A 70888-nucleotide genomic window follows, 5' to 3' on the forward strand; every position below is an offset into this window, starting at 1 on the left:
CTCTGCAGAGGAAATTAAGTAGATAATCACCCAATCAGTTGGGTTAGCGGAGGCGGACGCGAGCAGGGGGAGCGGGGTCTGCGTGTGGCGGAGCCCGTGTCTGAGTGCCCGGGAGAGGGCAGGCGCTTCTCCCGGGGTGGGAGGTGGGCTGCCCCGGAGAGGGGGCTCGGGGTGGGGGTGGGGGTTGCCGAGGGAGCCACATCCCCGTCACGGGCGTCTGCTTGCGGCCACCACATCAGCTTGCCCTCCTCCGCGCCTCTCTCCGCTTGGGGCTGTTTGCACAGAGGAGACCTCCGACCCCTCACTTGCGGGCCCAGCTGAAGTGGTTCTACCCAGCAGCCCCCTGGGACGAGGTTTCAGGCAGCTTCAATCTGCATAAAGACCGGAGAACAAACAGACAGACTGAGAAAACAGGCCCAGGCCAGGGCTTCCAAATCCAGAAGAAGAGGGGCTGGGGGTGGGCTGGGGGAGGGGAGGCCTAGCCGGGAGCCAACCCAGGACGTTTCGAGGCTTTGGAGGGCGCGTCCCAGGTTTTCGGTCAGGGCGTCCTCGCAACAACCCGGCCGGGCGGGCACCAGAGCAGGCATCGTCACCCCCATTTAACAGATGAGCAAGCCGCGGCTCCCAGCGGCGACCCGCGCTTACGTAAAAAGCAGAGGTAGAATCCAGCGTCCCGGGCTCCGTCCTGCCCTCCAAGAAGCACGCTTGGGGCCGGGCCGGGCCGCGACCGCGCTGGGGTGCCCCGAGGCTCGGGAATTCTGGGGTTCTAGCAAGAGGGTTACAGGTAAACAAAGCGGGGGCAGCCCGGGAGGGAGAGCCGCGTCTCCGGCCTTCCGGCGCGTGGAGCCGTGTAGGAGAGACAGACCCCGAGAAAGGATCTGGGCTCCTGCCGCTCACTGCGGCCCTTACTGGGCTGTGCCATTCACATCCGGGGCCCATCTCCCTCAACTTGAAAATGAGGACCAGATAGCCAAGTTCTTTCCAGTTCTATGCTATGATCCAATGAGAGAAGAGTAGAGAAGACGGGAGAAGGAGGGGGAGGGGAGGCAGGGGAGAAGGTGTAAGAAATGGATTGAAAAGATCACTCAACATGTCACCAGGAAAACCTGAGTTCAAAGATTCAAAGGGGATTCTCTCTCTCTCTCTCTCTCTCTCTCTCTCTCTCTCTCTCTCTCACGCATGCACTCCCAGTACACACATGATCCCTGCCATTTCTCTATGGTTCTAATTTGCGGGAAGAACAGAACTTTAAAAAATTGAGATCCCACTGGACTCCTCTCTACCCTAGAGAATTTTGCTTAATGAGTCCCTTTGTCCTGCCCCTTGAGCAATGATCCCCTCCCTCCTTCCACTGGTTCTCCCCTCTCTAACCCCACCCCAGTCTGAAGCCCTGGTCAGGCAAGCAAGCTCTCACTCAACATACACACACACACACCCCTCCTCCTCTCCTAGCACTTGAGAATGGCCTCCTTTCTCCCAGGCCCTGTGGCCACCTGAGTAGGGAGGGAGGGAACTGACAAGAGCAGCTCTGAAGGAGGGGGAAGGAATCCTTGGTGAGCACCTTTCAGAAGGGATCTCTAAGGAGCTGCTCTGCCCTTGCCCCTCCTCCCTCCTCCTCATCTGCTCTCCTTTTGTCTCTAGCCCTGGGGATGAAAAGGCCTTGAGTAGGGGGCCAGGACTCCTCTTCAGATGGGCTCAGATGCTACAGACCCCTTCCTATCCAGGCCAGGGGCCCACTTGGAGGCTCTTTCTCTACTTTCATCAGGCCTCTATCCTCCTAGCTTAGACAATAAGCAAAATTCATAATATCTGGGATTTTAGTCATATATTTCACTAGAATTATAGATTTAGAAGTGGATAAGCATCTAGAACCACTAAGCTATCTTATGAGGAGGCTGAGGTCCAGGGAATATCCAAGGAAATAAAGATCAGAGCCTGGTGTGTTCTGTGTCCTTTCCCAGACTTCCTCCAAGTGTCCGATCTTTCTTCACATTTCCCAAGAACGCTTTTACCTCAATTACAGAGACACGATTTTCTGTTGTCTTATGAAGCCTCTTATAATCTGGTCCCCCTTTCCAGTCTTGATACCTTCCTCCCCTCCAGTCAGGCAACCTTATCCTTCTTTTAGTTCCTAATATACAAAATGTCATTTCCAGTTCCTTGCATTTGCACTGACTGTCCCACATACCTGGCTCTCCTCCACCTGCTGCCTTTCCTGGTTTCCCTCAAGATTCAGCTCAAATCCCACCTTCTGCAGGAGATCTTTCTAGGTCTTTCCCACTGCTAGTACCCTCTTCCCATAGCATAGTGCTGAGTATATTATCAAGAAGATCTGAATTCAAATTTGATCTCAGATATTTTTAGCCTAGACAAATCACTTAACCTCTCTCTCCATTTCTTCAACTGTAAAGTAGGAATAATAAGAGCACCTACCCTTCCAGGATTGTTTCCAGGATTAAATGAAATAAAAAATGATGTTATTTAATCCTTGCAATAATATATACATCGTACAATGGCTGGGACATAGTAGATGTTTAATAAATGTTTGTTTCCTTCCTTCTTGTGAGATTATCTTCCATTTACTTTATATTCATTTTGTAGTTCATTTTTTGTATGTCATCTCTCCTATTAGACTGTGAGCTCTTTGAGGGTAGCGACCGAGTTTTTTCCTTTCTGTGTATCCCCAGCACTTGGCACAGAAATCAATGTATAGTAGGTGTTTCATCGGTGCTTGTTGCCTGATTTTGCACCCTATTTTCTTTGCATACCTGGTATGTCTCACCAAAACTTCCCCCCAAATCTGGTGTAGAGCAATTCCTTAAAGGCAAAAGCCTTTGCACTACCAGCACCAAGTACAGTGGGAACTCCATATTTGGAACTCAGATGGATTTATAGTCTCTTAGAGGAGATCTCACCAGTGATGGAGAGATCCATCCATGTTGACCATTCCCAAGCAATTCTTATCACTGTTTTTCCAAAATTTAGTGGAAATTCCAAAATTTCCAAAAATCACTGTTGTTCCAAAATGGACAAGGAGTCCATCCAACATGCCAGCAGACTTCATTGATTTGGGATAAGGAGGGAGTGGATGAAGCATTCTGCATCACTCCATGTTATTCCCACTTTCCCCATTGAATCAGCCCATCTCCTCTCATCGATATACAATTTCCCACTAACATCATTTATTCTCATTCTTCAGAGTTACTTTTCAATCTTCTCTCAGGGATTCTCATACCCACTGAGGGCCTCCATTGGTCTCCGAGTGATGCTTATCCCTAATTCTTCAGAGGCAATGCTGTTCCAGGTCTTATCACCAAGTAGAATCACCAGTAAAATGTCTATATTGGAAAGATGGGCCTTTTTCGTATGTAGAGTTTGGGGTAAGGAAAGGGAATGTGAAGTTTCCCAAAAGAGATCCGGCCCATTCACCTTCTCTTCCTATAAACTCGTCAAACTCCACCTGTCCAAAACTGAACTCTATCTTTCTTCTCTCTTCCTGCTGTCAAGGACACCGACGTCTTCCCAGACACCCAGACTTAACACACGACAACAACAAGATTATACGATGATCATTTCTGATGGATGTGGCTCTTCAACAATGAGATGATTCAAACCAGTTCCAATTGTTCAATCATGAAGAGAGCCATCTACACCCAGAGAGAGGACTGTGGGAACTGAGTGTGGCTCACAACATAGCATTTCCACTCTTTCTGTTATTTTTGCATTTTTGTTTTCCTTCTTAGGTTTTTCCTTTCTAGATACTATTTTTCTTGTGCAGCAAGATAACTGTATAAATATGTATACATATATTGGATTTAGCATATTTCACATGTATTGGACTACCTGCCATCTAGGGGAGGGGGTGGGGGAAGGAAGGAAGGAAAAATTTGGAACAGAAAGTTTTTCAAGGGTCAGTGTTGAAAAATTACCCGTGCATATGTTTTGTAAATAAAAGGGTTTTTTTAATCTACCTGCCATCCTTGACACTCACTATTTCTCACTCCTCTCCAATCTGTTAATTTTACCTTTTGAAACTTTCTTCATAAATGTCCTCTTCTCTCTTCTGACACTACTCACTCTATTCCTAGAGACTATTTAAACCCGTTAGGTTGGTCTTCCTGCAGCAAATGAGCTTTCTAAAACATAAATATAATCGTGTCAGCCCCTACTAAATAAACTTCATGGTTCCCTATCACTTCCAAGATCAAATATAAAATCCTGTTTGTGGTTCAAAGCCCCTTTGTACCCTTACCCACCTCCCCCCTTCCCATGCCTCCTCTGCCTCCTAACTTCCCTGAGTTTCTTCAAGACTCAATACCAATGACATTTTATGTAGGAAGAGATGACTCCCTAATTTTCCAGTTGCTAGAACCTTTCTCGAGATTACCAACCATGTAACTTGTAGGGATATGCTTTCTTCTCTTTGAGAATGACCAAATAAGTTCTACCCTTCCAGCTCCCTGGTCCCATCATTGACCTTATCCTTCTAAATCTCAGTAGTGACTATGAGGTCAGATTTGCCTCCTGTGTGAGTATTTCTAGGTCTTCTTATGTGCTGTCTATACTTTGTATGTTGCGTGTAAGGGTATTTGAGATCATATATTTTGTTCATAGTTCCTTTCATGGGATTTATCTCCTATGAATTTCTGGACATCAGTTAACTTATTTTTCTCATATTGCACTACAAAAAAGGCCTGGGTTGGAATCCCAAGTCACTAAATTGATATGTGACTTTTGGACTAATCTATTGGCTTCTCTGAACATATTTTCCAATCTGTCAAATGGGTGGAATCCAACTATTTGTTTTTAATTCTTTGGGATTTAAATCAGTCCTGTGATTTTGTGGACATAGGAATTGAAGACCCCAAGAATTCAGTCAGATTCAATTCAACCAACGCAGAGTATTACAGTGAAAAAAGCTCTCTAAATTTAGAGTTGGGTTCTCTGGCTTTTAATCTAGATTTGCCTCTTTTTTTCATGCTGAGGCAATTAGATTAAAGTGACTTGCATGGGGTCATACAGTTAGGAAGTGTTAAGCGTCTGAGGCCAGATTTGAACCCAGGTTCTCCTGACTTCAGGGCTGGGGCTCTATCCATTGCGCCACCGAGCTGCCCCCTTGATTTGCTTTTTAGTACCTATGTGATCTTGGATAAGTCACTTCTCTCCAATTCATCTTCCACTCAGCTGCCAAAGTGATTTTTCTAACCCAAAGGTCTGACTTGTAATCCCATACTCAATAAACTCCAGTGGCCCCTTGTTGAAATCCTCTTTACCATTGATTGTCCTTCACAACCCATTTCCTTCGTAACTTTCCAGTCTTTTCTGCCCTCCAAGAACGATCCACCACCGGCCAACATGCTCATCCCCCTGAATGATACTTGATCTCCTATCTCCGTGCCTTTGTACTGGTGTGCTGCATGACTAGAATGCTCTGTCTCCTCGCCCTTGCCTCCTAGCTCCCTGGTTTCCTTCAAGATTAGGTTTACTCGAGTAACTTTCCTGCCAAAACTCTTTCCCCATTTTCTCCTCCTCTTCCTCCACTGGTTCAGCCTTCCCTTCTAAGACTACTTTCCATTTATTCTATATTTGTCTTGTCTGTACCTGTTTACATGTTGTTTACCCCCACACACACACCTGTTAGAATGTGAGCTCCGTGAGGCGGGGTCTGATTTTGCTTTTTTGACCTCCCTGCTCAGTGCATGGATTGACAGATTAAGCACCCAATCCTTGCTAATCTGACTTGGACTAGATGGTTGGTGGGTAGGATGGAGGTGGGGAGGGGTGTACTCTGTAGCATTTTCCTGGATGACCTTGCCTTCATTGGAAGTTGACACAAAGCTGAAATGAATCACCAAGATCTATAACAGTCCCAGTGGGTTAGATATAACCAGAATACAGGGTTAAGATGACATTCAGTAAAAGGAAAGTCTCGTCTCTTGGCTCAAAAACCAACCTCAGGAAATGGGGAGGGGGGAGACATAGCCGGGTCTAAGATATTTTAATGGCCAGGAAATTTAATGTGAGTTGGCAGTGCCATGATTTGGGGCTGCAATGAGAGTGTAAGAGCTTCACAGCTTAGGGAGGGAATGGTCCCATAGTGTTTTGCTCTTCTGAAAGTTGCTACTGAACTCTTGGACACAAGGGATGAATGAGCAGGACAGGATTCAGAGAAGGACTACCAACATGGAGTTTAGTTGGAATTGGGGATATTTGAATTGAAGATAAAAACAGTAGGAATCTAAGTAATCATGTAATCACTCTGAACCTCAGCTTCCTCTTCTACAAAATGAGGTTAGTCTGTCTCTGTAACCTGAAAGGCTTTTTTATTTTTTAATTTTTTTTTTTTTTTTTTTTTGCTGAGGTAATTGGGGTTAAGTGACTTGCCCAAAATCACACAGCTAGGAAGGGTTAAATGTCTGAGGTCAAATTTGAACTCAGGTCCTCCTGATTTCAGGGCTGGTATTCTATCCACTGCCCCACCTAGCTGCCTCAGCCCTTTCTTATTTTACAGTTCTATCATGTAATAGCTATCTTGAAGGGCCTGAAAGGAAAAAAAATCCATGAGTTCTGTTTAGTCACAAAGTTCAAAACTTGGGAGGGGGATGATGAGAAGAGAAGACAAAAGAGGTGATTATGAGGAAATACAAAGAATTCATTTAGGCTCCTTTCTATATCAAGGGTCTACCACGGGGGCTTTGTGTATAGTATGGGCTTAGTGGTTGTCAAATTAAATGTAATTGGCTTTAAAAAATAAAACAAAAAACAAACTTCCCAACAATTAAATTTATTAAAGTAGTGAGTTCACCATGGATGGAAGTTGCCTTCGAAGAAGCTGGAGCAGAGATTCCTTCACCTTGCGGGAAGCCGCACAAGGCATCATCTCAGACCCTTTGCATCTCTGGGTTAGTCATTCTGGATCACCTCCAAAGTCAGTACCAGCTTCACATTCCAGTGGCCAGGGAGGGAAGAGGTGCTGAAGTTTTGAAAGCGAGGCAGGCACCCATGGCAGCCCACACAGCTTCAGAGAGGAAAGGAGGCAGTTAGGCCGTGAGCTTCAAATAAGGAGGCTTCGCCTCAGTCTTCCTCCTGGAAACTCCTTCAGGGTTCAAGGAATAAGGAGCCTTGAAGTCTGGGGAAGCCTCCACCACCAATCTCTCCAACAGCACTTAATTCTAGCCATCATCAGATAGGTTTTAAAAACAGACCAGGACAGTGAAAAGAATCTGGATAGTGAAGTTCTGTTCTGTTAATATCCATATGACTCTGGGGGACTCATTTCTCAGCGGTGGGCCTCAATTATCCCAATAAAAATGAGGAAACGAGATCCCTTACAGCTCGAAATCTGATGATCCCAACTCTGTCCAACTTTAAATCAAAAGAGACATGATTCTTGCTCCTTTCCTCCCCTCTCAAGCTCCTGGCTAGAACTATGAATGAACAGTGGAACTGGGATCCCTTACTAACTCATACCAATGGAGTGGGAGTTAGGAGGGAGGGAGAACAGACAGAGGCAAGGAGAGGAAAAGACAGGAAAGAGCAAGAGGAAAATCTGGAAAGAAAAGATAAAAGAGGGAGGAGACAGGGACAAGAAAGGAAGAGAAGAGAGTGAGAATGGAGAGCCGTGGGGAGGGAAGAGCGGAAGGGAAGAAGAAGGCATTCAGAAAAGGAGCGGGCGGAGACTGGCAGCTGTAGGGACCCTCTGGAAAGAACCAAGCCTCTCTGCCTCCTCCTCCTCCTCCCTCCCCACTCCCACGTCTAACGCCTTTTTCCGAGATGAGTCACGGGAGCCCGGGGCCTGCGTCACCAAGTGAGTTTCACATTCTGAGCTTCTGTCCCCAGACTTGGCTCGGATTTGAGTCTCAGGTGTTCTGGGGTGGGGGAGAGAGATCTGGGAACATCGGCCCCTAAGTGTCTGTTTCCAATCGACATGCGCCGCGGAAGGTCTCGGTCTTCCCCTGACGTACCCACTTGTCTCTCTAGACTCGAGACCCGAAGTCACTTTTCCCCCCGATTCCCAGGCTGTTCTTCTCGAGATCCTGTTAGATCATAGGCCTACAGCTTCTCCGAGTTAGAAGGGAAATGAGGACGAGTCCCGAGCCTTAAAGGAGGCTGTCTTCCGAGAAGGGGTATAGATGGACGCAGGTCCCATCCTCCCTTCAAGGCTCGGATCCTCCCCTGGGAGGGCCAGTTTGTGCCCTGCAGTGCGTCAGGGAGAGAAGCAGAGCAGGAAACTCAACTTACTGCTACACTCCCTGGTGACTGCGCAGAGACCCTCTAGAATCCGTTGCTTTTTCTCCAGTGGTTTTCTCACAATCGCCAGGGGGAGGGAAGGGACATTTTCCCATCTGGGAGAATGGCCAGAGAGGAGGTAGCAACCACATACAGGCCTCGAACCCAGCGCCTTTGTGGGCTTCTCACTTGGTTCTGAGTCTCGGCAGCCTCCTCAAGAACAGGGTAATGGTCAGAGTTCTCTTAAAGTCTTACCAGCTCCCCAGTCTTGGACCGGGGGTGGGGGGGACCCGCGGATGGGAGTGGGAGAGCTTTGAACAGTGCTGGAAACCTAAGCCCGTCTCCCACCCCGGCCACATTTAGCTTCCGACATTGCCACGAAAGCCGGGTGTTCTGAGGCCTCCGCGCCTAAGGGTGCTGCACCCTGCTACGTGGCTCTTCTTCCGGGCCCTTCAGTTTGCTGGGCTGCGAAATTCTAAGGACAATTAGAAGTGCCCGCTGCCCTGCCGGGTCTGGGCAGCCTGAAGAGGTTGGACCTCGCTGACTGGCTGAAAGACGAGGGAGGAGGGAAAGCGAGTGAGCCCATCATCCCTGGGGCTGCGCCGGCCTCCCTCACCCCCTGTTCCCAGAATCTCCCAGACCTCCTCGGTCCTCGATTCCCGGTGCGCCCTGCCCACGGTCTGGGCCCAATCAGGGCGGAGGACGGGGAAGACGAGAGCCTTTCGGACCTCCGCTCCATAAACGGCCTCAAAGCTGTCTAGAGAATGAAATGGAAAAGGTTCCCTTAACAAACTTGCCCCTCCTCCCCTCCCCCACAAAAAAACCTCCTCATCTCCAAGACCCTCGGGGGGGACCTCGGGGTCCCCAGCCTGTGGGAACGGAGGGACGTGAGCCCAGGCTCCGTGGCGCTGACGGCGACAAGAGGATAGAACAGGAACGGAAACGACACGAGCGGCTCGGTTCCGTCCCGTATACGAGATTTCTTACTCCAGACCGATAAACAAACTGGGGCAACGCGGAGGGATTTTAAAAGAGCCGTTCTCTGCCCTTCTCGTGGTTGGAACCGTGAACTCCTTCCGCAGCCCCGTCTCCTTCCATCAGGTTCGTCCCGCAGGCTACGGGATCGAGCCTCCCGAGCCTCCCGTGCCCCAGTTCTAAGCAGTCCCTTGTGCCCCAGTATTCTCCCAGGATGCTTTTAGCTGTGGAGACCTGTGCCACCCCTAAGGGCATCTGAGAGCCGGAGGAAGCCGAGGTGAGGTAGATCCATTAAATGCGTGAACAGATAACCAGCCTAAGAGGAAGGAGGAAGAGAAGAAGAAAGGAGAAGAAAAAAGAAAGCATGGGGGGGGGGGAGAGAGAGAAGGGGGCAGGAAAAGAAAAGGAGAGAAGAAAAAGTGGAAAGAAGGAGGGGCAGGAGGGGATAAGAGAAGGTGGGTGGGTAGGCTGCCAGGAGCCTGAAGCCGGAGCCGAATGCCAGCGGCCCGCCCTGGCCAGCCTTGGCCCTAAACAGCCCGGCCCAGTCCGGATGTCGAGGGTCGCCTTAGGCTGACCTCAGGGCTTTAACACCCGGACCGGTGCTTTCCGAAAGACCCGAGTATTTGCGGCAAGGTCACGGCTGCTTCCACCATCCTGGGCAAAATGGTCGGCTCCGGCTTTATGTGCTAGCGTCTGAAAGCCAGAGACAGGGACGGCCGAGATGACGGAGAATACAGCAGGGTCGGGACTGGATTGGTCCTCCGAACCCCGAGGCCCCGGCTTCTCGGGCTCCCTCAGTCTCCGCGGAGCGTGCACCTGGTTCTCCTGCCGCACCGCACAATCTCGCGGTTCTCAAAGGTCGGGGCTCTGACAGACATTGAAGAGCACGGAGCCCAATCCTTTCACTTTACGCAGGAGGATTCTGGGGCCCTGGAAAGTCGAATAAACCTGGCCAAGGTCACCTGACACAGATAGGAAGGCTCAGAGTCCATGTTCACACTGCTCTGATTGTATGGCTCCGGGATTTTCGCTCCCAGTCGCCCCCAGGGTTTCTTTGAGTCCCAGACAGCACCGAGCTCGTGCCTCGGGATACGCAGGTTCAGGGCCAGAATGCCCCGGGATGCTGCAGGCGCTGCTCCTCATCTCGGGCGGCAAAGACTGAGCCTGCAGTCTTCTCCCATGGGAGTGCGCAGTTAGCACCCACCTGCTCCACAGGGTAAAGTGGAGGGTGGGGATTCCCCGAGGATAGATCGAAGGACTGGGGCCCCCTTCTCTCGTCAGCGGGCCGGGAAGACAGTTTCTAGGGGTCCCTTGTTTGTGCCCAGAGCGCCCAGATTTCAGGAAGCCGAGATCGCCCTGAGGGCTCCGGAACCCGGACCCAACCAGCCATTCCACCTCATTCCCACCCTCACCCCCCCCCCCCGAGCCTTTTCAGGCCCGGCGGCTCATTGCTCCCCGGCTGGCCCGGTTTGCTGGCTGCCCGCGGCACACTTCCACAGAGACCCACGGATCCGCGGACTCCGGACCCTCAGATGCCTAGGATCACACTTAACATACCTTCTTGTAGACACACGCACACACACGCACAGTGAAGGAGATGGGAACCTGAGGCTAGAAGAGAGAAAGAGAGCCGGAGCTAGAGTTTCGAGGAGTAGAGGGAGCCTAAGGAGCTCCTTGGGGGGGGGGGGTAGGACCAAAGCGGGTGGGATGAGGAGGGGAGCTAGGCTCAGGCCGGGGCCGAGACCGGACAGGCTTCCAAGGAGCCAGGTGACTTCCCGGATAGAAATATTCTTCAGGAAGGGAGCGATCCTTGACCTGGGTGCGCCTTAGCCAGCGGCCTGCTGAACTGGCGAGTGTGGGGATGGCTCAGAGACTCCTGTCCGAACTAGACCAGTTTGGGGCCTGCGTTCTCCGGCCTGTTAGTCCGGCAGGCGAGGGTCCGAGCCCCGGAGGTTGCTGCTTCAGAAGCAGCTCCAGAAGCTGAGTTTGAGCACCCAGGCTGAACGCTATCCTCCCACACCGCCCCCCCACCCCACCCCGCCTCGCTCCCCGGCAAATGCTGAGGTTCTGTTCCCCTCAGCCGCCACCAATCCAGGGAGGGGTGTAGGAGACACGAGAGCATGCCGGAATCATATGGCTCTCGGTAGGGGAGCAAAGGCTCATAGAAGCACCCGGGCGTGTGTGGAGAAGGCAGAAGCGGGACCTTGTTCTGGGGCTGTGGAGCAGGGGACCTGGGGAAGGGAGGGATTGCTAGAAAGAGACACAGGAACGGGAGGGGAGACGAAGGCTAGATGTGGAGGTCAAAAAGGAGAGGTCCCGAGATCAGACAACGGACCTGCGAAGGAACCAGGGCAGAAGTTTGCTGAGCAGACCCCACGCAGAGGCTCCGAAAGGCATCTAACTGCCCCCATCTCCCCACACGTTGGGCAAACCAGCCACACCCTGACAAGATCCCAGCGGTCCGCGTGCCCCTCCCTGACCCCTCGGGGATGAGGTGTGCCCATCTGTAAGATGCCAGGGCTGATTCCAGGGACCGGGGGCAAGGTCATGCTGCCTAGATTTGGAGTCAGGGGAACGGGGTTCAAGTCGAAGCCCTTTTGTGTGCCTTCTCCCTCTCTGGGTCTCAGTTTCCTCGGTTTATCTTATCCGGTGTCTCTGTCTCTCTGTCTCCCTCTTCTCAACCTCTGTCTCTTTCTGTCTCTTTCTCCGGTCTGTCTGTCTGTGGGTCGGTCCGTGTCTCTCTCACACACGCTGGCCCTCGTTCTTTTCTGCCTTTCTTTTCGTTACTGAAGGGGAAATTTTCGGGATGATTCGGCAATTGCTCTTCTGTGCTTTTCCTCAGGCGGGTTTAGAGAAGTTTCACTGGACCCCCGCTTCTGGATAGAGGCAGGCGCGGGAGGGGCAAGTGGGAGCAATGGAAAGGTCCGGCATGTCCCAGGAAGGGGGAAGGGGCCCAAGAGTCGGGGAAGGGGCCTAAGAGTAGGGGAAGTGGGAGAGAGGCTAAGGGGTCCAGACCTAGCTCGAGGAAAGGTGGGAAGGTAGAAGAATCTCAGGGCAGAGCAGCAGGGCAGGTTAGGAGAGTGTAAAATGCCGAGAGGCCGGGGAACCTTCCTTAGGAAAGGAGTCCCGATCTCAGCCCTTTAAAAGTCCGAGCACCTGTTCCCTTCAGACCCCACCCCAACCCTGGCCACTGGAGATTCTCCACAGCAGCAAAGAAAGAGAGATTAAGGAAGGCAAAGTGCCCGTTTCCCATCCCCGCCGCCTCTCCCCTACTTTATAGGACCCCACCCCGAACTCCGGCCTTCAGCAAAGGTCTCCGTCCTCCCAAGGATACCAAAGAAAAACCTTTTCGATCCTTCGGGAAATATTGTGAGTAGAGGGAGCCTCGGAGACCCGGAACTGGCAGGTCTTTGCTCCTGACTATGGGTCCACGTCAGTCAAGCCTTCTCTCTCTCTCTGGGTTTCAGTTTCTTTATTTGAAAAATGAGGGGCTGCCTTATATGATCTTCAAGAGTTCTTTCACCCTTAAAGCTTCCCAAGAATCTCCGCATCAAACCCCAGGTCAGGGCCGGCCTTCCTTTCCTTATTGTTCCAGAGAACTCGAGAGCACGAGGAAGCAGGATTTGACAGTTCTGCATGCCCGGTAAGGACTATGTGTGCCCCCCACCTTCCCCAGCTAGCTATATTCTGGCGAATTGTGGGACGAATGAGGAAGGAGAGGCTTTGCCGGATAGCTGGGGTGGAACAGGAAGGAGACAACCCCGGAACCAGACCAGCCTTGGGAGCCAGGCAGGATCCCGGGCACAACTCCGTACAGCGATGGGAACCCTAGATCTGGAGGTTTCGTTGTCATCACATTATAATATAAATGCTCCTTCCCAAAGGTCTGTGAGATTCCCGAGGCTTCGGTTTCCTGGACGTTTCCACCTTAACACGCAGGGACCGAGACAGCGTTCCCTTCCACCACTGGGGCGGGCTGGCGAAAGGCCACAAAACTAAATCATTGCACCGCGGGGAGGGAGCTCAAAACTTAGAAAGGAGAATATCGGCCCCAGGAAGGAGCTAAAAACATAGCCCAAGATCTATATTAAGGGTGGTAAGCAAATATATGGAGTATCCCAGCTGTTCTAAGGTGACAAAACCCTTTTTCCTCCTCTCCCTCCTCAGTCTCTTTGCACAAGTTGAACCTGATGCCTGGAATTCACTCACTCCTCATTTTTTCCTCAAAAAGAGGGAATCAGAGAATCAAATTCCAATTCGGCCATTGACCATCAGAATAAATGAATTGTGACAAGTCCCCTAATCTCTCTGAGCCTCAGTTTACTTATCTGTAAAATGATAGGTTGGATGATCTCCGAGGTCCCTTCCAGCTAGACTTTTGAGTGCCTGTGGTCCTGCAAGTCTCAGCTCTGGGACCTGCTCTTATAGGAAACCTGCTCTGATTACCCGGGTTGGGATCTTGTCCCTCCAAAAACCGCTTCTTGTTCCAATCCGCCCGCTCCCGATAGAAAGAACGTTCCTTTTGTCTCTATATTCCCAGAGCCTAGCTCGGTGCCTGATACTTAGACGCATAATTGATGGGTTTAGGATTGAACTGTATTGAATGGAATTGGAAGAAACCTTAGAACCCCGAATGGGAAGCGGCAAGAGGTTTCAGAAAACGTCGTGTTGAAGTAATCGTTTTAAGATGAGGAATTAGGAGCTCGGGGAGCCAAACAGACTTGCTGCGGAGGACGGCGGGACCGGAGCCCGGGGCCGGTACTGCCTCCCCATCCCCTGCAGCTGCATCCCCAGAATCGATCCCTTCTCTAATCGGCAGCGGGACAGCCCTGCCTGCTGGCGGCTGCTCCCGACTGCCACACGCCCCGAACTCGGGCAATGGTTCGGTTCTTCCAGCCCGGGCGGCCGAGCCCCTGAGCAGCAGCGGGAGTCCATCTGGACTGATGGGGGGCTACAGGAAGCCGGAGAATACAAGAGCTTAAGCTCCAATCTGAGTCCGCTTGGTGCGAAGAGCGAGAGATCGCCACGGCCAGAGCAGCCGAGGCAGGGGCAGGGAGGGTAGGGAGCTGCCCAGCCCTGGGCCAAGGGGAACCTCGTGCTTTCCTAGTCAGCCTGCCGCCGCCCCCTCGCCTCGACTGCTTTCTTGCCTCGGCGAGGGGAAGCTTTTAAATGTCCGAGCCCTTCGGAGACTTGGGATGAGGGGAGAGAGGAGAAACGGACCACCGCAGGAAAGAGGGTGAAACAGCAGAGCAAGCCTGCCAGCGAGGGAAGGCTCCTTCCCCACACGCACTAATAAAAAATAAAGTCAAACCCACTCTCCCAGCTGGTTTGGCTGACAGAGAAGAGAGGGAGGTATCGGAGAGTCTGTGCAGCGTCGGAAAACTGAGTCCCGAAAGTACCGCTCTTCGAAAGCGAATATTTCCAAAGCGGATGGCTAGCTAGAGCCTCCACGGTGCGCTTTCCGAGAGTTTCCCATTGTGCAAACGGGCCCTTCCACCCGGAGCTTCCACTCATTCCCGCCAGTGACCGCGCCAGAGTCTAAGCCAAGCTGTGACCACCTGACCCCCTTTCTAAGATCCCAGAGCTTCGCTGCTCCTACTATAATTTAGGTCTCGCCCCAATCCTCCATCCCTGTAACACCTGGAGTTCTGGGGGCAGACCCAGTGGCCTCCCAGACAGAGCTCTGGATTAGTGGGACTCCGCAATTGTTTGTTTTCAAATCGAAAGATTCCGATTTGTTTGTGGCTTTGCTTCCTGCGTAGACCCTGGCCCCTGCCCACCTAGAGCGGGAGCACGCCGGGCTATCCCTTCTCATCTGCCTCCGTTCCTCCTCCTCCTTCATCTCTCTCTCTCTCTCTCTCTCTCTCTCTCTCTCTCTCTCTCTCTCTCTCTCTCTCCGTCTCTCTCTCTCTCTCTGCCTCTTTCTCCTTGCTGGGGCACCCGGGTCCGCGGCTCCTTTACCCCGCTGTCCTTCGCGCCCTGCCCAACCCGCCGCCTTCCTTCCAAGGCGGGGTTTAAATAAACGGACTCCGGGGCCAGAAGAGAAGTTGGGAGAGCAGGGGTGGGGGAAGGGAAGAGAAAGAAAAACCAGCACAAAGGAAGGAGACTAGGCTGATGGGCGGGGGAGGGAGATTGGGGAAGGGGAGCTTAGGAAGCGGGAACCCTTTCCCGAGCCGCCTGCCTCAAACCCGGCTGCGAGCAAGAGGGAGCGAGTGAGCTAGCAAGCGAAAGGACCTCTCCCCAGCTCGATTTTGCGGCTCCTGGGTGGTCCGAGTGCAGGCAGCGTTGGAAGAACAGAAAGAAGCCGCCACTAAACAAATGAACTGAGGGGACTGGGAACTGGGGGGTGCGGGTGGCACTGCCTCGAGGCGTCCCCCTTGAACAGACCTCTGGACCTTCCCCTCCCTCCCCTCCGTCTCCGAAGCACCTATGCTGCGGCCCGCTGGGAGTGGCAAAGCAATCAATATCGTGGGGGCAGGGAAAGGAGGCCAGGTACAGACTCTCCCCCCCCCCGACCCCCCACCTCGGGTACCCAGCATCCGAGTCAGAATTGTCCCGGAAATCGGAGACTGGGAGAGATTCCCTCTCCGCACCCGCACCTTTGCTTTTGCTTCTCCGAACGCCGGAGGGAAAGAGATGAAATTGACCGAAATGGAGGGAAATTGACCACGGAAATTTGTCAATTTTCTCCCCATTTAAAGTCTCTGCTCTGCTCGTCTGTCTCAAACAGAAGCCTGTTTTTCTGGGGATGTTTTTGGTTGTTTTAATCTGGAGAGGTTAGAGTTTGCCTTTGATGTTATTATTGTTGTTGACGTGATTAATAATAACAATAAGAAGAGATGGGATGATAATAACAATAATACTGAAGCCTGCGGGAGAGCGGGGGCCGTGAGCAGCTGCTGATTTTCCCCAAGGTGCTTCCTGCGGGGACGCATTTCTGTCCGCTGGGATGGGGGGAGTGGAATTGGGTGGGGGAGCCGCTTCCACGCGATCCCGGACGTTCTATGCCTCCACTTTTCGGCTCTCAATCTGGTCTCTCTGACAGCCGCGCGCCCTCCTCCCTACACTTTTGGCCTCCCGATCCCTAGGGATGATAACTCCATCACCTAATAAAGACAGCTTCTCTCCAAATGAAGTCCGTCGTGTCTATGTGCGCCCGGACGCCGACTCTGTGAATTTCCGACTCGGTCTCGGTGACTCTCAGAGTTGGAAGGGTAACTAGGGACTACCTACCTCTACCCCTCTAATTGTACACTTGAGAAAACTGAGGGCCAGATCTAGAAGAATGGACTAGTCCATACCCAGTGATCGAGAGAAAAGAACCGAGATTAGAACCCTCATGCCTCACTTTCCCCGACGGGATTTTCCCACTCTATCACCTGCCTTTCCTTTTTTGTCCACTTCATCTGAACCTCCCAAGTTTTTTCAGTTTGTGGCCCTCATTCCTGCAGAGAAACTGAGGGAAAGAGGGAAAGATGAGGAAGATGATTCTATACAACCTCGTCCCCTCCTTCCATCCCCACTTCCAATGTTTCAAGTTTGAGGGGTGAGGTATAAAAAGGAGAGGGGGGAAGGGTACCGAAAGGCTTCCACGTATTCCCTCCAATACACACACACACACACACACACACACACACACACACACCCCCCTACCTAGCTGAGTACAAGTAGGAAAGAGTCTGTTACCTCTCCCCCCCACCTTTAGTCTGCAACCCTATGGGGCCCCAAGGCTGGGTTTACTTCGTGGGGATCTCAAGGTCTTGGGTAAAAAGAGCCTTGGATATTCTTTCTCCTGTTCATTCCCACCCCTTCCGACTTCTAGAAATGTAGAAGGGCTTCATAGAAAATCATAAAAGAAAAAAAAATGCTCCAAAAAAGGCTGTTAGAACTGGAAGGAACCTTGGGGTGTGGAGTGTATAGAGTATATTGTATTAAATAAAACATAATGTTAGAGTCAGAAGGAGCCTTAGGCTATATCAGAGCTGGAAGAGCTCTTAGGACTTAAGAATCCTGTAAATGGAAAATAGTCCAGCTGTGAATGCTGGAAGGAAGCTTGGAACATAAAGGGCCATGATCTCTAATCTTGGAGTTGCAAAGGATCTTGGAACATAGCTGATTAGAATATAGAAAGAAAAAAAAAAAGCACTGGAATGGACCTAAAAATATGAACTGATACCTAAACCAATTTAGAGCTAAAAGGGATTTGTAAAGATAGAATACTGGAGCAAAGGACCAAGTTTGATGTACTATAGACCAATTAAGTTAAACCTGTCAGTAGTAGAATGTAGAATGTGGGAACCAGACGGGGCCTTAGAACACAGATCGCCAGGCTGTAAAATATTAGAGCTTGGAGGACAGTTAGGACATAGAATGTCCAAAATGGAAAAGACCCTAAGATGCAACAAATTAAAACTGGGAAGAAGCTTGGAACAAAGAATGTGAAAACAGGAAAAATATCGATCCATTTTAGATTTGTCTGAAGGGAACTTAGATTACAGAATACTAAAATATCAAATATTAGAGATGGAAAGGGGAATACAGAATGTCAGAGATAGAAGGTATCCTATGACATTGTCATTTTAGAAAACAGGACAAGTATTATTTGGATTTAGACTGTTGGGGCAAAGAAACCTTAGAACATAAAATGTTAGAATATAGACTCAAAGAAGATGAAGAAGGGACTTTAGAATGCAGAATTCTGGAGCTGGAAGGACCTTGGAGACTGCCTGGGCCAAGCTTTGATTTGTAGCTGGGGAAGCCAAAGATTTCCTGAACTCATTCCCTGCCCCATCATCCCTCAAATTCATTTTGAAGTCTGGGTTAAGTGAGGCAACCAGCCCCTCTCCCTTCATCTCCCTACTTTCGCCTAGACTCTTGGGAACTGACAGATGAACCTGGGGTGCCTGTAGGCCCAGGAATAACCTCCAGAAATTTACAGCCTTAATTATTTAGGGTGGGTAGTTCAGCTATAAGTCTATAGTCTCTATGAAGCCCCATAGTCAGGTGGTCCCAGCTTAGGGAGAATCATATCCAACTCTACTACCCCAGAGGACCAGAAAGTAGCCAGGTTCCCCTAGACTTCCCAGGCTAACTCCCATAGACTGACCAAAAAAAGGCCTGGCTACAGTCACCCCGGCTCCCTGCTTTTAGGTCGGAAGTTTCATTGAAGACGAATTGCTTTTACTTTTGAGAAAGAAATGGGAAGACCACTGATTCCTCAAATCATCCTGCACCCAGAAAGCAGTACCCAACACAACTGCTGACCCTGGGCATAATTAGCACACTGACCCTGAGTAAGGTGAGAGAGGGCCAGTGTGTGTCCTTCGGCTTGCCTGGCTCTGTCTGTTTCCATCTGATTCTCTTCCTTCTGTCTCTTTCTCTATCTCTTGTCTTTTTCTTTTAAGCACATCGTGGGTGGGGGGGGCGAGGGGAGGAGAGGGAGAGAGACAGAGACAGAGACAGAGACAGAGACAAACAAAGAGAGAAACAGAAACAGAGAGACAGAGAGGAGACATGAAAAGCCTTAGTTCAGAGAAACAACCTTCAACACGCTCGCCTACCCCCTCATTTCCTCCCATTATCCCACTTCGAAGTCGAATATTTTTTCCACCTATTCCCAATCTGGAAAGGGTGGTTTCTGGGAGGTCACAGGCAGCATTGAGGGGCTCTCTTTACCTCCCTGTTTACACACACTCTGTTTACCTGGAAAGGTGGGGTGGAAATAGTCAAACTTTCTTCTGTAGAGCTTTTAAGAGAACCCAGGCTGAATGGAGAATGAAGCAATTCTGCTTCCTTCTTATCTGCATACCCTGGTCTCCTCCTGAGCCTCCTGGCCCATGGGAAGATGACAGCCTAAGGGGAGGGTTTACTTGTCTGGTTTTTTTTCCTCATTTTCTGGGCTCTCTATCTTCTGTGCCTACAGCTGGCTGGAGATGGGGTCCTACGTCTCGTGCTTAGAGGGGTTTGATCCTTCCTAGATTTCTCCCCTTGCTCGGCACAGAAAGGTCACAGTCCGAACAAACTCCAGGCTTTATAGGAAACTGGCTCTCCTTCCTGTCAGCAGCAGCAGCTGAACATGGGGGACTGGCCTTGTCTGAGAGCTCCAGCTCTCTCCCTCCCTCTCTAGCCTCAGCACACACATTCACACACAGAAGAACCCCATGTACTCTCACACAAGTGCACTTTCATAGGTGCAGACGTATTTATCCGCATTCACTGTCACCCACACTTATCATCATAATCACATACAGAAATGTCCAGCCCAGGTCCCCCGCACACTTACAGTTACATAGTTATTCTTTCTCCTATACGTGCCGATTCTGAAATATACGCAAACTCTCTCATCCAGACAGATAAATTTGGGCTAACAGAACCCACCAGTTTCTCCATTTCACTTTCCCACAGGCTTTGAAATTCGTAAGAGCCTCAGATCAGCCCGAATGTCTCCCTTGGTCCCCTGAGGGCCCCAAGCAATACTCTCTTCACTCCTTAATAATCATCCCCTTTCTTGAGTTCAGAAAAGTGCAAAGTGAATTACTTGGGATGAAAGTGACAGTCTAGCTTTCCCTCATGATTCATCTTCCTCCCACCATCGCTTCCAACCTGTGGCTGACTACCAGCCAGTCTGCTCAGGCAGAAAAACGAAGGGAGGAGAGTCGTCTTATCTTTGTATGTCTCTGTCTCTTTGTGTTTCACTATCTCTGTGTCTGTCTGTCTGTCTCTTTGTCTTTCTCTCTGTTTGTGTCGGTCTCTCTACCTCTTTTTCTCGGTCTTTCACTGTCTCTATCTTTGTCTCTCTGTCTGTCACTATCTCTGCCTCTGTCTGTCTCTCTGTCTCTGTTTCTCCTCTTCCTCTCTCTCTCTCTCTCACTCACTCACTCTCCCACTGCCACGAGGGAAAGGAAGAAATAGGGAAGGCTCTTCAATCCTTCAGGAAGACCCAGAGCCACCACTCCCATCCACTCCCATTCAAAAATTCCAGAGGGAAAGAAGCGAGAAAGACAGAGACAGAGACAGAATCAAAAACAGACAGATGGAGAAGACTGAAACATTGAGAGATGCAGGGAATAAGCGAAAATGAAACGCAGAAAGGGATGGAAAGGAACAAAGAAGACCAGAGCCAGATCGAGGGAGCTTAATGGAGGGAAGGAAGCCACAGAGCCATCACAGACCACCCACCCCCTTAGGGAAAAGTGCTTTTCACTCTAACTTTCCCAAGAAATTCATCTGAGCGCTCTGATTGCCTGTATCTCCTTTCCCAGAAAGGGACTATCAGTCTCAGTCACTTCTTTCTGTGGCTCAGTTTGGCCTCAGGAGCCCAGACCCAGGTCTGTTCGGGTAGTGAAGGTGTGGAGAGAAGATGGACGCGTGGGGCCTGGCCTGGCTGGCCCAACTGGCTCCAACAGTCAGGCAGCTTAACCTAGCCAGGCTTCCCAATCAACGTATCTGCGGCCAGCACCGAGACATCCGGGATCCCGCTTCTAAAGGAAGTGCGTGGGACCTCTAGGACCCCGAAGGTGGACTAGGGAGGCCCATCTCCAAGGGATTGCAACCTAAACTCCTAGCACAGCAGCCCATGAGGCTCTCTGTTCGCCATCTCCTGCTCCCCTTCTTATCCCCAATTCAATGAGCTTCACCCTAGACTCTCCTTGACTATACTGGTGGCAATCAGGCAATCCTTGCCTTGACCCCAAATCAGACCAGATCTTCTCTACCCACTACAGTTCCCCCTAAGACACCAGGAGTTGAGGCTGGCACAGAGGGAGAGCCACTGCCCGAGGCAGGGTTTTCATGGACACACGCCTGAAGAGAGAATCCTTCCTAACTAATGACAGCTCCGGGGGCCTTTCTATTGACCAGCCTAGAGGGAAATGAGCAGCTCTCCCATCCTCCCCCAGATGAAGGTGTTTGCTTCGAAGGGACCGGTCTCGACCCTGGCTCCCAAATCCAAAAAATGGAAGGTCTATCTGTGAAATCGAAAATGAAAGCTAGAAGCCTGAAAGGGTCAACTCGCTGCATCGAGAACGTTGTCAGAGCCAGAAGGGAGCTCAGTGGTCAACTAATCCAATACTTCTCTTTTACAGATGAAGAAACTGAGACCCACAGAGTGGCGTGGATTTCAACGATCAAAACTAAGAGAGATTTTAGAATATAAATAAACGTAAAAATGAGATCTGGGAAGAATCTTCCAACAGGAATATAACAAATGAGGAAAGGGGGGCCTGCTGAACATTAAATCCAACCTCCCTTTTTTGCAGAAGAGAAAACTGAGAAAGAACTTGCCCAAAGTGACATGAGGAATTAGTGGAAGACATGAAACTCATTCTCACTAGATCACAGTATTTGGAACTGAAAGGCCATCCTCTTTTACAAATAAGGAAAACGACTCCCAATGCCCAAGACCTACGCCATTCGTTACTCCCCGAATCCAACTCAAGACAAGTCAGCTATGGCCCCCCAACCGCGATAGCCTGGGTGACCGACTGGCAGCTCTCAAGTGGGGTTCCTGGGTGCCACTGCTCAGCTCTGGGGGTTTGATTCCGAGGGACGAGTGATTCCGACCGTTAAAAAAAAAATAAATCCTTCTTCCCCACTCCAGCTCCTTCCCGCCAACCCCAGCAGCCTTAATAGGGCTCCCTGGGCCGGACCGAACTCCCTCCTGCAACGCTAAATCAGACGCGGGCCTGAGGCGGAGCCTCCCCGGGCCCAGGGACAGAGGGAGACAGATGCCGTAGCTTCAGTGAAATCCACAAACATTTATTCTTTGACACCAATTGGGGCAGGGGCGGGAGCGGGAATCGAAGGGCGAGGCCGGCAGGAAAGTGGGAGAGGGGAATAGGGCCGCGCTGAGGAATGGGGCGAGTTGCAGAGGTTCCCTTTGCTTCCACGGAAAACCATCCGAAAGGGGTCACAGAGCCACCCAGTCTATCACTGCCCAGGTCTTCCCCTCTCTGGACCATGCCCGTAGCAAAAGAACCCCAGGCCCGCGCCCCTGGAGAGATCCCACGGGGGGAGGGCAGGCCAGCTCGGAACTATTTACAAGTACCTTCCAGGGGCCGGGGAGGGATTCCAGCGGGAGGTCCGGGATCGGATGGGGGGCACGAAGGCGCTAGGCCTCGCTCCCCGCCTCCCGCAAACAGGGGAGAGAAGAGATCTCCGTACCCCTCGCTTCTCGAAATTCTTTTGCTTCTGGAGAAAATAAATAGGGCGGCATTGGGGTGACCAGCAAAAGGAGCTCGTGGAGAAGAGGGAGAGAGATGGACAGGGAGTACTTAAGGTTGAGATGCCTGGGAGGCACCGGGCTGGGAGGAGAAAAAGCTGAAAAGCCTAAATCTCTTTCCTCAGCAAAGGGGTGGGTCGCTTGTAAAAAGAGATGCCGGAATTATCGGGGGCCTGGCACCCCAGCCCTTAGCTTTGTTCGCGTAGACGCTGCTTCACGTTGCGGGGGGTGGGGGTGGAGGGGGCGGAGGGTGTCCTAAGGGACTGAAAATCGGCAGATTCTCTGCTGCCCCCACTGAAGTGGAGCCTCGATTTCCCTGGGCTGAGTGGTAGGGGGCGGCGGGGAGAAGGAGGTAAGTACACAAGACATAGACTTACGTTTCTTTTAAAGGGAAACCCGGAGAAAACTCCGACCTCAGAGCTGGGGAAAAGGGAGTGGAAAATGGGGGGTTTGGAATTCTCACCGCCTGGTGGAGGCCGCGTCCGCCCGGCCACTGTGGGAAGCAGAGAGCAGGCAATTATCCGGGGTCCCATCCATCGGAAGCGGGCAAGCCAGATCCAAGGGGGGAAGCTCACTAGCCAAAATGCCCTCTTCCCGTCGTCCCTCCCCGCTCCCCCCACCCCTCCCCCCACAGGGTTTTCCGGTTGGCACGAAAAATCCGGATCTTTGCCTTGGCTCCCCAGCTCCGCGATCCGAGAAGGCCGGCTGGCTGCGGCCCGGGGCCTGGGACCCGGGACCCGGATCTCCGGTCATCGCTCGGTTCTAAAGAGACACAATTGGAAAGGCTCCGGTCTCAGGCCGACGCGGTCCTCGGCCCTTGTCCTCCTCGGGCCACAGAGAGACCCACGCGGACGCTTATAAATACGCGGCCAACCGCGGGGAGGCACAGGCCGAGGAGAGTGACGGGGGCATCGACGCTGCTCCGGAGACACTCTCACTCCCCACGGCAAGTCTTCCTCCCTTCGGCCCCCGTGGAGCCAGGCCGGGCGAGTGAGGGAACGGGCCAGGGGAGAAGGGGACGCGAAGAGTTCCCAGGGTCTTTGGAAAGTTCGTTCCCCTCAGTTTCTCCCGGCGCGGAGTCCTTCGACTGTTCAGAAGTGGCAGCCACTCAGGCTGGGGATCTTGCTGGCGAAGTTAGGGCCCGACTGCAGCAGCGCGTCCCCGGGGTGCGAGAGGCGAATGTGGGCCGGCACCGGCGTCAGCGCGGGCGCGGGCAGCACTGCCAGCACCTGGGCTTGGCCCCCGCTCGGAGCACTAGCGTACGGAGACGAAGGCGACCCTCTCCCGGCGCCCGTTCCGCCTCCGCTGCCTCCGCCGCCCGATCCGGGACCCGGGCCCGCCGGGGGCGCCGCGCCCCCGATGATATGGTCTATGGAGAATGAAGGCCGCCCCCCGGGCCCGGACCCGCTCCCAGACGCCGAGCCCCCGCCGCCTCCCCCACTGTCCGCCTTCAGGCTGTGTAGCAGAGCCGCGGCCGCCGCGGCCGCGGGCAAGCTGGCCGCCGTGCCCGCAGCCGGGGGGCTCAGCTGCGCGGGATAGAAGGCCTTCCGGCAGCCCAACTCGGCCCCCAGGAAGGAGGGCAGGCCGGCCGGAGTCGCGGCGAAGAGCGAGGCGGCCGCCGTCGGGGGACCTGGGGCCGGGGCCGGGGCCGGGGCCGCCTGAGCCTGCACGGGCGGCGGCGGAGGCGGGGGAGGCGCAGGTGGGGGTGCAGCCAGAGGGCACGGGGCGGCGGCGGCGGCGGCGGCGGCAAAGGAGAAGGCGGCGGGGTGGCCGGGGTGCGGGGCTGGGTGTGGGTGCGGGGGCTGCGGGGGGCCAGCGTGGTGTGCGTGGTACCCGGGCAGCGGCAGCCCGTAGCTGTAGCCGTAGGCTCCGTAGGCAGCGAAGCCGGGGAGGAAGGCGCCGGGGTCCCCTCCACGCAGCAGCAGCTCCGGGTGCGGATGGGCGTGCGGGTGGTGCGCGTGGGTGTGCGTGGGCGGCAGCGGCTGCCGCTTGAAGCGCTTCCTCCGCCGCAGAAAGCTGCCGTTGTCAAACATGTCGGCGGACTCGGGGTCCAGCGTCCAGTAGTTGCCCTTGCCCGGATTGCCCGGCTCCCGGGGGATCTTGACGAAGCAGTCGTTGAGCGAGAGGTTGTGGCGGATGCTGTTCTGCCAGGCGGGGAACTTCTCCCGATAGTAGGGGAAGCGGCCGCTGATGAACTCGCAGATCTCGCTCAGCGTCAGCCGCTTCTTGGGGCTCTGAAGTATGGCCATGGTGATGAGCGCGATGTACGAGTAGGGCGGCTTCACCAGGGGGTTCTTGCCAGCCCCCGACGGCGTCTTGTCGCCGCCGGCCGCTGCTCCCCTGGGGGCCACGGGGGGCTCCCCGCCCGGGCTGGGCTCCGCTCCCCCCTTGGGCCCGGCCCCCCGAGGGGTGGGCGGCGGGAGGAGCCGAGGCTCGCAGTCCGAAGACTCACCTTCCTCCTCTTCCTCCTCCTCGTCCCCTTCCTCCTCGTCCGGCCCGTACTTGCACGCGTCCCGGGGGGTGGCGGCGGCGCTGAGCAACGGATCGCCTCCTCCTCCGCCCCCGCCGCCCACCACGTCGATGTCCCCCTCGGCCTCGGACAGCACTGCCGGAGAGCTCTCGGAGGACATGATCTCGCAGCAGCAGCCGCCTAGGGTCATGGTGGTGGCCGCCGCCGCCGCCTAGTCCTGGGCGGGCGGCTCTGGGACCCGCGCTCCGAGCGTTCCTCCGCCGCCGCTGTCTCTGTTCCGGCTCCGGCTCGCTGGGTCTTGGTGCGTGTGTGTTTTGCGCGCGGGGAGGAGAAGGGAGGGGAGGAGTGGGGGGGAGGTGGACCAGTCGGGGGTGAGCACAGAGAGTGGGGGGTGTCCCCCAGCTAGGAAGCGTCCCCTGGTGGCCGAGAGCTGCACTTCTCCCCAACCGCGTGCGCCCAGACTCCCTTCGAGAAGTCCTAGAGCTAGGGGCGAGAAGTGTGTGGGAAGTGTAGGGGGTGTGAGGGGATTAGTCACTTTCTTCCACCTCCTCCCCCTATTGGGCGGGGGGAGGTTGGTGGTCTCTGCTGTTGGAAGGGGGCTTGGAAATGTCTTCTCCCCCCCCTTCCCGCTTCCTAAGGCGGAAGAGCCGAGGGCTCCATGGGGAGGGTGAGGGGGTGGGGAAAGCGAGGGGCGGGGAGGGAAGGAAGGACGGATGAAGGGAGGAAGAGGAGGAGGGCAGCTACTCCAGCCGACTCCGGGCGGTAACTAGTAGCCACTATGGCTAAGGAGGCGAACTCTGAGGGCCTTTATACTTGGGGGGGGGGGGGGGGGGGAGCTGGAGTATCACGTGGCGTTGCTGACTGTGGGCCGGGTCCCCACCACACCCCAGGACCGGCGGGGATTCCTCGCTCTGCTCCCCACCGATCACTCGCCTCCGCTCCCCTCCAGGCGGCTTCCTCCTGCAAGGGCCGCAGCAGGGCAGCACGAACAGACAGACCTCCGGCTAGCCCGACGAACGTCTGGTTAGCGCGAGCGCCCAGAGCTTCTTTCTGCCGGGGAGTTTCCTCCCGAAGGTTTGGGCGCCGCACCCAGAAGCCATCGCCAGCCGGGAGTCGCAGCCGTCCGAGCCTCCGGAGCGGGAGTCGCCAGCCTAGGCCCAGAGGTAGTGAAGGGGACTGACTGCTCCAGCCGCGCAGCTGACTCTCGGGGCTAACTCTGCGCGGGTACTTGCACTAAGCCTTTGCTGTCCCCCAGTCGGCTCCCTTCTTTCTGCCCCCCTTCCCCTTCCGGAGCCCTCAGCGACCAGCCCGGAACGCTAAGGGGCCTCAGGATGTTCTCCCTGAGCTTCCCTCCCGAGTGAGGAGGTCCCTGGGCCAGGCAGGGATCGTGCCCTGCCCAGGTCTGGGAGCGCTCAGTTGTCTGGCTCTTTGGAGCTCTGGAGCTCTGATCGCGTCTCATTGTCTCTTTTTAACTCTCCCTCTCGGTCTGGCTTTTTTCCCTGCCTGGCTCCTCCTTCTTCTCCTCCTCCTCCTCTTCCTCCTTCTCCTCCTCCTCCTCCTTCTCCTCCTCCTCCTCCTCCTCCTTCTCTTCCTCCTCCTCCTCCTCCTCTCTTTCTTCTCATTTCTTGATCTCTCTCTCTTCCTCCTGCTCCTCCCACCGGAGCCTCTCGGATTCTCAGTGTCCTGGGACCTGCGATACCGGCCAAGGAACTATTAGCACCCTTTGTCTCTAAGAGTCCCCTTGACCAAACTAGCCAACCCGGGAGCGGGGGTGGCCCTGGAGACTGGCTTGGGTGGGAGGCCACTGGCATTTGTTCTTCTAGGGCATCTTGCCGACCCCGGGGCGCACCCACAAAGAGGTGAACAACAGCGTAGCCTCCTATTAATGGCCCTTCCCGTGCGGACTATAATCCAGATCAAAACGAATGACCTTAGTCTGGTCCGGCCCGACCACCCGAAGGACCCTCACTCACCCCAGCCCCGTCCTGCTCTCTCGTCCTCCCGCTACCGGCTCTTCCGCCCGAGGTGGAGGCCGGCCACTGACCTAGAAACTAGCTCCTGGTGTGGCTGGCCCTACCGCCCTGCCCCTGCGGCTCTGGAACCCGACTCCATTTAATCCGGGTTCCCCCGGGCAATGCGACCCCAGGGATTCCTCCAGCCAACCCCCGTCCCCGTTACGGCTCTCCGCCAGGGAAGTGGGAAGAGCTCTGGCTTAGAAATCAGAAGACCCAGATTCGAAACCGGCGGTATCAAGGGCATCGTGGGATCCTGGGTAAGCCCCTTCCTTTCTTTGGGCAGTTTCTTTCTTTATAAAATGAAGAGCTCCGGACTCCAAGGTCCTTCCCAGACAGGACAAGAATATTTAGGAGATGATGTCTAGGATTGAAGGGAGAGGCCGTGCTTTCTCCTCCCTTCCCCCCAATTCCAGATTTGTATCCTGGCAAAGGCTGATGGGGGGTGGCCTACTTCTCGGTTATTTCCTGGCAGAAGGCAGTACCGATTCTTTCCCTTCGTCCCACTTCGACCCCCTCCAGGGGTGAGGCGGACTATTTGCTGAGGGACAGGTAGAGGCTGCCAGATTCCCCTCCACACACAGTCCTGCACAGCCACACGCGAACTCAGGGTCTCTCCTTTTTTTCTTGGGCTCAGACTGGCGCCATCCCTCTGGTGCCCTTTCCTTCCCAGGGGCGCCTTCCTAGAAGCTGCAAGAGACTTAAAGGACCATCTGGTCCCACGTCCTCATTTCGAAGAGAAGGAAAAGGAGGTTCACAGAGGAAGGGCTTTGCCCCCAGGTCCCGCAGCTGGTTAAATAGAAGCTCGAGGGCCCCTTTCCTCGGACCCCATATCATCCGGGGATTCGTAAAAACACAGAGCTCTCAAACGGAAGGCCAAAGATCAAGGGGCGTCGCGATAGCCAAAAGTGCTCTCTTCCCTAGGTCCCCAAGGTTCCATTTCCTCCCGACGGGAGATTCATAAGGAAAGTCAGCTCCACCTGTTCTTAACAGCCTGAAAAAGTTCTCTCCCTCGTTTGGGCCACGCCCCTCTCGCTTTCCTCCATCCCACCTCTCCCACTTCGCTCCTGGCTCTCGCCTTGGGACCCTCAGATCAGTCCTCTCCTTAGCCTGGGAAAGGAGGCTCAACAAGGCGCTTCCCTTCCACGTCTCCCAACCGAAGAGCCAGCTGCTAATTCTCTCTGGAGTTAGTTTCGGGCCCCAGTGGCGTTTACCTCTCTCCACCTCTGTCTCTCAAATACAAATCTTGACACAGTCATTGCGAGCTAGCATACATTTATTTGTTTGTTTACTTATTTATTTATGTATATATCTACAAACTCGCATATACATACATATTTACATATTCATTTGTGCTTAAGCCGAACATTATCGGCCTCATACAGTGGTACACACACACACACACACACACACACACACACACTCGGGCTGCCTGCTCAGACACATTCACGAAGAATCGCACCCACAGAAACCCTCTGGCAGACACACCTAAACCTTCCGGGTTCACGCTCAATTCTGTTCCCAACTGGGTCAGGTGGGCCAGTAGAAGTCAGTCAGGATACCTGGTGGCCTATGGAGACTCCCCCTCCGAGACTACCGGGTGAACCTCGGCCTAGGCCTCCCACCCCATGTTCTCCCGTTTCCTACGTTCAGAACGTGAAACAGCGTTGGGGAAGCTGTCCGGAGTAGGCCGGACTGGGCCGGAGAACAGGTGTGTGCATGTGCTGCGCAAAGCCCCGGCACTAATGGTAGCCTCCGGGTATGGCAGCTGCGGGCCACGGGGCGGCTTGCCATGGGAGGACCCCGGAAGAGCGCCCGCTACTTCAGGAGCAGCCTGCTCACCGTCCCAGCTGGCCTTCAAGCTGGCGGAGTAGGGCCGGGGCCACGGTGGTGCTAGCAGGGAGGTGGGCCTGAGCTCTGACCAGCTGCCTGCCGGGAAAGATGGAATCCCTTACTCGGATTAATGCCTTGTGAAAATCGGGAGAGGAACTGCTTGCGATAGTGGCCGAGGCTAGCACCCGCAACCTACACTCTCTCTGCCGGCCCTCTTAACCTAGGCCTCAGGCTCTTTAGGGACGGTCAGGCTGCGTGTCTGCGCGTGTGTGAGTGTGTGTGTGTGTGTGTGTGTGTGTGTGTGTGTGTGTGTGTAGCTGGCTGGCTTTGGCTCTTTCTGTTTCCATCTCTGTCTCTCAGTCTGGTTCTTCTCCCGTAGTCCTTTGCTCTCTGCTCAGTGATTCTGCCCAGATCCTTTTGATTCTTCCCTTTTCTCCAGGAAAATCGATGCAATTCTCCTTCCTCGTTGCTTAAACTTATTATATTTGACTCAGATGGAAAGTGTGGGGGGGGGGGGGGAGTGTGTGCACGAGTGTGTGTGGATGTATGTGTAGCAGGAGAGCCCTTTATGAATTTGGTGAGAACCTCACTGGAATGTCCTGCAAGCGACACCCACACATCAATAAATCCTCCTTCTGCCCAATCTAGTCGTCCTGTCTCCTGGTTTCTGGTCTCAGTCCGCAGCAGCCTCCCTGTCTTCACAAGCAGAATGGAGAATTGTATCAACCTTGACTAAAATCTAAAACGTTTCCCGATAATTGAGGTCAAACTGTTGCAGGAACAAGGAAGAATCATGTGTTACACACACACACACACACACACACACACACACACACACACTCACACACAAACTATGGTCATAACTAAGTGCAGGAGGGCAATTCTTGAGCCGACTCCCGATCCTTAGAATAAAAACAACAAAGCGCTTTGCCTCGACTGCGTCTACACAGGAAGGAACTAAACGGTTTTCAGACCTTTCCCCTTGTCCCCAAAAAGACAAAGCTAGGGAGTGGGGAGCTACGTTTCGATCGTATGTCTTTTTAGTCCTTCAACCGGTTCTACTGCGATTACTGAGCCGACCCAAAGACTCTTGGGCCAAGACTGGGGGGCGGGGGGAACTGGGCCCCACTCCCGCTGTCCCAGCTCAGCGTCAGCCAATAGGGGGTCTCCGGGAGCTCGAGCTGGCGAGCTCCAGCGACCGAGAAAGAGGAGGGAATAGGAGGAAAGGAGAGGGGAGGTGTCTCCCGCCCCCTCCTCCCTCCCTGGCCCCCTTCCCTCCCCGGTCCCCTCCTCCTCCCCCGCTTTGATTCCCTGAAATAACAGCCGTGCGGCCCATAAAACGAAAGTGTCTGAAAGAATCCGGGGCGGAGCAGCTGCGGGCGCCCAGCGGACCACACACGCGCATTCACACACATACACACACATCACACACATAAACACACACCCTCCCAAAGATTCACACATGCACTCAGACCGAGGCGCGCAGACGTAGCCAGACATAGACGCACACATGTATACAAGCACACCCCCGCACGCCCCCGGCCCCTTGGAAGAGCCAGGCGAGTTCTTGGAAAAGGTCCGCGAGGAGAGGGGCTCGCAGGGGAGCTGGGAGAGCAGAGACCCCGAGGACGGCCTGCCAAGCCGGCGGGAGCGCGGACTGCTGCTGGGTCAGAGTTGGTCCGCGGTCCGGAACCCGGGCTCTCCGCCCTACAGGCAGGGCAGGGCGGGGAGCTGAGCAGGGAGGAAGACTTTCTTCTCCACCCAACCCCACACACACTTAATAAAATCTAGTCTCCAGGGACTGGGCTGTTTTCTCTCTCCCCCAAATGGAAGCATTTTAGGAGCCCTCTGTTCTCATCCTTCCTCCCCCCCCCCCCGCCGCAAAAAAAAAAAAAACCCACCCGGGGGTGAGTGGGGCCCAATTCCTGAAAACCGATCCCTTGTGCGCCAAAACGCAAGCGAAGAGAAAATTCCCAGCACAGCCTCTTCCCTCTCCCGGACCACTTCCAAGCCACCCCAGCACCTAGAGCGCCCACCCTTCTCTCCTTCACGTCCTCTCTGCCCCATCCTCCTTTACTATCCCATTTCTTGAGGGGACCCTGAAATCAACCTGATGGTTGAGAACCCCAGACCCAAAAGGTACTGAAATGTAGGAGGGAAGGGGGGTATCACGGGAAGAAAAGTCTGGAAACCCAGGTACTTTCATTGAGGCGGTTCTTAGTTGAACCTCAAAACATCCACCCTTAGCTGATCCAAATGGGTTCCAACAAGACCACAGGGGCCCTCCCTAAAGCAATCCCCCTAAAGTCCGTGTCAGAAACGGGCAGGTGAGTGTATGCCCACGGGCAAACACATATGTGTGGAGACCTGAACATGAGAAAGGGGAATGGAAGAGCTTGAGGGCAGGGTCTCTCCGCCTTTATCTCTGAACCCCATCCGGAGCCTGACTTCCTGCGGGACATTCATTTAAAAACAAACAAAAAAAAAAAAGTTTTATTTAAAATTTTGAGTTCCAAAGTCTCCCCTCTCCTCTTCCTGAGATGCTGAGCAATTAACTATAGGTTATATGTGAGCAATTATGTAAAATATTGCCATGTTAGTCTTTTCGTACAAGAATGTAAGAAAGGAAAAAAATGGAAGAAATTAAAAAATAGCTCCATCGATACCAGTTCTTTCTCTGGAGGCAAATAGGCTTCGCCATTAATCCTTAGGGATTGTTTGATGAGAAGAGCTAAGTCACTAAAAAAGTGTTGCTATTAGGGTGTACAACGGTTCTGATCACTTCATTTTGCATCAGTTCATGTAAGTCATTTCAGATTGTTTTTCGTTGTCATTTCTTAACAAGCAGAATGAAAACAAATCTAATATATTTGTAATATAAAACAATAATATTCCATCACAATCATATATCACAGCTCATTTAGCCATTCCCCAAATGGTGGACATCCCTTGGGTCCCCATTTTGTAGCCACCCCAAAAGGACCAGATCTTTCATCCAGTTGGAGCAGAGAGTGTGCAGGAGGGACAAGGTGCTCTGTCTCTTTCCCAGAGCCAGGCTCAGCCTCTGACACACGAGCGCCTCATAAGTGCTGGTATTTGTGGCGTCCATCCAGATCCATGTGTTTGTCTCTGAGGGTGTCCAAGGAGGGTTCAGGTGTCCAGGAGAACATGCATGTGTGTATGAGCCCACATACTGACAACCGCCGCATTCATGTCCCGGGCACTAAGCAAAGATTCAGAGGGAGGGCAAACAAATGCGAAGGAGCCCTTTGCTTTCTTAGCTCGCTCTCAGGTTCTCCCATCCAGCCTCCTCCCTGACCCCTCCCCCCTTCCTCTGCAGCCTCCCCTGGAGCCTAAATGGGAAGCACAATTCTGAGAATCCCCTCCACGGAACATGTGAGTGGGGGTCCTGGGCCTTGAGCTGAGGGAGAATGAGAAGAGAGAGACCCTGAGAGAAAGAGAAACAGACTGAGAGATGCAGAGATGAATACATTCTATACGTGTATCTCTGCGTGTTTGTTTGTGTGTCTCTGAGTGTGTGCATATAATATGTAGATATATGAACAGACACAGAAGCACCTAAATATGTTTTATACATGTGTACATGTATGTATATGCGTGTGTTCTGTAAAGGCAGCTAGGTGGCGCCATAGTGAACAGAGAGCCAGATCTGAAGCCAGGAAAACAACCTCCTGAGTTCAAATCTCATCTCAAATACTTCCTAGCTATAGGATCCTGTTTGCCTCAGTTTCCTCATCTGTAAAATGGTCTGGAGCAGGAAATGACAATCCATTCCAGTATTTTTGCCAAGATAATCCCAAATGAAGTCCCAGTGAATTGGACATGATTGAACAACAACAAATAGTGTGTGTATATGTGATATACATGCATATACACACACACATATATATATATATATACATATCCTTAGGTGTCTTTTCCAAATATATATATATATATATATATATATATATATATATATATATATATGTCCCTAGGTGTCTTTTCCCAGGAAGGTGGCAGTGGCTGGAGGGCAATGGACAAAATTAGACTGCGCCCTGAGCAGCCCTGCCCCACTTAGCCTCTGTCCCGAGGCTGGCCATCGCCCACTTCATTCTGCCTTTTGGCTTTGGGGAAGGAAGCCCTGTCAGGGACAGACTTCCCAATATCTCTCCCCCATTTTAGGGCTTTTGATGGAGGGAGGGGCTGGCAGGTCCAGAACTCCCGCCTGCCTGAATCTCTGTATTCCTAGAGAACACTGACCCCTGGAGGACACTGACCTCCTAAGGTAGAAGCAGAGATGGGGATGGGCTGTCATCACAAGGCGTGTGCCAGGAGAGGGCTGATGGGAAAGAAGTGGATTTCTGGTCTCAGCTCTGTCCCTTCTCAGCTCCCTAAACCAGGCAGGTTATCTTCCCCTCTCTGGAATCCCTCATCTTCCTGCGTAAAATGAAGCAGTCAGCCTGGTTGTTGTCTGAGATCCCTTTCAGTTCTGACGTGACTGAAGAAATATCTGTCAACATCAGTCAAGTGAACGTCCTTCCATCAATACCCCCTAAAAAGCACACAGAAAAATCCATTTTGTGGGTCAGATTCAGCTCAATTCCATAAGCATTTTCAAAGCACATGTAGCCTGTGCCAGTTGCTCCTCAGGGCTTCCCCACCGAGGCTATTTAATATCTAATTGGGATGTATCTTGTATCTACTTAGATAAAGCTCCATCCATATTGTCTCACATACATACAAATTCCCAGTTAGGATATAAAACTTTTGGTAAGCAGCCTGCTTTTTTCCATTTTTTTGTGCCATACTCCATTCCCAATCCCAACTTTATTAGTTATATCTCCATATTCCTCACGTTAGTCCTCTCCTTTCTGCTTCCACAGTCCCCAAACTAGATCAGGTCCTTCTAGTCTTTCCCTTGAACTGTTCCTGTCACCTCCTAATTGATTTCTTTGCTTCTAGCCTCTCTTCGCTCTGATCCATTCTCCACAAAGATGCCGAAGCGATCTTTCCAAAGAACGAGCCTGACCAGGTAATTCCCTTGCTCCAGGAGCTTCAGGGACTCCCTGTTAGATGAATCTGGCAGTCAGTCAACGAGGCTTTATTAAGTGCACATATAGTCCAACTATAGTAAGTATCCTGTTGATATCCCCCAAAAAAGGAACAAAATAAAACAAAAACAATCCCTGATCTCTAGGACTTTTCGATGTAGTGGGAGAGGAAATAAGCAAACAACTAGGTACCAAGAGATATATTAAGGAAGAAAATGAGATAGCAGAGGGAGGTACTAGTCTTAAAGGGGGTTAGGAAAGGCTTCCTTTCAGAGATTGGGTTTATCCAGAACTGGAGGGAACCATAAAAGCCCAAAATCAGAGATGAGGAGGAAAAGATTCTGGGCATGGAGGTCAGCAAGGAAAAGTGCTCAGAGTCAAAGTGGGTGCTTTGTTCAAGGGACAACCAGGAAGCCAGTGTCATTGGATTGCAGCCTAAATGGGAATGGAGGTGGAATAAAATGTAAAAGCACCAGAATGGTAGGAGGGAGGTTGTGAAGGCTTCAGAAAGTCAAATAAGGTTTTATATTTGGTCCTCAAGGAGGTCCTCAAGGGAGGCATTGGAATTGGGGATGGGGGTGATATGACCAGGTCTGTGCTTCAGGAAAATCACTGTGATAGAACACTTAAAATGGACTAGAGTGGGGAGAGATCTGAAGCAGGCACCCCTTCCCACAAGAGGAAAGAAGGGAGCATATATGAGAGAGTCCAAAATACAAACTCCTCAATTTGACATTTAAAATCTGCACTAGGGATGAATAGGTAGCTCAACAGATAGAATGCTGGCCCTAAAGTCAGGATGAGCTGAATTCAAATCCAGCCTCATACATTTAGTAATTGTGTGACCCTGGGCAAGTCACTTAACCCTAACTGCCTCCCTTCCCCCCCAAAAAAATCCACACTAATTGGCTCCTGTCTTTTATCTTTTCCATTTCACTTCACATGACTCTCCTTCATATACTTTACATTTCAGCGACTTATTTGCTATTGTCCAATCAATATTTAATCTAATCTTTTGCTTCTGCTTCAGTTGTTTCATATGCATACCATGTTTAAAAGAGAGTGTTGTTGGTGAATCATTTTTTAATTCATAAGAGCTCTTTATTTTCAAAATGCATTCAAAGAATGGCTTTCAACACTTTCCCCTGCAAAACTCTGTGCTCCAAATTTTTCTCCCTTCCTTCCCCCCACTCCCCTCCCTAGACGCCAAGTAATCCAATATATGTTAAACATGTGCAATTCTTCTATTCATATTTCCACATTCATCATGCTGCACAAGAAAAATCAGCTCCAAAAGGGGAAAAATGAGAAAAAAGCAAGCAAACAACAACAAAAAGAGTGAAAATACTATGTTATGATCCTCACTCAGTCCCACAGTCCTCTCTCTGGAAGCAGATGGCTCTCAACATCACAAGATCACTGGAATTGACCTGATTCACCTCATTGTCGAAAAGAGCCACGTCCATCAGAGATGATCAAGTGAATCATTTTTCAGTCCTGTCTGACTCTCCATGACTCATCTGGGGCTTTCTTGGCAGAGATACTGAATGGGTTTGCATTTTCTTCTTCAGCTCATTTGACAAGTGAGGAAACTGAGGCAAACAGGGTCAAGTGACTTGCCCAAGATCACACAGCTGAGAAGTATCTGAAGCTAGGTTTGAACCCAGAAATATGAGTGCTCCTGACTTCTTGACTGAGCTCTCCGGGCATTCTGCACTATGGACATATAATGAATGGAAGTATGGGTAGATGGCTGGTATAGACACATAGTGGATAGATGCTGGGAACAACAAAGTGGATAGAGTACTGAATAACTCAGGACCTACAATTTGAATTGAGTTCAAATATGGCTTCAGACATTTATTAGCTTTGTGAGCCTGGGCAAGTTACTTAACTCCAATTGGAAGGGGGGACAGAGAGAGAGGGAGAAAGAGAGAGAGAGAGAACGAGAGAGAGAGAGAGAGAGAGAGAGAGAGAGAGAGAGAGAGAGAGAAGGAGGAATGGAGAGAAGGAGGAAAGGAGGGAGAGAGAAAATAATGGTTAGAAAACTGATGGTTGAATAAAGAATAGGTAAATGAAGAAGAGAGGATGGTATGGTAGAAATGGCATTGAACTCGGAATCATGGTTTGAATCTCACCTTCAGTTTTAGCCATGTGACCTTGGGCAAGTCACTTAATTTCTGAGTTTCAGTTTTTTCATCCATAAAGTTGACACAATCATTCTTAACAAGTTTACTATAAAGATCATATCTAATAATTCTGTAACATTTTTTGAAACCTATAAAAGTCGTATAATGTCAGATGTTATTACAATAGATGGATTGATACATTGTGAATGAGTGGATAGTCAGTGGAAGAATAATGGATGAAAGGACAAATAAATATGTTAATGGATGAATTGATGATGAAAGTTTGGGTACTGAACGATGACTGATGAATATCAGGATAAATGTTTCTTGTATATTATTTCTAATATGTGGACCAATATCCCCAAGTTGTGGGTTTAAATGGACAGGGCCCAGACTTAGAGATTTGCACACACCCCACTCCAATCATGTCTTTTTGGGTCACTTTGCACAAATCCAGAATTTTACCAGGGGCAGCTGGGAAGCCACGTGCACAGAGCACAAGGCCTGGAGTCTGGAGAATTCATCTTCAAATCTGGCCTCAAATATTTATTTACTAGTTGTGACCCTGAACAAATTACTTAAACCAATTTGCCTCAATTTCCTCTTCTGTAAAAATGACCTAAGAAAGAAATGGCAAACCACTCTAGGATCTCTGGACACTGGAAACCCCAAACAGAGTCCTAAACAATCAGACACAACTAAATAACAAGTTTTTTTTTCCCCAGAAACCTCAAAATATAACTTGTGTCTAAGACTCCACTGATATGAGTAAGAGCATCCCCAATTCCATGGAAGCATTCTAGGTTAAAGGGGGGGTCTTAAAACATTGAATATAGAATATCAGAACTGGGAGAGCCCTGAGAACATGAAATATCAGAAGTAGGAAAACATAAGATGGCAAAGCTGAAAGGGATCTTTGAGTACTTCTTGTTCATTTTCCTAATTTAAAAAATGAGGAAACTGAGACTGTGAGAGGGAATTAGACTTCCCAAAGTCGTGCCATGGGCGGGTAAAAGAACTGAAACCAGAAGCCAGACTTCCTGCCTGACAGCCAGAGCCTTCACTATTGGGTGGTTGGAGAACGGGGACTGTTGATGTTCTCCCATGATGACTTTTGAGTTTTTGCCATCGTTACTTGGCCAATGACTCCTCGCTAACTGTGGGTCAGATGAAATTTCCTCTTCCACGAGACACAAGAGGCCAAAACATCTGTGGGAAAAGTGAAGAAGAGAAAAAAAGCTTCATCCCATTGTCCAGATGTTTCTAAAACTCCAGCTGGTTGGTGTCAAGTAGGCGTGCCATCCAGATGACAGCCTGACTATGTCACTTTTCACCCAGCTGTTTGGCTTCCTGTCAATCTATCAATTGCCAAGGTTTACTAAAAGTCTCCTTCATTTGTAGCTCCAAGGCAGGGTGAAGATGAAGGCCCTGCCTGACTATTCTCTCCGTGTTTCTCTGGCTCTTTGGCTGTCTCTGCTTGTCTCTGTCTCTCTGTATCTGTCTCTGCATGTTTTTCTATCTCTGTCTGTCTCTCTGCCTCTTTATGTCTCTGTCTCTCACCTCAAGTATTAATTGGGGAACAAAAAGTGACCGCGTAAAATGGCTAGATCGTGCAGTGGATAGATCAGTGGTACTGAAGTCAAGAGGTCCCGAGCTCAATCCGGCCTCAGACACTTCATACTTTGTTAGCCGTGTGACTCTGGGCAAGTCACTTAACCCCGATTACTTTGCTGAAACAAAAACTATATATTAGACAAAAAGGGAACGCGTATGACACTGCCAAGTGCATTGACTCTCATTACAATCTCAGTTGATGAAAGAGAAAGCAGTAAGCGAAGCAGAGATTAATGAGGCTTCCTAGATATGATGAAGTTTAAGCTCAGTGGGATTTAGAGAGGACAGAAGAGACCATCCCTGCTGAACAAAAAATAGAAGGGTCTTTAATAGAACATAGAAAGCCAAAGCTAAGAATAGTCTTAGAATGGACACATATAAAGTTTTTGAATCTGGGGAATCTCAGATCCAATAAGTTGGGATGTTCTTCTAAAGAACCTGATTAAAGATGTGGATAAGAAATGTCTTAATCAAATTAGCGTTTCCTAAACAACCTAATAATATCATAGATATGGGCCATAGGATGAAGGCAACTGAGGAGACCTAGGGAATTCCCAGTGACTTGAAGGAAAACCACGCCCTTTGGGACCCCCAGAAAAACTGGTTCCACTCTACCTGAGGTCTCCACTTTTGATGACTCTTCTTGGGGTCTCTTTGCGGAGTAGAACAATCGGAGAACCTTTCCTCCACCTCAAACCAGAAGCAGTTTTGCACATTGAAAGAGAGGAGTGTGGCCATAGGAAGTATGTGCTTGAGAGCAGTCTAAGAATCAGAGGATCGTTTCTTGAGCTCCAAGCTTCTATGTAGTGGAATTTCCCGGAAAGAATAATCATAGTAAATAGATTCCCAGGAAAGAGAGGAGATTTCTGGGGCACTATCACTATTGAAAGCTGCCCGATTGGGAAGTTCAAATTCAAGTTTCTATTCCTAATTCTATTCTATTCCTAACTATTCTTTCTAGAGAGTAAATTCTCCTATGGTTCAGTTCCTTGAAGAATGGAGGGAGTAGACGTGGTTCTTGCATGGCATCCTTCTTGGAACACGAGGTCAGATGAATGTTCTGCTCTGTCTAAAAGACAATCTCAATCCCCTAGATGTGGATGCCCGCTGAGTCACAAACTGGAGTTAGGGAAGGCTACAGAGAGGTAGCCATTATTGCTGTTCAGCGGAGCAGCGACTAGGAGCAATTAGTGGATTGGTATCTAGCAGGGACTTGTGACCACTAGTGAGCAGGGACCTCAGCAAAGGCACCAAGGTCAAACTGACCCTTCCGAGGTCATGGTCTATGATCAGAGAACATTAGAAATCTTATTTCAGTGTCCTGGACAACACCGTTTGTCTACTGAGAACTGTTGGACAAGAACAAAAAGAGGCTGGAGAACATGAAAGCTTGGTTCTTGTCCTGAAAGTGTACGGGGAAGAAGGGCTTACTCATCCAATTAAGAAATATTTATTAAGTCATAACTAGGTTCCCAAGGGCATAAAGACAAAAAATAAAACATCCCAGGCCTCAAGGAACCATACTCATAAAAACTCTTTAAAGAATAATGTAGGGGCAACTAGGTGGGGCAGTGGATAGAGCACCAGCCCTGAAGTCAGGAGGACCTGAGTTCAAATCCAGCCTCAGACACTTAACACTCCCTAGCTGTGTGATCCTGGGAAAGTCACTTAACCCCATTTGCCTCAGGAAAAAAATTAATAATAATAATAATGTAGGATGGCCTGTAACAAAATGTCAAAACTAGTGCATGAGGTATCATAGGAGACAAAAGGTTGAGATTCTTTGGGCCCGAAGCAATGCAGGAGAACTCTCTAGAGGATGTGGAATTATAAGAAAGATGAAACATTTTGCATAGGAAGGAAGAATGGGCAATCTAATCAGGTCACAGAATTTAACTAGCAGGGAATCTTCAAGGTCAAGTCCAACCCTATCCTTCTTCAGGTAAGGACACTAAGATTCATAACTATAGTGAAATATAACGCACACAGTGTAGAAGAACGAGCATTGGATTTGGGGTCAAATTCCTTACTATTGGGGGAGTTTGAGCAAACACCTCTTTTGCCTGAGCACCAGGTTTTTTTCCTCTATGAAATGGGGAGATTAAGTTAGGTAATCTCTGGAGTCGATTCCAGATCAAAATTCTATGATTTGCCCAAGACCACAGAGGCCGAAAGTAGTTGAGGCAAGACCAAGGTCTTCTGCCTGCAAATCCAGTGCTCTTTTCCCCACAATACTCCGGCTCGCCGCTTGCCACAAAGACAGCTGAAGCCGGCATTGTGGAATACTTCAAGTTTTGTCATTGCTGCATCCCGAGCCATTGATAGCCATGTTGACTTTCGTCTTACTGGCAGACTTTTGTGATTATGGAAGAGAGTGAAGTCTGCCGCACTTAAATCCCATTTACAAGCTATTCAAGACTTCATCCCAGGAAGACATTGGTCTTCTTCAGAACTGAAGGACAAACAACTCAACCCAATGCTATTTTTTCTAAAGTGAGTACTTATTGTGATGAGTTGCCTCACCTACTAATTGCAATATTAGGTCTTGTAGGGAACGTAGAATATTGAATATAGACCATCAGAACATGGAAACTTAGGAGTATGGAGACCTTAAAACATAAAATAACAAAGCTAGGAGAAAGGGAGAGAGAGGAGAGAGAGAGACAGAGAGAGACAGAGAGAGAGACAGAGACAGAGACTGAGAGAGAGAAAGAGAGGAGAGAGAGAGAGAAGAGAGAGACAGAGACTGAGAGAGAGAGAGACAGAAACAGAGAAAGAGAGAGAGACAGAGAGACAGAGACACAGAGACAGAGACAGAGACTGAGAGAGAAGCAGAGAAAGAGAGAGAGAAAGAGACAGAAAGAGAGAGAAAGACAAATAGACAGAGACAGAGAGAGAGAAAGAAAGAGAGAGAGGAAGAGAGACAGGGAGGATGAGGGAAGGGAGGGAAAGAAGGGAGGAGGGAGCAAGGGAGAGAAGGAAGGAATGAGAAAGGAGAGAGAGAGGAAGGGAGGGAGGAAGGGAAAGAGGGAGGGAGGTCAGGGACTTCAGAAACAGAAACATGAAGTAGACAGCCTTTTTAAACCACATTGAGACCACACCCATGGTATGTCCCAGTTCCCAGTTTCCAGGCTCCACGAAAGGAATCTCATTGTCGTGAATGTCGGTGGTCTGTGGGGTGTACAACCAGGTAAAGAATCCAAGCATTTAATAGTTCGGTGAACAAAGAGACATGACTAGCTCTTCTAGTTGTCCCTTTCCTTCAAAGTTGTATCTGGGAGCCACTATTTTCTCCCCCCCCCCTTTTCCTTTTGGGAAACCCTTGAAGACAAACAGCTCTGAATAATTAGCATCCCCTTGCCCAATTGCCCAAGAGAAAGACAAATGAGAGAAGAACAGCAACCAGAAAGAGAGCTCGAGTGACTTACTAAGTAAAAGGCGGATATTAGATCGCTGAGAAAATTCTTTTCATTTAAGAGTTGAAACAGATGACTTTGGAAAATTCCTCCAACTCAGTCTGTGTTATTTATCTCCTGCCCAATAAATATCTGTTGTTAAATTGAGCCTTGTCCATAGTACATGTCTCTACATACACTTAATGCTTAATAAGTGCTCCATTGAATTACACTGAACCCGGCCTCTGCCTTTCCCAGTCCAAATCTAGACCAAACCAAACTAGAGAGAGCGCGGGGGAAGGAGTGGAGGAAAACCAAGAGCCCTTGAGGGAGAGTTAAAAGCAATCCCAGACACAGTCGTGAAAAAGAGAAACGGCCTCTTTCATACAAGGCCAGAGCTGTTGCCTTGGGTGAAGAAGGAAAGGTAACTTGATGCAGGGAAAAGACCACAGAAGTTGGAGCCAAAAGATGTAAATTCCAACTCCCTCATCTTGTTGAGCCTCAGTTTCTTTATCTGTAAACTGAAGATGAACACCGTAATTGTACCACTGCTTCCCAGGGTTCTTCTGATTACTAAATGAGATCATGATTACATAGGTCTTTATAAACCATGAAACTTTATAACATGGGGTTCTAAAATTGGGGTTCATAGACCAGGTCGGCGGATATATTTCAAAGGGTCCCCCAGATACGAAAAATGTTTTTATGTTTGCTCACCTCCAACCAAAATTTCACATTTTTTTCAATTATGAATGTAGGTAACAAACTGAGAAAGAATCCATAGACCTCATCAGACTTCCAGGGGAGTCCATAACACACATAAAGAAGGTTTAATAAACCCTGGCCGTATAGAAATAATAGATAATATTATCCTGTCCAACCTTCACTCCCCAGGACTGGGGGGTCACCTTGTTCTCTCTCGCACAGGACGTTCCATCTCTCATTCCCAGGAGCTTTTACAGGCTATCTTTCATGCTTGTCATGTTTTTCTTCATTATTTCTGTCTCCTGCTTTTCCTGGCTTCCTTCAACGTTCCGGCTAAAATCCTACCTTCTGCCACAAGTTTGTCCTGATCTCCCTTAATTCTCTCTTTTAATTATCTGCAATTTTTCATGTAAATAGTATATTTTTCATAGTTGTTCCCATTTTGTTTCCCTATCAGTGAACTCCCTTAGAATAAGGACAGTCTTTTGCCCTTCTTTGCATCCCTAGGGCTTAGCACAGTGCCAGGCACAAAGTAAGCACTTAATAAACGTTTGTTAACTGACTGACTCGGGGCTTTTTGCCTACTGGGGCAGCACATTCCACTTTATAGCTCTAATTATTAGGAAGTCTTTCCATATGTTAAACTGAAATCTGTCCTGTCAGGACTTCCTGTCAAAGAGAGAACAGGGAGAAAGATCATGGGAAAGGTCAAGGCTCTCCTAGGGTGGTGGCAACAAGAGATGCCCCTGGGCTAAAAGGAGAGGGCCAAAGAAAGCTTGTTCTGCCTCCCCTCACCCTTTCCCTTCCTCACTCCACACACAGCACAAGACTGGGCACAGAGCAACAAAGATGAGCTGATGGATTTGTGAAAAGTTGGGAGTCAAAGCCATATGATAATCAAGTGAAAGAATAGGGAGATAGAGAGATGTTTAACCAAGAGTGAAGAAGAACTGTTTAAAGGGTTGTCTGGTACAAAGATTAGACTCCCTTGGAGGCAAGACTCAAAGCGTTGGGTAAAAGTGGTCATAGTTTGTGATTAAAAAAAAAAAAAGAAACCCTCAAATAATTGCAATGGATGATGAACATACAAAACCTTTCTTTTCTTTAACAAAAAAAAAACAAATCCCAGAGAAGGCACAAAATATTTTGAAAAATAGAGATGAATATAGAAAGTTGACTTGTTGACAATTGGGGTGGTGAGATTATTAACCAATTATGATATGGGGAAATTTTGAATTATTAAAAAAATTTGACTTGATTCAATATTTCATAGACAAAGGGAACTGCAATGTGAGAGAGTTTATGCAGGAGAATAATACATTTGGTATCTCTCTGCAACTTTGTTAGAGTTACCTAAAGCACTAAGAGGTTTTGTGATTTTGTCCAGAGTCACATGGCCAATCAGGGTCAAAGGCAAGATTTGAACTCAGATCTTCCTAGTTCTAAGGTTGATTCTCTATCCATTAAATCACACTGCCTTTCAATTTGGGTTATATAAGGATTGTTTAAAGCTTCAATAAAAAGAAAAAGCAGGACAGCTATAATAAGATAAAAAGATAAAGACAAAATAATTTCATTTAAAATCTCTGATATTAATCTGAATTTAAAATCTACAGCAAATTAATATAAACCTAAAACATTGAAACATTGTCATGTCATGAAGTCAGAATCAAATTATACAAACAGGTATTTTCCTAATGAAACTCAAACTTTCAACAATCATTTAAAAAATACTCAAAATTGTTAATAATTGGAAAAGTCCAAACACCTAAGTATCATCTTCCTCCCAAGAAAATGATAAAAATGGAGAAATTCAAGGCTGTCAGGGATATGGGAAACAGGTGCACTAATTCACTACTGATGGAGCTAGGACTGGACCATTTTAGAAAACAATTTGGAATTATATAAATTACTCGATTGCTCGTACATCCTGACCCAGTGATCCCACTACTGGGTTAATTCTCCAAGGACACTAGGGATAGAAGACCCTGTCACGTCAACATTTTCCAAGTAGCCCCATTGGTAATTGCAAAAAGATGAAACTAGTTTATGTAAGCAATAACTGGAGAAAGGCTAGACAAGTTGTGGTGAATGAATATGATGGAAGGAGGAGGTGTTTAGCATAAAGTCCACAACACTCGCAACTGTTGCTGGAATCAGATTAAAATATAGTTTCTCTCTGATTTTAATGTGCTTATGTGTAAATTTTTAAGAGATATATGAACATGTGGGGGGTTTAAGTCAATATGTGGCCTGTAGGGGTCCCTATGGACAGTTTAGTGATGAATTTGACCCCACTAATGTAAGGAATGGTGACTATAAAGAACTCCAATATACTTGGGGAGTCATTCCCGAATTGGTGAAAAATGGGAAAATCAAGCCCAGAGAACATTTCCCATGTTGTCTATAATCGGGGGAAATGAAAACAACAAAACCTCAGATGATTGCAATGGATCATGAACATACAACACCTTTCTTTTCTTTAACAAAAAGGAATCAGCAAAAGATGGAGTAGCCTGAGCTAGGGCTACCAGATATAAACACTCGTATTGTTCAGATTAAGGGTGTTAGTGGGTTGGCTTTGTGGTTTGCTTGTGTTTTGGGGTAGACAAAAACAAAATTTATCAATTTAAAAAAAGCATAGTCCCAAAGTAGAATGGGCTACCTCAGGAGGTAGGGAGTTCTTTGGCCCTAGAAGTATTCAAGTAGAACCTGGATGATCACTCATTAGGGATGCTGGGATCATTCTTGCTAAGATATGAGCCCATCCAGAAAGCTTTTAAGGACTCTTCCAGTTCTTCCAGCCTCTGATTCTGTGGGTGACATTCCCATCACTCCCATCACCATCACAATCCCTTCTTAGGGATTCCCTTTCCGTGATCACTGCTAGCCTTCGAACCACCTTTATTTTGTCCTGCAGGGTGGGAATCAGGAGTCCAGTGCCTGCCTACTTATGACTTTCCTGTAGGACCCTGGGCAAGATACTTCTCCAGGGCAGCTCTCTCTTTTCCATAAGGATGAGAGAAAGAATTCAGAGGGAGAAATCCCCCCCCAGCTGGGGAAGGGGGAGGCATGAAGAAGGCCTGCTAAAGGAGATAAAACTCAACCTTGATCCTAAAAGTCCTAATCAGGAAATAGAAAGGGGAGAGACATCCCAGGTGGAAGCAAAAGTGTGAGAACACTAGAGGTCACAAGGCACATTGGAGAATCATCATGAGTCCTGCACAAATGGGATGAATTAATGTTTTAGCCTGTTCTAGTGAACAGAAGGTTCCATTTAGAGATGGGAAAACTTAGATTTGAATCCTGACCTTAGAATGGGCAAGACATTGAGTCTCCCTGAGACTCAATTTTCTTAGCCGGAAAATGGGTAAGGACTTGCTGCCTCTCTAAATGTTGTGAGGAAACTGATTTCTAGACCTTCAAGTAGGCTAGCCGGGGAATCGGGGTGGTGCCAGCGCTGTTGGTAACAGTGGGAGGAGCAGTGTTATTGTTGTCATTTTTATTATTACTTTTAATTGCATTATAATCATTGACCAATACTGTCACCCTCAGATGTGGTTCCTGTGAGACTGACTAGCACCCGTCCCAGTGGGCCTGGGCTCTTCACAGTGCCCCCAGTCCCCCCTCACCACCCAGGCAGACATCAAGGGCTGGGACCAGTTGTCGGGTTTACCAAGTTACAAAGTGGCTGCTTTTCCAGCCGGGCCCAGCTCCTGTTTGGCCTAAGGTTAGTCACACACACAACTTTCCCAAGACCTGGAGTTTGATGTCCATACCACCCCCAGCCCCCCCCCCCCCGTGAACCCACACCCCTCCCCTACACACACATCTCACACATACACTCACCACCCCCTTCCCTTCTCCCCTTCTCTCAAGCCCTGGGAGGCCCAGGCCTGAGCCCTCAGGCTGGGGTCCCCCTAGGCTCTGCCTGGGAGGTGCAGATTTGGGGGATTAGGAGCATTAAAAAGGCATCACCGGTGGAGGGCTGAGGGGTGTTATGGGGGTGAGCAGGGAGGCCTGGGTGAGAGAACATGATCCCTCCACCAGATGGAAGTAGTTAGAATAATGGTTTGCTGGCTGGGGGCATCAGGGGCTGGGGGGCTGGGAAGGGGGCAGGCGGTTCAGCCCGGGGTCGCTGAGCCCAGAGCTGCAGAGCTCTCAACAGCTGTTCAGCAGTGGTTTCTCCTCCAATATAATACTAATAATAACTCTCATGGCTCACACATCTACGGTCCTCTACAAGTCTCCAAGGACTTGGTTTCCATCTGCAGTTTTCTTTTGCCGGGCTCCAAGGGCAGACCGGTTTCTCTCCTAGAAGGAAAGGTAAAGGGCTGGAGGAATTCCCTGCCTTTGCACTCGAGGTTTTCAGAGAGAATATCATGCTCCATTAAAAATAGAAGGAAGTTTTCATGGTGAAAACAAAGAGGGAAAGATCACCAAGACACTACCTTCAGTCTCCTTTTGATGAGAAGGAGAGAACCTTGCACTTTAAAGCAAGCTCAGTAGCTTCTTCTCCCTGAGATGATACAGTGAGTTCTCCAAGGAGAGATGCTCAGGCCGAGGGAAGAAAAGATGAAGAAGAGTGGTTAGGGACTCCCTGCTGCACTCACTTGACATAACTCTTTGTGGCCTGATGACAAGACAGAAGTCTGTTCTTTTCCCAGATCGCGTATCCAAGACATAAGAGAAAACCTTCCCAGATTTATTGAATTGAATGACTAAAGTTCATTTCTGGTGATTCACAAGGGCACAGGTGACGCTGTGAGAAAAAATCTAGAAAGAACTGCTAAATATTCCCAACTCTCAAACTGAAAACTGAAGACTTTGGGGGAAGGAGAGAGATTTTAATCACTGCTATCCACTGAAGGCAAAAGATTCCAAAGATTGAGGGAGTTTTAGGAAATGAACAACTGACTAATAAGATGATGTCTGAGACCTAGCTCTGAATTTCTGGGCCACAGTTTAAAACATAATGTAGAGAAAACAGTATTTTGGTTGCTGGAGTGAAATGGGGGAGGCGGGGATGGAAAATCCCCAGCTTTGCATAGCCTATTTCCAACATGATTTGCGAGGATGGTGAGGGATACCATGATGGTTAAAAGGAATTGCCTCACCACGGTTCCACCCAATTCTTTTATAAATTACATAAACTGGAACTCCCAGCATGATTTGGAGGGACTTGGGAGTATGATAAAAGTTATAAGGAATTTTCTAACTGTGGCTCCAATAAGAGTTTGAACTGAGAAAGTATAAGCAGCAGTAGAGTTGAATTTTTAAAAAATGCTTAAATGCCAAAAGGCATCACTATCTAACTGTTAAGCCAAGATTTATTGGTGTTGGAGCTCGCAAGCAACCTGAAGAATTCCTTGGGGCTATTAGCTAAAAGAATTGAAAGACTATTCCCCCTAGGAGGGAGAACAGGGATTATTTTACAATCAGACAGAGACCAGGAGGTGGCAACAAAGAGCAGCTTAAAAGAGGTAGTAGCTGATGATGACATCACCCCCACAAGGGAACTAGGAACAACATGCATGAGAGAGAAGAGCTCCAACAGAGCTCCTGCCTTTGGAACAGGAGTTGCCATTCTCTGGGACCACATGAGTTTCCTCCACTGATATCCCCTCATGGCTATTCTCTGGCTGGGAATGTCCCCGTATGTGTTTTTTCGTGTATCGTCTTTGGTTCGGTATTATATGTTCCATTAATATTGATCGTAAAATGATGGTGGAAAATAGGAAAAGCAGGACAGGAATAGAGAGGAAAAAATGGCTTCCCAATTTTCGAAAATTATAGAGCAGTGGGCTTTACTTTTGATTCTTCAGGAAAATCTTGAACTGCTCATAAGAGAAGGTTGCTGAATGTTTAGAAAGGGAAGCAGGGGTCATAAAGAGCTAGTACGGTTCCAGCAAAAACTACCAGATTAAGCTCATTTCCTAATTTTTAGAAAGGAATAGAATAGTTACAATATACCTAATTATACTGGCTTTATAATCTTTTAATCGGTAAAAAATATACCTTCTCTTACTCTTTCTCAACTCATCCATCTCAATGGAGAAGAAAAGAAAAAACAAACCACTGTTACAAAAATACACAATCAAACAAAACAAATTTCTGCATTGACTCTGCCCCCCATATTTTAAGACCCATTCTACACTTCGAACCTTTTCTCTATCAGGAAGCAAGCAGCATGTTTCATCATTAATCCTCAGGAATCTTGGTTGGTGATTCCGGGATAGGAATTCCTATTTCTTTCATGGTTGTCCATCTTTACTATATTATCACCGGATAAATCGTTCTCACGACTTTTCAGTTCACTCTGTATCAGTTCATATAAATTGTAACCAGATTTCTCTGAAATCATCTCCTTCATTATTCCATCACATTTATCTACCTTAACTTCTTCCGTCATTCCCCAATTCATGAGTCTCCCCTTTAGATTCCCATTCTTTGCCACTTCAATATTCTTTAAAAATTTTTGCACATCCTTAGTTTTGCTAAAGACCACTCCCTCCTTTAATCTCTCCTCCCTCTAATTTCTAATTCCCCTTTCTCCTTTGCCTTCTACTTCACTGTTAAGTCAAATATATTTTTCTGCCTCTATTCATGGGAGTCTATTCATCTGTCCTTTGTCTGGTTCAAATGAGAAAGAGGTCCCAGGGTCAACTGCTCCCACTATTCCTTCCTCCTAATTTGCATAAATGTCTTCTTGTGAACTTTGATTATGTGAGATAATTTTCCCTGCCCTTTCTTTCCCTCCTCCTCCTCCTCCTCCTCCTCCTCTTCCTCTCTCACCGTTCTTCTTTTAAGAATATCAAAATATAAAAGAATCATTTCCAGACTTTCTGTCTAATTTGGTTCTTCTATGACCCCTGGATATAAGTATCATCTTTCATATTTGAATGTAAATATTTATTACAGTTTATCCCTATTGTTGTTCATTCATATTTACCATTTTTATGTCCATGTTAACTCCTTGTTTAATGTCATGGTTTCTATACAGCTCTGGTCTTTTCATCTGGAATGCCTGGAAGTCTTCTATTTCATTACAGATCCATATTTTTCCCTGTAGCATTATCCTCAATTTTGCTGGGTAAGTTATTCTTGGTTGTAAGTCTACAACCTTTGCCTTGTGGGATATCGTATTCCAAATTCCCTTTATAATGGTAGCTATTAAATCATTCGTGATCTTAACTGTGACTCCTCAGTACCTGTTTTTTTCTTTTTGGCTGCTTGTAGCATTTTTCTTTGATCTGGCAGCTCTCGATTTTAATTATGATGTTCCTAGGAGTTTGAATTTTGTGGTTTCTTTTAGGAGGTGACTGCTAGATTCAATTCCCATTTTACGTTCTGGTTCTAAGAAATCTGGGAAATTTTATTTTTAGATTTCCTGAAATGTGATGGGAAGGTTCTTGTTACAGTTATGGAGTTCAGGCAATCCAATGATTCACAAATTTTTCTCCTTGGTTTGTTTTCTAGATCAGTGTTTTTGCTATGAGCTATCTTACTTTTTTTTTTTTTCTGAAGCAATTGGAATTAAGTGACTTGCCTAGGGTCACACAGCTAGGAAATATTAAATGTCTGAGAGCAGATTTGAACTCAGGTCCTACTGATTTCAGGGCTGGTGCTCTGTCTACTGTACTACCCAGCTGTCCCAAGCTACCTTACATTTTCTTCTATTTTTTCAGGCTCTTGAATTTTATTTTTTCTTGTTATCTCGTGAAATTATTGTTTAGCAATGTACAGTATTCTTGTGGAGACAGAGATATGGAATGGACAGACATGCAGTTAGTAGGATTTAGAATTGATTTGGTGGTTAGATCCAATGTCACTATTAATGGATATAAAGGAGCCCAGGGGTCTGTGCTTGGCCCCTGGCTAATTAATATCTTTAATGACATAAGTGAAAAACCTAAAAAAAAAATTAAAAAAAAAACTTTGATGAGGTAATACATTGGGCTAAATCTGATAACAAGAGTCAAAAAGAACTGAACAACAACAAATCCAATAATTTTTTATTATAATAATGGTTAATTTTTCAACATTGTCCCTCGCAATCACTTCTGTTCCAAATTTTCCTCTCGTTCCTCCCACCCTCTTCCTTACATGGCAAGCAGTCTCGTACATGTTAAACATGTTAAAGTATATCTTAAATACAATAGATGTGTACATATTTATACAATTCCCTTGTTGCACAAGAAAACTCGGCAAATCCAATAATTTAAAATCAATAGGGATATATGTAAAATCTTATACTTAAGCACCAAAAACCAACTTCTTCCACAAGTGGGAGAAAGCATGGAGATAAGATGGAGACAGCAGCTTATTTGAAAAGGATCTTGTTCATAGGGAGGGTTAGTAGACTAGATAGCCAAGAAAAACTCATGAGATCTTTGCCTTCATTAAGAAAAGTATGATTCTGCCTTACCTAGAACAGAGGTATCAAATAGGCACCCAGAGCCGTCTGCACCACTTCTGAGCATGGCTGGAATCAGATTAAAATGTAATTGGGAAAAGGAAATCATAAAGGAGGAAAAAAGGCCCACATGTTCATAAATGTTTGTAGCAGCTCTTTTTGTAGTGGCAAGAAACTGAGTGGAGGCCCATCGGTCGGAGAATGCTGAATAAGCTGTGGTATATCAATCATATGGAATATTATTGTGCTATAAGAAACGATCAGGAGGATGATTTCAGAGAGGCCTGGAGAGACTTACAGGAACTGATGCGGAGTAGAGTGGTCATTGTACACAGCAACAGCAAGATTATGTAATGGCCAACTCTGATGGACGTCTTTTCAACAATGAGGTGATTTGGGCCAATCCCAATAGATTTGTGATGGAGAGAGCCATCTGTACCCAGAGGAAGGACTATGGGGACTAAGTCACAACATAGTATTTTCACTTTTTTGTTGTTGTTTGCTTGCATTTTGTTTTCTTTCTCATTTTTTTCCTTTTTGAGCTGATTTTTCTGGTGCAGCATGATAATTGTGGAATATGTATAGAAAAATTGCACATGTTTAACATATATTGGATTATTTGCCATCTAGAGAAGGAAGTGGGGGAAAGGGAGGGAGAAAAAAAAATTGGAACACAAGGTTTTGCAAGAGTGAATGTTGAAAACTATCTTTGCATATGTTTTGAAAATATAAAGCTTTTAAGAAATGTGCAATGATTAACATGAAAAATGTGCTTCTTTTTCGTGGTTCAATGATTCAAAGCAATTCCAATAGATTGTGGACAGAAAATGCCATCTGCATCCAGAAAAAAGAACTAAAGAGATTGAATGTAAATCAACACATGCTATGTTCACTTCTTTTTTCTGTTTTTTTAAATTTCTCTCATGGTTTTTCCTTTTTGTTCTGATCTTTCTCTCCCAACACGATTCATAAAGCAACATGTATTAAAATAAATTAATTAATTAAAAAAATAAAATGCAATTGGGAAATAGTTAACAAAATAAATAAAAATACAACAGAACATAAATAATGCTAATATGTAATTTTCTTTTTCTTTTTCTTTTTTTTTTTTTTTTTTTTTTTTTTTTTGCTGAGGCAATTGAGATCAATGACTTGCCCAGGGTCACACAGCCATGAAGTGCTAAGTGTCTGAGACCAGATTTGAACTCAGGTCCTCCTGACTTCAGGGCTGGTGCTCCATTCACTACACCACCTAGCTGCCTCTAATATATCATTTTCTAAGTCAATGTGCAGCAAGCATATTTTACATGACCCCAAGTAAATAAGTATATAAAATAGATATACAAATCAAACATTTACGATAACAAATGATAAAGAAATTTATTTTGAAAATTTTAATATTTTATTTTCCCCAAAACATGCAAAGATAGTAAGAAAGTGATTATTAAAACAATTCTTTGTTTTACATATAATTTTACTATTTAGATGATAAATCTATGGTAAATGGTAAAAGATGAAAGCAAAGTTGCACACTAATGAGATGGGTGTGCTTGTTTATTTTTACAGAAATAATTAATATTGATACCTTTTGCCATTGCCAAATTTCTTATCATCCCCATATTCAGTTATGTGACCCATATGAGGTTGAGATCCAAAGTTTAAGAGGTTTTGAGCTATCGTGTTATATTCAGTTCTGGATACCGTGGTTTAAGAAGAACATTGATACGCTCAGTTTTGAAGGACCTTAACCCATGCTATATGCAGATGACTTGAAGGAACCGGGAATATTTAGGATCAAGAAGAGAAGACTCGGTGGGAACATGATCACTGTCTACCAATATCTGAAGAACTGTCACATGGAGGATGGATTAGCTTTTTTCTCTTTGATTTTACAGGGCAAAACCAGGAACAGTCAGCTACCTATTGACAAAAGATCGAAAGATGCAAATTTAGGCTTGAGATAAGGAAAAATGCTAATAATTAGACTTGGGGTTCAAAAAAAGCTACTAATAATTGCTAATAATAAAAACTAATTTTTTAAATTGTCTGAGAGTGGTTTGAACTCTCTGGAGAGGTGATGTACTCTTCCTTGGAGGTGTTGGAAGTAAGGTTTCCTTTCAGGTTATAGGTCACTAGATTTGGTCCTTGCAAAATTCTATGATTCTGCTTTTCATTGAAAACCTATTACATTTGGGGAAGAGCATATGGGGTTCCCTGTCATTCCTTTTTACCAGATTATTTTTTTCCTTTCGACTGTTGTATCCTTGGGTTATCTGGTAAAAGAAACAGGGCTGGGGAACTAATGAATGTCCAGTGTTCATCGAATCCAGGATACTATTCACAGGACGCATGTATGAGATAGTTCCTAATGGGAAGAAGTTGCATCAAGCTTCTGGCTGGGGATGCAGTACAAATGTAGTGAGGGCTATCCCCTACATGTAGCATGTGGTTCTATGGTTCAAAGGGAAGTAGGCTATGTCTAGCCTCTTCTCCCCCTACCTTGCTCCAAGAAGACTTTAATTCCTTCTAAGAAGTTTGGGCCAGATGTTTTCCTCCAAGTAAAAGGGTACAGGTCTGGAATCATCTGCTTCCTATTTTAAATGAATATAGCAGGACTTCAAGCTTTAAATCCAAGGTTTGATGGCCTTTCTGTCAAATTCTAGTTCCATAATGAATACACATGGCAATTAATAAAGAAACCCATTTATCCAAGTTAATAACAAAACAAAAATCAGAGCAAACATACATGGGAGAGTGTATGCCAGATAATACCTCTCCCATTGAAAGCAAGATAACAACTCAACCAAGGCAGTCCCAGATCTCCTCCAAGGAAAATTCCCCAAAGTCTCTAGTTTAGCAAGTTGGACTAGAGACATAATGGAAAGCACTGGCTCGTTCATGCTGGCTCCTTCCCAGTCCCCAGTAGGAGGAAGAAGGGAAGAGAATAAGCATTTATATAGTGCCTGGTAAGTACCAAGCAAGTGTGCTAAGAGTTTTACAAGTATGGTCTGATTTTATCCTCACAACAATCCTGAGAGAGAGGTGCTATTATCCCCATTTTACAGGTTAACTGATTTCCCAGAGTCACGCAGCTGGGAAGTAACTGAAGCTGAATTTGAACTCAAGTCTTCCTGACTCTAGAGACAGTGTCCCTTTCACTTCCACCAAACTGCCTCTATAGACACAGCCTAAAGCTAAAACTCCCTCCTTGGGGCGTCAGCTTTGGAACACCAACCATCTCCCCCTTGTTCTCATTTGTGGTTGTTCAGTAATTTTTTTTCAATACTCTCTGACTCTTTATTACCCCCCCCATTTGACTTTTTCCTTGCAAAGATAGTGAAGTGGTTTTCCATTTCCTTTTCCAGTTCATTTTACAGATGAAGAACCTGAGACAGAGTTAAGTGACTTGCTCAAAGTCACACAATTAGTGTCTGAGCCTGGATTTGAACTCCTGATGCTCTGTGTACTATAAGAACTAACCGTTCTTATCCCTCTGTCTCTCTACAATTCCTTCTCCCATTGCCCCTGGCTTTGTCCTCTAGTGCCGAACTGACTCAGTCTCCTCCAGGACAAACATCTCCAGTTCCCTCCACTGATCTTCATTTGGTATGAACTGGTGGCCCTCCGCCATCTTGGACAACCTTCTCTGCACATTCCAGTTTCTTATAGTCACTCTCCAATACAGTACCCAAGAGTACCTCAAAGGTAGGGAGACCTGGGTTCCAAGACCAGCTGTGTGATCTTGAGTGACTTAACCTCTTCAGGGCAAGTGTCTAAAATGCTGGAGATGTCTTCTGGGTCAGGGAAATCCTTGTTTCTGCGCCTGTCCTGGGCACTAAGATGGACAAAGTGCTCTATAGACATTTAATTCTCCAACCTTGCTCCACGAGGTTGATTTTGCAGGCATGATCATCCCCATTTTCCAGAAAAAGGTGCCTGCTAGGAAAAGTCCTGGCTAGGCAGCTGGAGAGTTTCAGAGACAGGCTTTGAACCCAGTTTGGTTTCTCCTGACTCTCTTTTCTACAGCGCCAATGTGACTGGAAGATCTGAGCATGACCTTCCAGATGCTGTCTGAGCAGGGCAGAGAACACAAGGGCAGGTGCTCTTCAGCTGCCAGGTTACATAAACACAAATATGGAATATCAGAGTAGGGAAAGGACTTAGAACATAGAATATCAGAGATGGGAGGGGACTAAGAACATAGAATATCAGAGATGGGAGGGGACTTAGAACATAGAATGTCAGAGCAGGGAGAGGACTTAGAACATCAGAGATGGGAGGGGACTTAGAACATAGATTGTCAGAGATGGGAGGGGACTTAGAACATAGAATGTCAGAGATAGGAGGGGACTAAGAACATAGAATATCAGAGATGGGAGGGGACTTAGAACATAGAATGTCAGAGCAGGGAGAGGACTTAGAACATAGAATATCAGAGATGGGAGGGGACTTAGAACATAGATTGTCAGAGATGGGAGGGGACTTAGAACTTGGAACACCAGGCAGGAGGAGATCTTGAAACAGAAAATGTCAAAGTTGGGAGAAGCCTCAGAACAGAGAATGTTAGCACTGAGAAGGACCTTAGAAAATAGCTGTCCCTTCCACATGACAGGGGTTAAGGGACACATCACCCCCTCGATCTGGAAAATCCATGTAAAAATTTTCAGCCCTTCCTTTTACAAGAAATAAATCTAATTTTTCCTTTTCCTTTTTATGGGATGTTATAATATCTCACTATAAAATATACTATATATATATATATTTTTTTTTTTTGCATTTCTGAGTTTCCAAACTTTTTCTGTCATCTGCTGATCTCACATTTTGTCTTTGGCGTCCCAAAACTTCCAAAAAATTCCCATTTAATTTTTATGCCAACTTATAATATATTAAAACCACAGTGGGAAAAATGAAGATGTAGAAGAGATAACTCTAGAGCTTTCCCTTCAGTAGGAACTAGCTTGTGGAGAGAGGCATTTCCCTAGCAGAGCTGAAGATCCAAGTCTCCAGTCCCAGGCCAGTGTTCTGCCATTGACCCATATGACAAGTCCAGCAGCAAGGCCAGTCGGTCTGTATTGAGATTTAGGATCAGTGAGGGTGAAGATCTTAAGTGCAGTGGGCTTCCTGGAGGAGGCCCTCGGAGGAGCCTCCTTAGAGGAGCTGTCCAGATCTGAGTGCTAGACTAGCCTTCTTCTTCCTTCACCCCTTCCTGGCTCTGGGTCTGCTGTCTCCCTCTCCCCCTCCCTAGCCTAGGAGTCTCTAGCACTTCAAATCTGGGAGTGGTAACCAGCATGAGTCCCCCTCACAGGCCTTGGGCAGTGTGGTCACTCCAAGGCCACCAGGTGGCATCCTGCTTCCCAGGAACTCGAAAGGGAGGAGGGATTTTGGAGGCAAATCACGATGGGGGAGAAATGAAGACAGAGAAAGAAAGGAGAAAAAGAACATGATTTCAGCTCCCATCTCACTGGTAACTTAATGCCTACAAAGGACTTTTCTCCCAGAAACTCTTTGATGTTGGTCATGTTGGCAACATTGTTCACACTGCACTCAGGACCATTCTGTAGCCCAGAGAGATGGGGAGGTCCCAGATGTAAAAGTCAGAGCCAGACTCCAACCTGGGGCTTCTGACAGCATTCCATACTGCCTGGGGGCTGAATTAGGAGGAAGCAGTCCTTTCCTTTCCTAGGAAGAAATCTTGACTATAGTCTTCCAGTTCAGGGGACCATTCCACCACTTGGATACTGCCAGTGATGAGGAACTTCCACCCACAGAGGCAGTCAATTCCCTAATTGTGATTCCTAGTATAGTTGTCAAAAATTAAAATTAAAAAATTAAAAATTAAACTTTGCTTGGTGTTAAGAAAAAAAGTCTTTGTCAAGTTAAGCTGTCAAAAAAATTTAAAAATTAAAACTAAAAAATAAAAAATAAACTTTGATTTTTTTTAAAAGTTTTTGTCAAGTTGAGCTATCAAAAAATTTTAAAAATTCTGAAGTCAGGAGGACCTGAGTTCAAGTCTGAGCTCAGACACTTAACACCTCCTAGCTGTGTGACCCTGGGCAAGTCACTTAACCCCCATTGCCTCAGCAAAAATAAAAACTAAAAAAGTAAAAAATAAACCTTTGCTTGATGTTAAAAAATTTTTTTGTCAAGTTGAGCTGAAATCTACCTCTTTATAAGCCTACCCATGTATCCTAGGCCAAACTCCTCTGTTTAAATTCCATCCCAAATCTGGCTCCCACCACAAACCTATTAAATCATTACTCCTCTTCAAATACTCTTTGGTCCAACCCAGTAGCCTTCTTGCTGCTCATCACACATGATCACTGCATCTCCCATTTCAAGGTTCACAAGTCTGATCTATCCTGATCCATGTGAGATGAAAAAGACCAAATATTTGGGGGAATTATGGCTACTTATGCAGATTTCCAGAATCCAGTTTGGTTTCAATTAGCTGGGTCCAATGAAGCACATATGGGGGATTGATTTGGGAATTAACTGGATTCAGGTGACTGTGGACACCGGATTGGGCCCTTCCTGCCGGAAAGCACAGGGGCCTAGATAAAACATGACTTCCCTTCCCCTTGCCCCATTCCTTTTTTAAGGGAACAACATTTTCAATGGAACGAAATTATAACCAGTTCTATTTCAGGCAAGGACGGAGCTCTGACTGTCAGATCTCACCCATACCAAGCTCTGGCCTAGTGACCATATTCTCTGAACCAAGAAGGTCATCAGTTTACTTCTTCTTATTCTGACTGGACATCTGTATAGCCCTCAAGCTTCCCTCGGATGTTCAAATAGGTTTTCTCCTTAGAATGTGAGTTCTTTGAGGATGGCCCTTCTTGGTATCATCAGCCCAAGACTCAATGCCTGGCACCAGTAAATAATTAAGAAATGCTTGTCCACTTCTCTTCCTCTCTCAGTTCACTCCACTCATTATTTTGTTCTCTGCCCTATTTCTACATGTCTTTCTCTCTTTCTTTTTATATCTCTTTCTTTATCTGTTTGCTCCTATCTCACTGTTCATCTCAATCTCTCTCTCCTTGTCTCTTCCTCAGTCTATGATTTGTAGCTCAAGAAATTTCTTTGTGTGTGTGTGTTTCTCTGTGTATCTGTCTCCATTTTCTTCTGTCTCTGTCTCTGTCTGTCTCCATCTTTCTGTCTCTTCCATCTGTCTGTCTCTGTCTCTGTCTCTGTCTCTCTCTGTCTCACTCTGTCTCTTTCTCTCTCTCCCTCCACCCTTTCTCCAAGCACTAGCTTTGGAATCAAAAGAGACAGATTAAAATTCTGCCTCCCCTACTTATTATCTATGTGGCCAATTCATTAACTTCCCTGCTAATTCTGTTATCTCCACTCCCCACACCCCAAATCGAGCCCCTCCTCCCATCGTGGTTCACAAATTCTGACTGGCGAACCTGCATGGGAGCTCGGAAGCTTAGAAACCCTCTCATCCCATTCTGTTATTTGATATCTGGAGAAACTGAAGGTTATAAGAGTGGGGAAAAGTCTGTCCCAAAGTTAAGCTGCGTCAGAACCAGTATGTCCAGGCTCCCAGCTCATGGCCTTTCTATTTCCTATACTTTCTCCCAGTTTGTGGCCCTGGAGATGTCACATCTGCTTTGGGGATTTCATCGAGGTAAAACATCTGGCCGGGGAGTCTGGACTCCTGAATCCTCTCCCTAGCCTTGCCCACACCAGCACATTTGATTCTAACCAAGGACCTTCTTCTCTACAGACCTCAGCTTCTCCCTCTGTAAAAACCAGAGAAACCTGGGCTGGCAGAAATAGGAGAACCAAGAGCTGACACGCCACCTTCTCTGGAGATTTCTGCGATTAGGAATATTTGCTGCCCTGGGCAGAAGCAGCATGACTCCCAGTGACCTCTCCAGGTTGTGACCCTCTCTCACTCTGTCACCCCAATGCTGCCCACAGCATGGATTGTCCCCAAGACACTGGAGAAGGGACTGAGCCTCCATAACCAGTGCTGATGATAGAGACAGCACTCTCTGCCCTTGGAATCAAACTCAGACTCTGCTGTTTGCTCTCCCCAACATATTAAGCAAGTTACACCCTCTCCCTGAATCTCAGTTTCCCCTTCTGTAAAATATGGGAGTCAGACTAGATGGCCTTGGAAGTTTCCTCCTGCTGTTCTAGAACCTCTTTCCCTGCTCCCTCCCCTTCATCTCAGACAATACAACTGGGGATATTCAGCCTGAAAAAGAACTTTTAAGAGGGACTGAGAGCTGTCAGCAAGGATCTAAAGAGCTGTCAGGTGAAGAAGGGATGTGCCTTCTTCTGCTTAGCTCCAGAAGTGACAGAGGAGCAATCTGGGAAAACTTTGGAGTGACAGATTTATGAGGATGTTCTGATCTATTTCTCAGCATCCCCCAAACCCTCAGGCCATAGAAGCTCAGAGTAGTGTAAGAGCACAGTCAATCCTGATCCACCCCATTTTAGCCTCAGTATCTTAACTACAAAAGAACACATCTCAGCTAGTAAATAAATCAAACATAGGCTGTCCTCTGTCATGTCTCGGGAGCCTATTCATCCTGAAAAATCACTTCAATCCTGGAACTCATGTGTCAAGGCTCTCTGCCTCTGGGGCCCCTCTGATTGGAAGGTGGAAAGTTCTGCCCAGAAACTCCATTTAAAGAGGGTGCCCAGTGAGCTGCCCTCCCCTGACCCCCACCCATTCGTTCTCCCCTCCATGCTTTCCACTTCCCTCTTCCATACTTTTCATCTTCCTTTCATATGTTGGCTTCCCCCTTTTAAGACTGCAATCTCCTCAATGGCAAGGATTGTTTCCATTTCTTATGTTGCATCCCTAACTCTTAGCCCAGTGCCTGGGACATGATAGATGCTTAATACATGGTTACTGATTCACTGACTTTGAACTGGGCTCAGAGGATCCTTAGCCCTGAGTGACATTACATAGGAGATGTGTTCAGATAGGCTAAAGAGACTTGACCACCCATTGGAAGTCATCCCAAAATTGTCAGACTTCTTAGAACTAGAGTCATTCCAGAAATCTGAACAAACCTGAATTTTAGCTCACCATCAAATATGGCACCATGGGAGCAGTGGGGGCCAAGGGGTGGGGAGTTACACAGAGAAGGCGAGGTCTCAGCCTTGTTCCAGGTCTCCTTCCCCCTTGTCCAGACAAGGATCTTTTGAGTTTTAAGGATCCTTCCTCAGTGTCCTAACAGCATTCCAAGATCAGCCATGTTTCCATCAAAAACCAAGGACAGATTGGGTGTAGATTCATAGCTCCACTAGGAAACCTCCAAAAAGATTATACAAATCTAAGGGGAACTTCTTGAGAACCCTGCGATTAAGAGGAAAGGTCCCCCACAAACCTGGAGCTGGCAGTTAATTTTTTTGACCTGTATTCTGTAAGTTTGAGCCTTCTTTTTCCAGAACTCTATATGTACCTGTGGGAAAGCATGTCACAGACTTCTGGGAGGCAATGTCTTAGACCAACTCTTCTTATGGAACACTTTAGTAAATGTCCCTTTTCTAAAAGCTATTTTTGTCTAGCTGACTAAATAATTTCCAAATGACAATTTACTAATTGAACTAAAATAATTGTCAAATTTTAATCTTGGGAGGAAGCACAACAGGAGGATTCAAGCCAATAGTGCCAGAGGATGATTTCCAATTCCTTCTGGATATCCCTGGAGCCCTGATGGAAGATAAGCCACTGCATTGGAACCCAAGACTTCTCTGTGAGAGTAAAAGTTGGTATAAGGATGCTCAGAGCTTCTGTAGGCTGCGAGAGAAAGGGACTCATAAGGAAATCTAATTCAAAGTTTACCTGGACAAGAATCTCCTTTATAATATCCCAAAATAGTGTTCATCCAGACGCCACTGAGTTCCTCCACCATTGGATAGCCCATTGCCTAACTCCTCTGGCAGTGTTAGCAAGTTTTTTTCTCACAGCAAGCTTCAAGTCAGCTTATGCAATCTCCCTTGTAATTTTCCCTTCTAGAACCAAATAGTGAATATCTGAGTAAGGAAATTTACTGAAGACACACTTTGGGAAAGGACCTTAAGGGAAATGATTGAGGGATAGAGAAAGAAAGGATGAGCCCAATTTTAAATGGCATACTAGAACCTGGGAACTGAAAGCATCTATAGGGGACTCCATTGTATACCTTGACTTAGACTTAAAGCAGAAATCCTCTGAGGGAGATTATTCTCTCTGCCTCTGTCTCTTCCTCTGTCTCGCTCGCTCTCTCTCTTCCCCCCTCCCCTCCGCGCCATTTTGTCCCTTACACTTCCCACACAAACACTCCAGCTAAAGAGTTCCTTCACTCTTGTATTCTTTGGAGTATTCTCACTAGAATTTCTCCACTCTGTTGTTTTGCTTGAATAAATGGGTTCTCTCTCTTCACTGTTCTTGATAATGTTTGTGTAAACAGTGTGGGCCACACTGGCAAGTGTTACTGTTGCTTTGTCCCTGGAGTTGAATCAGAAAACCAACTTTCCTTCTGAACCGAGACTTGATACATTTGTAAGATGGCAGATGGATGTGGTTTTAGCCTTTTTTCCTCTTGGAGAATGTAGGTGGAGTCCTACAGGTATTAATATCTTCATTTTCTAATTGTAAAACTGAGGCTCAGAAACCTTGGGTAATTCACTAGTGCTCACACAGCCGGAAGTGTCAAGGTAAAGATTCAACCTGGGACTTTCTGGCTCCAAGATCAACTCTCTGCCACTTTGTCACCTTCAAGTTTAGGAAGGGCTTATCTTGGGAAAAGGGGATGAACTTTGTTAACTCAGCTCGCCAAAAGGCATTCATTCATTCAATAAGCCCCGACTAAATGTCAGGCACTGTGAGAGGTGCCAGGAATACAAGGATAAAACAAAACAGTTGCTAGCCAGCAAAGAGGAGGAACTAGAGAGACAGAGATTTCGTTTTAATCTCAGGGAAAACACCAGACAATTTAGAACTGGTAGTGGTATGGGCTTCCTCGGGAGTTTGGGGAGTCACTCTAGGCCCCTAAGGAAGGGTTGGATGATCACGGTCAGAGATATTTTCTGGCACGAGTATAATAGAGCTCAAGGATCTCTCACAAATTCTGTAGGGTACATCCTATACAATGGCAGTTATCCCAACGGAATTAGAGCCTCCATCCAAGACTTTATAAACAGATCAGGACAGGGGCCTTCTATAAAATGGACTCAATAGCCATGTAAACAAGAAGGGAATATTTAAAGAGATTCTGCTACACAGATACAGTTCAGAAATCATGGGTTGAGTTTTTCCTATGCATCAGGCATTAAAAAAATTTAGATTCTACAAAAGGAACAGCATTTAAACTTAGTTAATTACTCAATAATCTGCTCAATGGGGCAGCTAGATGGCACAGTGGATAGAGCAACAGCTGAAAATCAGGAGGATCTGAGTTCTAATCCAACTTGAAACACTTAATGCTCCCTAGTTGTGTGACCTGGACAAGTAATTTAACCCCAATTGCCTCATCAAAAAAAAAAATGTGTATACACACACACACACACACACACACACACGCACACTGATCTCCAGGGGCTCCCTATCACTATTAGGATCAAACATAAATTCATCTGTTTGACTTTTGAAACCCTTCATAACCTGCTGCCTTCCTACTTTCCCAGTCTTGATATACCTCTGTCCCCTCCACACTTTCCACAATTCAGCTGCATTGGACAGATGCTGCTCTTCACACCTAAACCTCCATCTCCTACCCCGGTTCCTTTGCAGTGATTGTCCCTCAAGCCTGGGATGCCCTGGAGAATCTCTGCTTCTATTCAAAACTCAGCTTTCCCAGTCCTTCCTCTCCTCCACCCTCAGCTACTAGTGCCTTCCCTCTAGCTCTGCATGTGCCTTAGATCAACCTACAAGGGCACTTGTTGCCTCATTTATTAGACTGCAAGCACATTGAAGGCAGAAATTATTTTGCTTTTGTCTTTGAGGTCCCAGTACCTAGCACCGTATTAGGCACATAGTAGGCACTTAATAAACACTTGATTCACTGGCTGACCCTGATGCATTGAAACTCCCTGAAGACTTGAGTTTCCTTATCTACAAAGTGAAAAGGGGGGCCTAGAATCAGGGCGTCTTAAACTTTTTCTCTTCTCGGTCCATTTTTGCCCAAGAAATTTTTGCCTGACTCTGGATATACAGGCATAAAAACAGGTATAGCAATTAAACATTTACTGATGAGAGACCACAATTTCACCACCCCCCATTCAGCAGAGACCCTCGATAGGGTCAAACCCCACAGCTTAAGAAGCTTTGGACTAATTTAAAGCTCCCTTTTACCTCTAAATCTTGCATGATATCATGGTTTGGGGCTTATTGGCGCCTCATTCTCTTTCCTAGATTATAAGGTCCATGAAGGCAGATACCACTTGATCACCGTTTTTCTCCCAGTGCCCAGGCAAGACTCATATCCTGTAGGCACTTAATTGATCCTCGGTGTTATAAAGAGATAATCAGGGGGAAAGAGAAGAAAGGAGTATTGTCTTCAACATGGATGCCCTACTCACCACATATTGGGGATTATCTCCTGACTCTTAACAGAGGAAAAAAGCTACCTTGGCCCAGTCTGCAAAAGCCCTCTGCTGAGCTCTGTGTGATGAAAGGAGTGATTGATATGCCAGCAGCCGGGATCCATAGGGGATAGCCCTGCCCCCATCCCATCAAGTGGCATCACAGCTCCCTCTCATGAGGAGACTACGGTTTAGAATCAGCAGAAAAGGCAGCATTTTGACCTTTCCCCTCACACACACAGCCAAGTTCTCTGATCTTCTTAATCTTCCTGTTACTTTCAAAGGCAGCACCATCTTCCCCATCACCCAGGCCTGAATCCTTGATGTCATTATCAACTTCTTTTCCAACTTCAATATGGAATCCCAAGTTCCCAAGTCTCACCAGTTTAACTTCATAATATAACTTTTTATTTATTTATTTGATTTTGTTGAGGCAGTTGGGGTTAAGTGACTTGCCCAGAATCACACAGCCAAGAAGTGTTAAGTGTCCGAGGTCAAATTTGAACTCAGGCCCTCCTGACTTCAGGGCTGCTGCTCTATCCACCACCTAGCTATCCCCATAATATAACTTATATGGGCTCCCCCTTTCACTGCCACTAGAACACTGCCACCCCCATATAGATTCCCATCACATCCTGCCCTGGATGATGGCCATAGCTTGCTAGCAGACCTCCCTGCCTCAAGTCTCTCCCCAGTCCAGTCCATTCTCTTCAGCTATCAGAGATCTCTTTCTAGAAGAGACCATGTCATCCTCTTCTTTTTGGCATTCAAAGCCCATCATGGCTCAGCCTCTAACATAGCATCTTTCCAGCCATCTTTGACCTCCTCCCCTTCCCCACTTCATGCACAAAATATAATCCCGTGACAGATAGTGTTGAACAGGACCCTCCACCTCCTGACTGAGGGCATTTTCATGTCTTCCATGTCTGGAACGCTCTTCACCCTCATCCCTACCTTCTGACTTCCTTAAAGTCCCATAGATGGGACCTAGTCCACTAGGTACATTGACCCTTCCCACTGCTGGCCATTATTTCCATCTGATCCTGTCTATCCTGTCTTTGTCCATAGTTTCCTTGTCTCTCCTATCAGATTGTGAGATTCTTGACAGCAGGGGCTGGGATTTTGCCTTTGTATTCCATGCACTAAAAAAAAAAAAAAAAAAGCTTGTTTGGGGGCAGCCAGGTGGTGCAGTGGATAGAGCATCAACCCTGAAGTCAGGAGGACCTGAGTTCAAATTTGACCTCGGACACTTAACACTTCCTGGTGGTGTGATTCTGGGCAAATCACTTAACTCCAATTATCTCAGGAAAAAAAAAATGCTTGTTTACTTCCTGACATCCAAACCCCTGGAGATGGGAAAGAACAATCAAGTGGGGAAGGGATCTGGAAAGGAGGATGGAGGGAAGAACCAGGAATGTTTATCCTGGAGAAGACTGGGGCAGTGGGAGTGGCACATGATAGCCGGACCTGCCTAGGGGAAGAGGAACCAGCTTTGTTTTGTTTAACTTCAGGGAACAAAAGTCCAAACGCTGGAAGTAAGGTTCTGAGAGCCAGATTTGGGCCGGAGATCAGGACAAACTTTATCATACTTAGAGCTGTCCCAGAGTGTAAAAACCTGCCATAGGGAGTGGGCTTTGTCCCATTAAGCAAAGGCTGGATCAACAGTTGTTAGGTGTGTCTGCAAAGTGGTTAAACTGTGACCTCTAGGATGCCCCCCCACCTCACAACTCAGCGCAGCCCCTCCCTTCCCTAAATAGCCACGCACTGAAAATGGAACTTTTATTCTTCAGCCATCGCTTAAAAAAGAAAATACAAAGAACTCCAGGTAACTGGGCAGGTGGGGTGAGGGGTGTCAGGTTGCAGTGGGGGTCCCAATGTCATATATTCCTCTGAGTTTCTCTGGAGACCGATAAGTATGTCCCAGGCGGCTCTCCTCCTGTAAAAACTAAGTACGTTCCAGGTGTCTCTCCTTCTGCGAAAACTGTAGGAAATGAGGGAAGGGAGAAGTGGGAGAGGAGAGAAGGAGCAGCGGCGGACTAGGAATGGGAGGGGAGCTCCAAAATCTGAACCCAATCTGGAGTTCTATCCTCCCCACGCTCGCCTATGGGGGAGGAGGGCGCGGTGTCCACGGGAGAGGAAATAGGGAGAAGTGGGGAAGGAAGAGCTTAATAAATAATCGCTGAATGAATGAAACAGGAGAAGAGAAGAACCAAGTAGAGGGATGGAGGAAGAAGAACCAGGGTGCAAGAGACAGGAAAGGAGAGGTTACAGCGGGCGGAGTGAGAGAACGGGAGAGGAGAGGGGCGGAATGGCAGGGGTACCACCTGTCCGAGGCATCTCGGGTCTGGAATGAGACTCCTAGGGCTTCAGCTTTGCCCCAAACCCACCCGGATCCCTTTCCTCCTCTCTTCCCTCAGCACCTTTCACCTCTTCCCGCAGGAGCAAACTTGGGGGGAGGGGGAGTGAAGAGCAGAACTGCAAGGTAAGACACGGGAGGGAGCAGAGGGAGTTAGAGGGGATCCTCCTGGAAGAGGATGTAAGGAGGGATGAGAGGAGGGGAGCTCACAGGTAGCGCTCCAGCCCCGCGCCGAAGCCCGGCTGCCTCAGGTAAGCGCCGCTGGGCCCGAACTGGCTCAGCCCGTTGACGCCGACGGCGGGCCCAGGGCCCGGGCCGGGGCCGGGGCCGCCCAGGCCCAGCAGCTGCTCAGCCGCCGAGGGCTCGGCGCTCTGGTGGCCAGCCAGAGCGGTCGTCAGCTCCAGCCTGGGGGGCAGCGCATACAGTTGGGGGCTGCCGGGCGGCGCGTAGCTCGAACCGGGCAACGGAGGAGGAGATGCAGGGTAGGGAGGGTAGGAGACCGAGTGGGCCGAGGTCGGGCCCCCCCTGCCCAGGAGAACCCCACCACCCGGTCCTGCGGCCGCCGCCGTTGCGGGACCCGGAAAACACGGCCCGGGCTCCGAAACCGGGAAGGCCGCCCCGTCGGAGCCGGGCTGGAGGCTGATGAGGCTGTCGATGCTGAAGACGCGCGGCGGAGGCAGAGGAGGAGGCGGGGGCGCCGCTCCTGGAGCCCCGGGATACGACTGCAGGGGCTGGGGCCCCGGCCCCATCACGGCGGGCGTCGGGGCCGCAGCGTAGGCCGCTCCGTAAAGTGACGCGGGATAGGGGGGCGCGCGGGCCGTAGCCGCCGGCGGGGGCGGCCCGAAAGCGCTGGCCCCGGGCGGTGCGGGAGGCCCGGCTCTGGGGGTCGGGGAGTAGCCCGGGTAGGTGCTGAGGTCGCTGCGCTTGAAGCGCTTCCGCCGCCGCAGAAAGCTGCCGCTGTCAAACATGTCCTGCGCCGCGGGGTCCAGGGCCCAGTAGTTGCCCTTGCCCGGGTGGCCCGGCTCGCGGGGAATCTTGACGAAGCAGTCATTGAGCGTGAGGTTGTGGCGGATGCTGTTCTGCCACTTGCGCGGGTTGTCCCGGTAGAAGGCGAAGCGCTCCGTGATGAAGCGGTAGATGCCCCCCAGGGTGAGCCGGCGCTCGGCCGAGTGCGCGATGGCCATGGCGATGAGCGCGATGTAGCTGAAGGGCGGCTTTCCGCGCTGCACCGGCCGCTTGCGCCGCCTCCCGCCCCCGACGGCTCCCCCGGCCCCCGGTTCCGCTCGCCCGGGTCCGACGGGCGCCGGCTCCTCCCTACCAGGCCCGGCCCCGCTCGACTCCGCCTTGGCTGGCAGCTGCGGCGCGGGCACCGGCGACGGGGGCAGCTCCGACGGAGAGGGTGGCTCCAGCGCCAAGCCCAGGCTGGGGAAGCAGGAGAAGGCGTCCGGCGGATTCATAAACTTCCCGCTCCCGGCCTCGGGGGACCCAGGTCCCTTGGCCCCCGCCCCCAGCTCCCGCGCCCCTGCGAAGAGGAAGGGCGGCGCAGGCACCCAGCCTCCTTATGTAGGGTCCGCAGCAGCGGCTACCCGCCCCTAAAGCAGAGGAGGGAGAGCTCCGCCAAGCGAGAGCCGCCCACCTCTCCACCCCTTGGCCTCTCCCGTCTCTACCCCTGACCTGAGGCTCATCCTCACTATTGTCGGGCAGCCGGGCAAGAGATTCGGGGGCGAGGGGGGGAGGGAACTTGGAGGACAAGGCTGTGCCCTCAGGGGACGCGGATCTCGAGAGTAACCGCAGGCTCGGGGCAATGTGCGGGCCACAGATTTACCCCAAGTCCCTGGGGCTTTCGAGGACTTTCCCCACAACAGTTACCTGGGCCTCAGTTTCCTTATCTCTGAAACGAGGGAGCTGGGCTTCATAATCTCTAAATCCTTTGTGATAGCTAGGAAAAATGAATCCCGTAATACGGTTCGGGAATCATCACCCAGACTGCGCCTGAGCAATCCTGACTCACTCCCCCTCACCTGCCTACCCATTCTATTGCTACTCATTTCTTTCTATACACATTCTCCACTTGGATAGCCCTTCACCACCTAAACTGGACCTTAAACTAGCCTCCTAGAGCTCTCCAGGCCTCCATGTTCTGCCCACTCCTGTCCATCCTCCACTCAGCTGTCAAACTGACCTTTCTAAAGTGCCAGTGGTTCCCTACCACACCCAGGATCAACTGCGATTCTCTGGCATTCAAAGCCTCTCACAAACTGGCCCATTGCTAAATTTCCTGTCTTCTTATACTATTCCCTTTCACTGTCAAGGATGAGCCAAGGACACTCTGTTTTTTGCTCTTGTTTTCTGTCTTTGCACTGGCCCCCTCTCATACTTAGAATGCTTTCCTTCCCAATTTAGAACTTGTGGCCAAAAGGCTAAAACACTGTGCAGACCAGCAGCAACACTATTAGATCTGCATCCCCAAGAGATTTTTGAAAAGAAAGAAAGAAAAAGATCTATATGTACTAAAATACTTCAAACAGCTTTTTGTTGTGGCCAAAAAAAAAAGGGGGGGGGGAAATTAATGTGATTGCCTATCCATTGGGGAACTGGCTGAACAAGTTGTGGTACATGAATTCCATGGAAAACTGTTGTGTTATAAGAAATGATGTTTTTCAGTAATGAACTGAACCAGCTTCACCGAGCGAAAGAACTCTGGGAAATGACTATGAACCACTACATAGAATTCCCAATCCCTCTATTTTTGTCCGCCTGCATTTTTTATTTCCTTCACAGGCTAATTGTACACTATTTCAAAGTCCGATTCTTTTTGTACAGCAAAATAACTATATGGACATATACAATAATATTGTATTTAATTTATACTTTAACATATTTAACATGTATTGGTCAACCTGCCATCTGGGAGAGGGGATGGGGGAAGGAGGGGAAAAATTGGAACAAAATTGTCAATGCTGTAAAATTACCCGTGCATATAACTTGTAAATAAAAAGCTATAATATAATTTTAAAAAAAAAAAGAAATGATGCTTTTGGAAAATCTGGAAAGACTTACATAAACTGATGTAAAGTGACACAGTACAGTGAGTGGAACCAGGTGAACAGTGTCCACAGTGACAGCAACATTGTACAAACTGAGATTGATTTTAACTATTGATTAACTATACTCACCAATACAATGATCTAAGATGATCCAAAAAGACTTATGACGAAAAATGCTAGAGAAAGAATTATATGTACACATAAAAGTGGATATGCTCATATGTATGAATTTATATATATGGGAGCTGAAGAATTCACAGTTTATTTTTATCATTTATTTATTTTTGCCAAGGCAATTGGGGTTAAAGTGGCTTGCCCAGGTCACACAGCCAGGAAGTGTTATTTGTCTGATGTCACATTTAAACTCCGGTCTTCTTGATTTCAGAGCTGGTGCTCTATCCACTACGCCATCTCGCTGAACCAGTAGTTTATTTTTAATACACATTGCTGTGTGAATCATGTTGGAAGAAAAAAATCAGAGCAAAAAGGAAAAACATGGACAGATTAAAAAAAAAAACAGAAAAAAGAACATAGCACATTCAGTCTTTTTCTGGCTGCAGATGGCATTTTCTGCCCAAAGTCTATTGGGATTGCTTTGGATCACTGATGCGCTGAGAAAAACCAAGTCTTCATAGTTGATCATTGTGCAATCTTGCTGTAATTGTGTGCAATGTATTCCAAGTTCTGCTTGTTTCCCTCAGCATCAGTTCATGTAAATCTTTCATGAAAGATTTTGAAAGGCCTAAATCTTTCCAGGCCTTTCTATAATCAGCTCATTCATCATTTTTTAAAGAACAATAATATTCCATTACCTTCATGAACCACAGCTTGTTCAGCCATCCCCCAGCTGATGAGCATCCACTCCTTTTCTAATTCTTTGCTACCACAAAAAGAGCTGCTATGACCATTTTTGCACATGTGGGTCTTTTCTCTCCTTTATGATAGGAACTCCCAGTTTAAAAGATTTGTGTAAAATATGGCTGCATGGGCAGGAAACAATGTCATGGTCCCGTGAGAAGAATATCATATGCATTCACTCAGTATGAGCCAAGACTGGTGATGAATGGTAAGGCAGCCCAAAGTGGCATTTTGAGCTTTATGGGGAATAAGGAGAGAGTGAAAGAAGAGCTAGGACCATTCTAGCCTCGGGGTGAATAGGATGAGGAAAATGAACATAAGGGCTCCCAACTCTGCCACTCACTAGCTATATAACTGATGGACCCTACTAGACCTTAGAATCCACATAAATAAAATGAGGGGGTTAAGCTGGAAGGGCACATGGATCAAGTGTTGGACTCAGAATCAAATCTTGTTCCAGTTACTTATTAGCCATGTGATCCTGGATGACTCAACCCCTCCATGCCTCAGTTTTCACATCTGTAAAGTGAAACGGCTTCACATGGTCCCTAAGGGGACCATCCAGCTTTTAATCTTTTGTTATGGTCCAACCAAGATGGTGAAAGTCTTCCAGATAATGTCATATGGGAATGATCTAAAGGAACTAGGGATGCTTGACTTATGGAGTAGATTTGGATGCGTGAGTGGGGTCATGGTGACTTCAAGAATTTGAGGGACTATTTGAAGATTTGTTCTGTTGACCCCACAGGGCGATGTGCTACCAGTTAAAAGGAGGCAAGTGTCAGCCTGATGTACCAAAAAAAAAAAATTCCTTACAATTGACAGTAATCTAAGACTGTGGTGGAAATTGCTCAGGAAAGGGCTCCCCGTCTCTGGAAGTCAAATCCAATTGGATGGCTACCTGTTGGGGAATTTTTGTTCAGTAAGGACTGGAAAAGATGACCATTGAGGTTCCTTCCAGCTCTGATCTAGTCCAGCCCTCACGTGTATGGATGAGGAAACTGAGGCTCAGAAAAGTGATGTCCCAAGTTACAGAGTGAGGTATCCTCTCTAGTAATATAATCAAGTAATGAATGCTTGTTGATCGATTGATTGATACATGCCTTACCCCAAAGGAGAGAATAATTAGAGAATTCTTGGCCCTCTATTGGTGGCCACATATCACACTACCCCATTACCAGCCTTGACTGCCCCAACCCTTTTTTCCTCTCAGTTGAAGAAGGTCCTTGAAGTCAGAGCGCAAGACTAGGTACTCTATGGGGAGAAACAGAGTTAGAACAATAATGATAAAATTTCTATAGCAGTTTGCTACATAAGTGCTCTGCAAACATTATGTTAATTGGTTTCAACTTTAATCCAGACTTAGGAAGGCTTAGAATATCGAGGTCCATGACAGGGAAAAGCAGCAATCTGCCACTTAGTGGGAAATATGTGAGGGGCACATGCTTCACAGCAGGGTCCCAAGACTTAGGTGCAGCTGCTAAACATTAGTCACAGTCCTGAATTACAGTTGACGCTTCAAAGGTGAGAAGGCTGGGATGCACAGACAGGAGAGAACAAAGTAATTATATCTTATATAGGAGTAGTGGGAATTCTCATAGAATGGACAGTCACAGTGGATAAACACAGGGTAATCCTCTGGGGTTCTAGATGGACTTATTGCCCAACACAGGGAAGCAATGTAGGTTTTTAAAGGGTTTTTAACTGGGTCAAATAGGATCAGGCACTGGGGGCAGGAACTCGAGTCAAGGACAGGGTTGAGACTAGAGCTGGCTTCTACTCTGGGGAATTCTGGGGAATTGGCGGCTAGTTGACAGCCAAGAGCCCTGATATTGGGAATGATGGAAAAATGAAGTTTCCAGCATTGCTTCTAGTCTTATTTTGACAAAGATGGTAGGTTTTTGAACAATCAGAGGCTTCTTTGTTTAATAAATTGGGGAGGGGGGAGGGGGACGACTGTCTCCTTTACAGCCTCTCACCATAGAGAGAATGTAAATTGGTGTGAAAATAGTAAACTGAGACCCAGAAAGTTTAAATAACTTGTC

General features: G+C 48.0%; 3 protein-coding genes across 3 annotated transcripts; 1 reads left to right on the forward strand and 2 right to left on the reverse strand.

Moving 5' to 3' along the window:
- Positions 1-21939: 21939 nt before the first annotated feature.
- On the reverse strand, positions 21940-25662 carry FOXD2 (forkhead box D2). The gene has a single exon (XM_031969161.1). The coding sequence runs from the start codon at positions 25081-25083 to the stop codon at positions 23515-23517; it is 1569 nt and encodes a 522-aa protein (XP_031825021.1). The 5' UTR covers positions 25084-25662; the 3' UTR covers positions 21940-23514.
- LOC116423569 lies at positions 25084-28163 on the forward strand (the record flags this gene model as incomplete). Its single annotated transcript, XM_031968553.1, is given in 5 exon segments — positions 25084-25194; positions 25843-25923; positions 25925-26056; positions 27085-27165; positions 27579-28163. Coding segments are annotated over 5 exon segments (696 nt in total), but the record flags the coding sequence as incomplete, so codon positions are not given.
- Positions 28164-64377: 36214 nt separating this feature from the next.
- FOXE3 (forkhead box E3) lies at positions 64378-67205 on the reverse strand. Its single transcript, XM_031968554.1, has 2 exons — positions 67148-67205; positions 64378-66496 (listed from the first exon to the last, which is right to left on the reverse strand). Exons 1-2 carry the CDS (start codon positions 67203-67205, stop codon positions 65145-65147), a joined length of 1410 nt encoding a protein of 469 aa, XP_031824414.1. The 3' UTR covers positions 64378-65144.
- Positions 67206-70888: the final 3683 nt, after the last annotated feature.

Source organism: Sarcophilus harrisii, chromosome 4 (genome assembly GCF_902635505.1).
Source record: "Sarcophilus harrisii chromosome 4, mSarHar1.11, whole genome shotgun sequence".
In the NCBI taxonomy this organism is placed as follows: Eukaryota; Metazoa; Chordata; class Mammalia; order Dasyuromorphia; family Dasyuridae; genus Sarcophilus; species Sarcophilus harrisii.

Excerpts from the sequence above, each read along its gene's own strand:
- FOXD2 (XM_031969161.1), bottom strand. The coding sequence starts at position 25,083 with ATGACCCTAGGCGGCTGCTGCTGCGAGATCATGTCCTCCGAGAGCTCT.
- FOXE3 (XM_031968554.1), bottom strand. The coding sequence starts at position 67,205 with ATGGGCCAGTTTGTGAGAGGCTTTGAATGCCAGAGAATCGCAGTTGAT. Across the intron at positions 66,497-67,147 it reads CGCAGTTGATCCTGGGTGTG|GAGGCTGGGTGCCTGCGCCG; the intron begins GTAGGGAACCAC and ends ACCCTACATAAG.